This window comes from Muntiacus reevesi, chromosome X (genome assembly GCF_963930625.1).
Source record: "Muntiacus reevesi chromosome X, mMunRee1.1, whole genome shotgun sequence".
NCBI lineage: Eukaryota > Metazoa > Chordata > Mammalia > Artiodactyla > Cervidae > Muntiacus > Muntiacus reevesi.
Genome location: NC_089271.1, coordinates 55,544,099 through 55,616,187, shown reverse-complemented (window position 1 = coordinate 55,616,187; position 72,089 = coordinate 55,544,099). Strand labels below are relative to the sequence as shown.

Sequence of the window (72,089 nt, the reverse complement as noted above, 5' to 3'; positions counted from 1 at the left end):
GCTATTAATATAGCATTCCAAAACATTTTTTAAAATGACACCTTGTGTGTGCAATGGAGTTATTAAAATTATATAAAGAAACAATAATGTAGATGCAAACTATTATATACAGAATGAATAAACAGCAAAGTCCTATTGTATAGCCCAGGGAATTATATTTAATATCCTGTGATTAAACCATAATGGAAAAGAATGTATACATATATTTAACTGAATCACTTTGCAGTATAAGCAGAAATTAACACAACGTTGTAAATCAACTATACTTCAATAAAAAAGAGCAAGAAAAAGAAGCAACAACAATATTTTAACTTAAGTTTAAACTTGGTATATAATACTATAGGGGACACAATGTCAAACATGTTTCAAAAAATAAAGGAAATAGTGAGAGGCAGATGAGAGTGGGCACTTATTTGGGTTGTGGCCCAACTCAGAGGCAAAAGGCAATACTGCATACCACCAACCGTAGGCCCTGACATCACACAGCCTCAGCTCTGCTGTTCCAGAGAAGCTGGAACACTCTTAGCACAGAACCCATGAGTTCTGTTGCAGAGAAGCCAATTCTGATTCCATGTTGGAACTATTTCTTTGACTTGCTTTTTGTTGCTGGGTTAATATAATCATACATAATGACCTGACTCAGAGAATCCTGCTCCTTGGCCTGACTGTTGAACTATAGTGCCTTTGTTCAGAACCCTGTCCACCTGTGGATGTCAGGAAGGAAGAAATTAACACATCCCCTGCCCAAGACTTGCCATTCTAGATGTTTGCAAGATTGATGGCCTTTTTCCTCTGCTTCCTCACCTCCCCCTGTCTCTGATTTATAAAAGAACCTGGCATCCAGCCCCCGGTAAGATGGTTATTTTGAGGCGCTAGCCTGCTAGTTTCTCAGTCAGCTGGCTCCCCGATTAAAGTCTCCTCCTTGCCTCAACCCCTCGTCTCTTGGGTTCATTGGCTTCTCTCATTGGCTTCTTGTGTGGCAAGTGAGCTTGGACTCGGTAATACTTCCTTCTCTTGCTCCAGGAAGATGGTTGTTGAAAGCCCTTCCCTGATGCTATCAGCCAGAACACCATATGTGTTTGAATGACCATCAGATATTCATACTGTGATGTTTGGGACCAAAGCAGTCAAATACTTAAGAGTAAGATCATTTCAGCCAAATAGTGTTTTAGCAGGCTTGCTAAGTTGCTTCAGTTTTGTCTGACTCTGCAACCCTATGGACTGTAGCCCACCAGGCTCCTCTGTCCACAGGATTCTCCAGGCAAGAATGCTGGAGTGGGTTGCCATTTCCTTCTCCAGGGGATCTTCCCAACCCAGGAATTGAACCTGAGTCTCTTATGTCACATACATTGACTCCTTACCACGAGTGCCACCTAGGAAACCCAATGTTTTACAGAACCATGTAAATGAAAGTTTCAGTTAAGGAGGAGATAGGAGAGTCATATCATTTAAATGCATGTGAATGCATATAATGTATACAAATTAATGCATGCAAATGTCTCATACTATGATATAAAGCCCAAAATATAAGGAGGGGTCCCTACTCCTGAGACCAGCCTTAGGTACAGGAATCTATGACAATTATAAATATAATGAACTCTTTACTAAGGAAATCCTGTAAGGAAAAACTGAGCCCATCTAAACCTGCAGAATTAGAGTGATTTGGGTAAGGTCATTATTTTTACTTTTGGCTTTTACAATAACTCAGTGTCATTAAAGTGTCATGCCTATTGCTGGGAAAAATCTTGGCCTTCTCTGCCCACCGAGACCGAATGAAAAATACGGAGACAGAGTTTGGAGGAAATAGAAAGGTGGCTTTTATTCTCAGCCAGCGGAGAGGGGAACACAGTAGTCTCATGCCTCAAGAACTGTGCCCTCCCACCTTGAGGAGTCTAGGAGCTTACATAAGGCAAGGGGTCCAGGTCAGGAGTTGGTGATGAGGAAAAAAAGTGATAGGATTTTTATTTCTTCCTCTTGCATTGTTTTAAAAGTAGTCATAAACTGGTGTCAGTAACCCTGTAGTTTGGCAGTTCGGTGGCTCTGAGGGCCTTCTCTCTGTTATGTAACTACAAGAGGAAGAGTGTTTTAAGAATAAACACCAGATAGGAGATGTGCTTAGCATAGCATCAAAGGAGAAAATGTGAATTGTAGCTCCTGCAGAGTTAGTGGGGCAGAAAAGTTAACTTAAAGACATGCAGAGTTAGGAGAAGTTAAAGTAAAAAAAATATAGGAATGTTCAGTCCTGCTCACTCTTCTCTTCTTTGTTCTCAGGAAAAAGAAAGAGAAAAACTCATTCCTCTTTTTTCCTTTTCTCTTTTTTTTCATTTATTTTTATTAGTTGGAGGCTAATTACTTTACAGTATTGTAGTGGTATTTTTTCCTTTTCACTTAACAAATTCCCCCTGTCAGTTTATTCCCTCCATATCAATAAAGGAAGGGAAATAGGTGTCATTCTTGTCTGGCTGAGGATAAACATCAGTTTTGTTCTGTTTGACAATCACCAGCTGTTCGACCCAGGAGCCCATTTATCTCCTACTTTAAATTTATCTTGAGAGAAGTGAACTCCAAAAAATCTTTTTTGGGGTGATGAGGGACAGGTGGTCAGTCTTCTGTAACTTCTTTAATGCTGACCTGGGATTCATAGACCCTACCTAGTTGGAGGTCACAGAGTTTGCTCCCTGTTTTATTAATGGGCCCTAGGGTGACTTTTGTGGTTATTTCCACGGGATCTGTTCATAGGAGTGGCTGTAATCTCTTTGGGGGTGTGGGTTTTCTCTCAATATCATCATTATCTTGATGTAAATATGTTGTCATCTGAAGGAGACAAAATATAACAGGTTTTTTTTTTTAATGGAGACCTTAGATCAGTAAAAGTTAATGTAATTAGGGATCAAAGGAGTAAGAATCAAGTCATGTTCGATGACAATTTTGGCTGTGGTCCAAGTAGAGTCAGTGGATGTGTCATCCTGTCCAAAGGAATGGAGCCATTTGGACTCAGAAGTAGTTGGAGGAATGACAACCTCAACATCAATAGACAAAATAGAAAAATTTAAGCATGAATCCTAATTTAGATTTAACATTTTAAGGAGACTTGTAGCCAGGTAGCCAGTTGTCTAGGTTTATTTCAGTTCAGTTCAGTCACTCAGTCATGTCCAACTCTTTGTGACCCCATGGACTGCAGCACACCAGGCTTCCCTGTCCATTACCAACTCCCAGAGCTTGTTCAAACTCATGTCCATCAACACAAGAGAAGACTCTACATATGGACATTATCAGATGGTCAATACTGAAATCAGATTGATTATATTCTTTGCAGCCAAAGATGGAGAAGCTCTATAGTCAGCAAAAACAAGACCAGGAGCTGACTGTGGCTCAGATCATGAACTTCTTATTGCCATATTCAGACTTAAATTGAAGAAAGTAGGGAAAACCACGAGACCATTCAGGTATGACCTATATCAAATCCCTAACAATTATACAGTGGAAGTGAGAAATAGATTTAAGGGGCTAGATCTGATAGAGTGCCTGATGAATTATGGATGAAGTTTTATGACATTGTACAGGAAGCAGTGACCAAGACCATCCCCAAGAAAAAGGAATGCAAAAAAAGAAAATGGCTGTCTAAAGAGGCCTTACAAATAGCTGTGAAAAGAAAAGAAGCAAAAAGGAAAGGAGATATGGGTATATTTTTATGTCCATTTGAATGCAGAATTCCAAAGAATAGCAAGGAGAGATAAGAAAGCCTTCCTCAGTGATCAATGCAAAGAAATAGAGGAAAACAATAGAATGGGAAAGACTAGAGATCTCGTCAAGAAAATTAGAGATTCCAAGGGAATATTTCATGCAAAGATGGCCTCAATAAAGGACAGAAATGGTATGGACCTAACAGAAGCAGAAGAGATTAAGAAAAAGTGGCAAGAATACACAGAAGAACTATACAAAAAACATCTTCGTAACAGAGATAATCATGATGGTGTGATCACTCACCCAGAGCCAGACATCCTAGAATGTGAAGTCAAGTGGGCCTTAAGAAGCATCACTATGAACAAAGCTAGTGGAGATGATGGAATTCCAGTTAAGCTATTTCAAATCCTAAAAGATGATGCTGTGAAAGTGCTGCACTCAACATGCCAGCAAATTTGGAAAACTCAGCAGTGGCCACAGGACTGGAAAAGGTCAGTTTTCATTCCAATTCCAAAGGAAGACAACGCCAAAGAATGCTCAAACTACCGCACAATTGCACTCATCTCACACGCTAGTAAAGTAATGCTCAAAATTCTCCAAGCCAGGCTTCAACAATACATGAACCGTGAACTTCCAGATGTTCAAGCTGGTTGTAGAAAAGGCAGAGGAACCAGAGGTCAAATTGCCAACATCCACTGGATCATGGAAAAAGCAAGAGAGTTCCAAGAAAAACATCTATTTCTGCTTTATTGACTATGCCAAAGCCTTTGACTGTGTGGATCACAATAAACTGTGGAAAATTCTTCAAGAGATTGGAATACCAGAACACCTGACCTGCCTCTTGAGAAATCTGTATGTAGGTCAGGAAGCAACAGTTAGAACTGGATATGGAACAACAGACTGGTTCCAAATAGGAAAAGGAGTATGTCAAGGCTGTATATTGTCACTGTGTTTATTTAACTTATATGCAGAGTACATCATGAGAAACGCTGGGCTGGATGAAGCACAAGCTATTATCAAGATTGCTGGGAGAAACATCAATAACCTCAGATATGCAGATGACACCACCCTTATGGCAGAAAGTGAAGAAGAATGGAAGAGCCTCTTGATGAAAGTAAAAGTGGAGAGTGAAAAAGTTGGCTTAAACCTCAACATTCAGAAAACTAAGATCACGGCATCCGGTCCCATCACTTCATGGGAAATAGATGGAGAAACAGTGGAAATAGTGTCAGACTTTATTTTTTGGGCTCCAAAATCACTGAAGATGGTGACTGCAGCCATGAAATTAAAAGACACTTATTCCTTGGAAGGAAAGTTATGACCAACCTAGATAGCATATTAAAAAGCAGAGACATTACTTTGCCAACAAAGGTCCATCTAGTCAAGGCTATGGTTTTCCCAGTGGTCATGTATCGATGTGAGAGTTGGACTATAAAGAAAGATAAGTGCTGAAGAATTGATGCTTTTGAACTGTGGTGTTGGAGAAGACTCTTGAGTGTCCCTTGGACTGCAAGGAGATTCAACCAGTCCATCCTAAAGGAAATCAGTCCTGAATATTCATTGGAAGGACTGAACTGAAGCTGAAACTCCAATACTTTGGTCACTTGATGCAAAGAACTGACTCATCGGAAAAGCCCCAGATGCTGGGAAAGACTGAAGGCAGGAGGAGAAGTGTACAATAGAAGATGAGATGGTAGGTCTTAACATTTAACGTGGCTATTGGTCATTACACATGCATTTTTCTTGTTGTTCAACATATGGTCCAGAGCAATTCCATTGTCTAAACATATCACAGTTCGAGAAGAGATCTTAAAAAATAAAATAAGGCTGTAGTCACCTGCTGCTGGCAGATCTGTTTTTATAATGGCTGATGGCATCCTAAGTCTGACACAGCTCAGAAAACTCAAGTTCTTAACAAAACAAGGAGTTTTCTGAAATTACACCATAGTGTCACCTAGTTATTTCCATAGTTACTCTGTTTTGACATTAATTATAATTTTTTTCCTTAATAGCCAAAGTGACTGTCATTGTCAATGACATTAGTGTTCCTCTAGGTATGAGAAGATGCAAGAATCAGGGTTCATAAAAATCTCCTCCTGAAAGTATCTTAATTATCTGGAGGCCACTTCTGCCAGTTTTTCCAGAGCACAGAGTACCTCATTCCTAATTTCCACCCTGAATTCCTTTCAGGGGTGTTGAAGGTCAGCAGCTCTAGTGGCCATGATTTAATCTTTGTAGAGACAGATGACAAGTGCCAATTTCTAATTGGCAGAGCCCCTTCAGTGTAATGAATTTGTCCATGGTTTGAGGGCATTACATGAGCATTTTGTTCCATAGTGCTAGGAATACTCATTCCCAGGTCTTGTGAAAATTTCGTTGACAGGCCACTCAATGTGCTATTACTGGACCTGGTCATAAAACAGTATTCAAAATTCTCTGAACTACCTGTACTTACTAGTCTCTTGTGGTCCAAGAAAATATTTTTCTTTTGTTGTTTTTTCCCCATATCTAGAGCCACACTATTATAATCATTGATCTTATGTGGAACTCTATACCATCATTTTATCAGTGGCTCAGTCACACACTTCATAATGCAAGGGACAATACTTTATGAAACAGGCAGTATACAAAACAGTATCAGTTCAGTTCACTCGCTCAGTCGTGTCCGACTCTTTGTGACCCCATGAATTGCAACACACCAGGCCTCCCTGTCCATCACCAACTCCCGGAGTTTACTCAAACTCATGTCCATCGAGTCAGTGATGCCATCCAGCCATCTCATCCTCTGTCATCCCCTTCTCCTCCTGCCCCCAATCCCTCCCAGCATCAGGGTCTTTTCCAATGAGTCAACTCTTTGCATGAAGTGGCCAAAGTATTGGAGTTTCAGCTTCAGCATCAGTCCTTCCAATGAACACCCAGGACTGATCTCCTTTAGGATGGACTGGTTGGATCTCCTTGCAGTCCAAGGGACTCTCAAAAGTCTTCTCTAACACCACAGTTAAAAGCATCAATTTTTCTGGGCTCAGCTTTCTTCACAGTCCAACTCTCACATCCATACATGACCACTGGGAAAACCATAGCCTTGACTAGATGGACTTTTGTTGGCAAAGTAATGTCTCTGCTTTTTAATATACTATCTAGGTTGGTCATAACTTTCCTTCCAAGGAATAAGTGTCTTTTAATTTCATGGCTGCAATCACCATCTGCAGTGATTTTGGAGCCCCCCAAAATAAAGTCTGACACTGTTTCCACTGGACATAGGTAATTGGCACAAACCCAACAATTAGATTGATCTTTTTAAAAATTTTTTAATTTTTTTCATTTTTTTAAATTAGTTTGGATCTTTAAAACTAGCATAGGATCATGTGTATCATAGAAAAACATTTGATTATATGTAAAGGTCCGAGAAGTCAAGAAACCATTATAAAGGATCATACGAATCAGGTCAAGGATTTTGAGCAATTTTTATACTTCTGATGTCATCTTTTTATTTTCATGTGAGTGTAGTTTTTTCTCTCAGCATTGTTTTAAAGGTGATTTGGAGATCAGCCATCCTCTCTCTAGGTCAGTTCAATGCAGGGACCCTTTGTGAGTGGAAATTGATCTAAGAGTTAATTTCCTTCAGTTTCATGGTACATGAGCTAGTTAAGAGAACTTGACAAGAGTCCTTCTGTCCAGGTTGGTGATAGTCCTTTGAATTTTGTCTTTTCTAGAATGTGCAATCCTCTGGTTCCAAGTCACAGGACATTGGACCTTCATCCAAAGATAGATTAGTGAGATAAGGTTTAGAAGCAAACTTAGAGTATCTCTTGATAGTTTAATTTTTTCTTAAGTTTTTGTATCTGTCACTTTTTCCATTTAGAAACAGTCACCTGTAAGTCAAACTTATTTTTCTTAAAAATATGTAATTTTATTTCTCATATCTTTTTTAACTAAAAACACACAACTTATTTTCTTTAAGCAACCAAGAACTGACCTTTATATTAGCATTTTATAGATTGGTGAGCATAAACTACTATTAATAATTAAACCAAAGCTGAAGTTTCAGGCAAAGTGGTCTGTGTATCTTAAGAACATGATAAGAGTTAATGTCAAGGTTTTTTTTTTTTAGGCATTTTTTAAACAAGTTAGTTGTTTTTAATTGCATATGCAAAAAGAACTGGTTCTGTAATTTTAAAAGCAATTTTGCTTAGCCTGTTTTCTCCAGAGCCTAAGGCCAGAGACAGTGGCCACACTGTCTTTTCTCTTTCTGTGGTATTAGTTTTGATGTTACTTTCTAGAGGTAGAGATACCTCATATACACAGACATAAACAGGCAAACTAGAGATCTCATGGACTCATTTAAAAGTTTAGTTATGAATCAGGCATTACAACATAAACTTACTAGTTTATAAGTAGTTGGTATATATTAAGGTTGTTTGTTCAGATGACCAAGGCCTGCTATCTGTAAGTTTGGCTAAGGGACCTTTTGAGCCTTTAGATTTAAGTGTCACATTTTTTATTTTTTTTCTTGGTTGCAGGTCCTTGAGGCCTGTATTTACATTTTGGTTCAGACATTTGCAAGACAAAGATAGCTGCTTAGCTTTTCAAAGAACAGTTCTGTCACCTAAAGTTACTAAAATCAGTGACCAGATTTTTAGTCAAACTGAAATTTATTTTTTGAAGTTTCATGTTTTATAAATTCAGAGTTATAAAGTTTAGAGTCTTTAAAGTTTTGTATAAGGCATTCAGCAAAGACCTTTTTGAATTTATAAAATGAGTCAAAGTAAAATTGTTATTTTTATATAAAAGGCTCCGGGATCCCCAGCGTTGGGTAGAACCGAGGAGGTCAGGCCCTTTCTGTCTGACTATCTCAATTGTTGGACAGATCTCAGTGTAAATTTTTTTTATCCCCTTAAATATATAACTTAAAACTAGGGAAAATAAAAGACTTGTTTGATTTTTAATGTTGGAGACCAGTCTAGAGTTTTCTTTAAGAAAATTAAAGATACCAAGGGATTATTCCATGTAAAGATGAGTACAATAAAGGATAGAAAGGGTATGGGCCCAGCAGAAGCAGAAGATATTAAGAAGAGGTGGCAAGGATATATAGAAGGACCGTACAATAAAATGTCTTAATGACCCAGATAACACCAATGGTGTGAGTGTGATCACTCACCTAGAGCCAGACACCCTGGAGTGTTAAGTCGAGTGGGCCTTAGGTAACGTTACTAGGAACAAAGCTAGTGGAGGTGATGGAATTTTTGCTGAGTTGTTTTAATCTTAAAAGATGATGTTGCCAAAGTGCTTTACTCAATATGCCAGTAAATTTGGAAAATTCAGCAGTGGTCACAGGACTGGAAAAGGTCAGTTTTCATTCTAATCTCAAAGAAGGGCAACATCAAAAAATGTTTAAACTACCACACAATTGCTCTCATTTCACATGTTAGCAAGGTAATGCTTAAAATCCTTTCAGCTAGGCTTCAACAGTATGTGAACCGAGAACTTTCAGATGTAAAAGCTGGATTTAGAAAAGGTAAAGCAATCAGAGATCAAATTGTCAACATCTGTTGGGTTATAGAAAAAAGCAACAGGTTTTCAGAAAAACATCTACTTCTTCTTCATTGACTAAACTAAAGCCTTTGACTATGTGGATCACGACAAACAGCAGACAATTTTTAAAGAGATGGGGATAACAAACTACCTTACCTGTATCCTGAGATACCTGTATGCAGGTCAAGAAACAACAGTTAGATCCGGAATGGGACAATGGACTGCTTCAAAATTGGGAAGGGTGTACATCAAGGCTGTATGTTGTCATCCTGTTTAACTTTGATGTAGAGTACATCACATGAAATGCCAGGCTGGATGAAGCTCAAGCTGGAATCAAGATTGCCAGGAGAAATATCAATAACCTCACCTCAGATATGTAGATGACACCACCCTGATGGCAGAAAGCAAAGAGGAACTAAAGAGCTTCTTGATAAAGGTGAAAGAGGAGAGTGAAAAAACTGGCTTAAAATGTAATATTTTTAAAAAACCAAAAAACCTCAACATTTAAAAAACTAAGATTATGGCATCTGGTTCCATCACTTCATGGCAAAGAGATGGGGAAACAATGGAAACAGTGACAGGCTTTATTTTCTTGGGCTCCAAAATCACTGTGGATGGTGACTGTAGCCATGACATTAAAAAACGCTTACTCCTTGGAAGAAAAGCTATGACAAACCTAGATAGCATATTAAAAAGCGGAGACATTACTTTGCCAAAAAAATGTCCATATAGTCAAAGCTATGGTTTTTCCAGTGGTCATGTATGGATGTGAGAGTTGGACTATAAAGAATGCTGAGAGGCAAAGAATTGATGCTTTTGAACTGTGGTATTGGAGAAGACTCTTGAGAGTCTTTTAGACTGCAAGGAGATCAAACAAGTTGGTCCTAAAGGAAATCAGTCCTGAATATTCATTGGGAGGACTGATGCTGAAACTGAAGCTCCAATACTTTGGTACCTGATGGGAAGAGCTGACTTACAGGAAAAGCCCCTGATGCTGGGAAAGACTGAAGGCAGGAGCAGGGGACGACAGAGGACAAGGGTTTGGATGGCATCACGGACTCAATGGACGTGAGTTTGAGCAACCTTCAGGAGATGGTTAAGGACAGGGAAACCTGGTGTGCTGCAGTCCATGGGGTCGCAAAGAGTCGAACGTGACTGAGCAACTGAACAACAAAGAGACATTGAAGGGAAGATCACAATGACATTTCCCCAACCAGTTTTCCTCGTTCTCAGGTTAACTTGACTTTTGTTTTATAGGTACCCAGAAAGCAGTTATTTATAATGAAAGCACTCTAGATTTAATAATTTGTTAGTTTTTCTGATTTTAGAAGGATCCATCGCTAGGCTACCAATAAATTATAAAAAGACCTCTTATAGGCCTAACAGGAACAAACAAACACACAATAGAACTTAGGAAGATCAGATAGAACATTTACATCTCAAAAACACAGAGAAACATAAGGTTACCCCTAGGAGGGCTTTGTTTAAAGTTATCAAGCCACCTTTTTTTCTTTTTTCTCATCACCTTAATTATGTATGCAACAACAACAAAAAGCCTCCCCAGAAAAAATTTTTAAATTATTTTTTATGTGATCACCTTTAATTTCCAATTAAGTAAATACTTGTCATAATTATAGTCGACCAGTCACCTAGGAATTTACCTATCGGATTCTGAGATGAACTTTAGAGATAGTGCTTCCCACTTTATCTTGAGCAGTTAGTACCAGACGCTTGTACCAAGACAGACAAGCCAAACCATGCCAGTGGGAAGTCACCAGAAAAAACAAATGGCACAGGAGTGCCCAAAATCCAAAAACCAACAGGCAAAACTGTCCCAGATGTGACTTTCAAGTCCCACTAAGCCTGTGACACTTCTCCAAAGCAGTGCCTTACCAACAGGATCCTCCTTTATAGGGAGGGATGCCCAAATTGGAGAAGGAAATGTCAACCCACTCCAGTGTTCTTGCCTGGAGAATCCCGGCGATGGGGGAGCCTGGTGGGCTGCCGTCTATGGGGTCGCACAGAGTCGGACATGACTGAAGCGACTTAGCAGCAGCAGCAGTTCCCCAAACAGAAGGTGAAGAAGGAATTCATAGGGCCTGGACTCCATCTTAGGCCTGTTCATGCTGATCATGCTCAGCCACCTCTCCAATGGACTCTGAACACTGTATTTAGTGTCTATGGAAATGACAACAGAAGGATAAGACTCTCTCCAGACAGGGGAATCTTAAAGATCTTATCTAGGTTACTCATCGCCTAAGAGAACACATACACTAATCACCCCTTCCTCTAGACAGGCCATACATTTTTCTGTACCTATTGGAGTGTAACCTCATGCTTATTGATTATTGGCTAATTGTTTAACTGTCTGAGCACATGGCACATGAGTGATGGGGTTATTGGGATTGTATTTACCCTTCCTTAGTTTATGTAACTCTCAAGGAATTTGGGGTGGTGGGTTCGGACTTGTACACATGGGGTATAAGAGATTTTCACAAATGCTGGTCGGGGTCCTTGGCTAAGAGGAGACTCTGCCTTGGGCCTGCTGGTGTAATAAACTGCACTTCACTATCTGCATTGTCCTGAGTGAGTTTGTTTCCTGAAACTCGTGGCTACAACAAAGGTATACCTCGAGAAACTTACAAAATGCTGGTGGGTGTTGTGACATTACTAGACACCCTGTTTCTGATCCTCCAATATTTAGTATTCCCCGGGTCCAAGTCTGGGCTGGTGTGGAAAAGAGAAGAAAAAAAAGAGCCTTTAAGGCAAAAGGAGCCTTGGCAGCTGCAAAGGGTAACTTCTCTCCAGTTCTCCACCAGTTTCAGAGTTCCCCAGCCGAGTGGTCAGGAGGGTCAGGTGTTATCCTGGGCAGGGCCCTTCGGCAGGAGTTCCCGGCTGTCCACTAGCCAAGGGGCCCTGTGGGGCTTCCTGCCTGTGACTAGATCCCGGACAAACCCCCCAAATTGTTGCCAGTCAAAATCTTGGCCTTCCTTGCCCACCGAAGCCAAATGAAAAGTAGGGAGACAGAGTTTGGGGGAAATAGAAAGGTGGCTTTTATTCTCAGTTGTTGGAGAGGGGAACATAGTAGGCTCAGGCCTCAGGAACTGTGCCCTCCCTCCAAGAGGAGTCTAGGGGATTATATAAGGCAAAGGCTTGTGTAAGGTGAGTGCAGGGAAAAGGAGAGCGAGCCGGGCAGTCAGGCAAGAAAAGGGAAATTTATTAGAGGGAAAAGAGAGGATGACTGGCCCTTAAGGAGAACCAGTGTCCTCCCTTTCTGACGGGGTCTTTCTTATACTCCACCAAAAAAAAATTTTCTGAAGGGATGGTTAATTTTTAACCTGTAGTTGAGTCCTGTGTTCACGTATCTGGAAGTCTGGAATCTGGTGGTCTTGTAGCTTTGAGAAGGTAGGTGCCAGTGAGAAAACAGAATGTCATTTGGGTAATTTGGTCAGTCTCAAGGATCACTGTGATTTTATTCTTTGTTTGCGAGGTCAACAAAATGAGCTAACAAAGAGACCCCATGTGAGCCCTGTCATTCCAGCCTTTTTGATTTAGGATAAGGGCCAAAGGTCAGTCTTCTGTAACTGCTTCCTGAGGGACAGGGGCTTCATGGGAGTGAGAAAAGAAAAGGCTGGAATGTGGGTCAAGGGGATTTGTGTGGGGTTGAAGTTTTTGATAATATGAGTGAGTTATAAGTAGCTCGTGGATAGCTTGGTTGGTGAAGGCTTGTAAGTGGTCCTGAAGAATTTTTGAAAAAAGATGCATTAAACATGGTCCAAAAGTTAGGATGAGAGTAAGTAGAAGGAGAGAGCCTAGAAAAGGTAGGACCCAGGGCATCCAATTCCAATTGCTTAACCAGTTTTCCCATGAATTACTGAGGTGTTGACATATTCTTGAGGCCCTGTTTATCAGATTTCTTGCTGCTTCCTTTACAATGCCTGATTTATTGGTGTAGAAGCAGCAGGCTTCCTCCAAAAATAGGCATAGGCCTCCTTTTTCTGCTGTGAGGAGGTCTAATCCTCTTCTGTTTTGGAGGACCACGGCTGCCAGGGAATCTAGCTGGTTTTGGATAGTGATAAACCTGGTAGCTATTTCTTCTATGCTGTCAGTGAGGTCTTTAGAAAGGCTTTGATAGTAATTTAAAGAGGTATGAGTCCTGTGGTCCCTGTCCTAATCCCAGTCACTATTCCTAAACTGATTAATAGAGGAATGAATTGAACTGCCCGTCTGGGTCGGTTATGAGTTAGTGGGATAGGAAGGGTCTGATTGTTAGGAGCAATAGAAATATCTGGGGCCAGATATACCAGGGTGCAGTTTTCCTGTCCAGTTAGTGGGAAAACATAAATAGGTGGTGGCTCCATATAAGAAAAATATTCCAGGAGTAAGAAGACAACAGCTGAAATTGATAGCAAATAGGACTCTTTTAGGGAACTTGCTGGTAGTCTCTGAAACAGACAGTACACTCACCAGTGTAGAGCCTACAAGAGGAGTATTTATACCATATGCAGAAGGGAATCTCCCTGAGAATGTAAAAGAATGTTCTGCAGTTCCTGAGATGTGGTAAAGGAAGGAGAGATGTGAAGTGTGGTTACAGAGGTGTGGTGGTATAGTTCCTAGTTGGGGGTAAGAATTGTTTATAGAGTTTTGTCTGGAAAAACTTAGAAAGGAGCCTGTTGATGTAGATGAACGTCAGAGGTGGTGGGTCCTTCTGTCAGTTCAGTTCATTTCAGTCACTCAGTCATGTCTGACTCTTTGCGACCCCATGGGTTATAGTATGCCAGGCCTCCGTGTCCATCACCAACTCTTGGAGTTTACTCAAACTCATGTCCATTGAGTCGGTGATGCCATCCAACCATCTCATCCTCTGTTGTCCCCTTCTCCTCCCACCTTCACCCTTTCCCAGCATCAGGGTCTTTTCAAATGAGTCAGTTCTTTGCATCAGGTCCTGCTATAGCTGGTCTTTTATGAGTAGAAGTGAGATCTGTAAGGAGGGAGGTCAGTATCTTGTCCAGATTGTGAATTTCATCAATTGAATATAAATAATGTATGTATGATAGAAAGAGAGATTCTCCTTTGTATGTGTGATAAAGAGAAGTGTTTATTTGAGTCCATTTACCTGTGGAAATGGGGAGTGCTGATCCTCTGGGCGAGGAGATGGATAAGCAAATCCAACAATCACTGGCCAGGGTCGGGTTTGAGGTATTGAGTAAATGATGGGTCAGATTTAGAGTTCTGAATAGGTAGGCAAGGTTTGGGGCAAGGTGAGTTATAGGGAGGGTATTAATGTGCAGTTTGGGCTGTAAAAGAAGAGGGAGTAAGAGTAAAGTCATGATATGGTGGCTCATGTCTAAGGGGAGAAAATGATAGAAATAAGAATCCAGGTGTAGTAATCAATTTGGGTTGGTGTGAACTCTATGAAATCTCCCTGGAGCCAAAGATCAGTTATAAAGTCAAGGAGTAAAAGGTCAGTAACAGTGGTGTTTCCAGGAAAGGAAAGGGTTTGTGTTACTATGTGAAGGAAAGTAGATAATGAATTCATCTAGGCTGATCACAGTAAAAGGAGGGCCATACCCCAAAAAACAAGAATTATGGAGAAGTAGGTAAAACAGAGGGAAAGCTTTTGAATGATAGTCCACTCGGGGAAACACAGAGTAAAGTCCTATCATGAATAGGGTAAGTAGGGGAAATCCCAGTTCAATTAGTAACCAATACTTCTGTTTTTGTTTTACTTATCAATATTTGCTTTTGGCTGTTCTGTTTCTTCTGGACTTTGATCCAGTTGAAGCCTGGTGGGTCCCAGAACAGTGCTGGTGTAGTGAGGAGTGTCTGAGTGGGGAATGTTTCTTGACAGAGATAGAGAGTCTCCTGGGGCCCACTTTAAACTAGAGATATGAAATCAAGAGGAATGACCTGCTAGTTTAGCAGCTGTTGGTGTGGTTAGAATGACCTCAAATGGACCAGTCCATTGAGGCTGGAGGTCCTTATGGTGTAAGGTTTTAAGCAGGACTCGATTCCCGGTGTGAGTGTCAAGTCAGCTGAATTCGTTTGATGAGGCTTTGGGAGAGAGCAATCTGCATGTTCTCTCATGAGGTATCTAACAAGGTTGAGGGTGGGAAGATAATCTCCCAGCAAGGGGCTGGCAGTAGGGAACTGACCTTAAGAGAAAAGTGCGTCCATACATGGGCTCAAAAGGACTGAGGAAAGACAGGCCTGTGGAATAGCCCTAAAGCGAGCCAAAGCCATGGGAAGGAGTTTGGTCCACGGCCTTTGTAGTTCTAGAGAGAGTTTGGTTTGGTGCCTTTTGAGGATAGAATTTGCCTTTTCTACTTTTCCTGAGGATTGGGGTCTGTAAGGAATATGTAGTTTCCAGGTTATGCCAAGACATTTGGCTACTTTTTATAAAATTTTATTTATTTATTTGGCTGCTCTGGGTCTTAGTTGTAGAATGTGGGGTCTAGCTCCCTGACCAGGGGTCGAACCTGGGCCTCCTGCACTGGGAGCTCAGAGTCTTAGCCACTGGACCACCAGGGAAGTCCCAGAGATTGATCTACTTGTTGAGTGATTTGGGAGATAAAAGCTGGCTTGTTATCGGAATGGAGAGAAAATGAGAGGCCAAAGTGAGGGATGATTTTTCATATGAGAAACTGTGTTACCTCAGAGGCAGTTTCTGATCTCGTAGGGAAAGGCTCAATCCACCCTGAAAAAGTGTCTACTAGAGTGAGCATGAGTTTTATTTTTTGTGTTGGAGGCATATGAGTGAAATCAATTTGCCAGTCCTCTCCTGGGATATGTCCTCCAGCCTGGTGTGTTGGGAATAAGGGAATAGGCTTTAGGGCTCCCTGCGGTGAGACTGAGGAACAGATAATACAAGAGTGAGTGATTTGTTGTAGGAGTGAAAGAAGGATAGGATAGATGATAAGAGGTCTTAAGAGATGATAAAGTGGTTTAGTGCCTAAAGTGTAGGGCCTGATGAATGTCTGTAAGAATCTGTGTGACCCGAGATTGGGGAAGGACATAGCGGCCCTGTTTTTGTAACCAGTCTTCTTGTGGTTGTGCATCCTCCTGTAATAATCATGTTTTTCTTTGGGGAGGTAAAAGGGCTTTATGTTGGGGATTACTATAAGTTGTTGAGCTGGTGATTGGAGTGAGGCTTGTTTTGCTTCTCTGTCTGTGGCATCGTTGCCCCATGAAATGGGGTCTGAGGTCACCTGATGACCTCAGCAGTGTATGATGCCTACTTCAATTGGCATGTTAGCTGCTTTTAAAAGTTGGAGTATAATAAGGGCATTAGTTATCGGAGAGTCTTTAGTAGATAGGAGCCCTCGTTCCTTCCAGATGGCAGCATGTGAATGTATGATGTGGAAAGTATATTTAGAATCAGTGTATATGTTTGCTCTCTTGTTAGCTGCGAGGGTAAGGGCTCTAGTTAATGGAGTAAGTTCTGCCTTTGGGAAGAGGTTCCCAAGGGGAGAGGTTGGGATTCAATAATTTCAGTGTCAGAGAAAATTGCATATCCAGCTACTTTTTTCCCTTCTGATGTTGTAGAGGAGCTGCCATCAATATACCAAGTAAAGTCAGGGTTATTTAACGGGGTTGAGGAAATGTGGGAGAAATGAGGCATCAGGTCTTCTAATGCCTCTTTGCAAGTATGGATGGGGTCTCAAAAGAATTAGGGATAAGGGTGGCAGGGTTGAGAGTAGGACAGTGTTCAAAGGAGAACTCGGGAGATTCGAGAAGGGTGACATGAATTAGTTGGATGCGTGAAGGAGATAGAAGGGTCTTGGGTTTGTGAGAAAGTAAGTCCTTAAAGTCATGTGGTGAACGAATGACAGTGGGTGATCCAAAAGTAAGTTTTTACTTTCCTGAGTGAGGAGTGCAGCTGCTGCCAGAGCATGTAGGGAGGCTGGCCATCCTTGAATTGTGGTATCTAATTGCTTTGATAGATAAGTGACAGGGGTGAAGGAGGGGCCCTGATTTTGTCCCAAAACTCCTAGGACAACTTTGTTTCTCTCAGTAGTGTAGAGTATAAAGGGGTGAGAAAGGTCAGGAAGTGTTAAAGCTGGGGCCAAGAGAATGGCTTGCTTAAGGGTGTTAAAGGCTGAACTGATGTTTGACTTTAGCTGTAAGGGTTCTGAAAGATCTCCTCAGGTGGCTTGATATAGGGGTTGTGCCAAGATAGAGAAATTAGGAATCCAGAGGTGTAGATATCCAGCTAATCCCAAGAAGGACAGGATCTGTTTTTGATGTAGGGAGTGGTAGGGTGGATATAAGCGACTTCCTATCAGTAGTAATATATCTTTTGTTGGTGTTAAAAGGACTCCAAGATAGGTGATTCTAGGAAGAGAGAGTTGAACCTAGGTGGGAGATACTTGATAGCCTCAATCAGCTAGAAAATTGAGGAGTTGTATTAGTGTGTTGTTGACAGTGTGTAAGCAAAAGACTACAAAGAAGGAGACCATCCTCATATTGGAGGTCAGTACATGGAATAAGGTTAACAGAGGTTAGGTCTGATGCTAGAGCTTGGCCAAAGAAATGAGGGCTATCACGAAAGCCTTGTGGGAGGACTATTCATGTCAGCTGTGGGGAGTGATGATTGTCTGGATCAGTCCAGGTAAAGGCAAAGAGGTCCTGAGAATTTGGGTGTAAAGGGATGGTAAAGAAGACATCTTTGAGGTCTAGAACAGTGAAGTGGGTAGTGGAAGAGGGAATGAGAGAGAGAAGAGTATAGGGATTTGGAACTACTGGGTATATCGGGATAACAGTCGCATTGATAAGTCTCAGGTCCTGGACCAGGCAATAGGAGCCATTTGGCTTTTTGACAGGTAGGATAGGGGTGTTATAGGGAGAGTGAGTTGAGCACAAGAGGCCCTTACGTAGGAATTTAGTGACGATAGGCTTTAACCCTTGTTGATGTTTTTGGGAGAAGGGGTATTGTGGTTGACTGGGAAATTTAGAGGGGTCTTTGTGACGGATATGAATTGGATCATGGTGAGAGGCAACAGATCGGTTACCTGTATCCCAGACTATGGGGTTTATGGATAAGGAGGGCAATGTGGCGGGGGAAGAAGAGGTGGGGTTGAGGAGCAGTAGCCAGACTAGATCAGACGGTGGACTTGGGATAGTAATAGAGGCTTTGAATTTTGAAAGAAGGTCTCTCCCAAGCATAGGAGTGGGGCATTTTGGGAGTATGAGAAAAGAATGGGAAAATGGGGTATTTTGAATTGTGCAAGGTAGAGGTTCGGTTATTTGTGGCATTGATATTAAACCGTTAACCTCCATAACAGAGACCTGAGAGACCTTGGTTTTTTCCAGAGTAGGCAGGCGTAGCAGAGTAAGTGGCCCCCGTGTCAATGAGAAAGGAGATTGGCTTACCTGCCACTGTAAGAATTACCTTGTGCTCCATAGAGGTGATGAGAGTCAGGGCCTGGAGCCCTGAGCACCTTCAGTCTTCAGCGGTGAGTCTGAGGAGACTGGGCAGAGCTGGGTCGGAGGACTCTTGCTTGGGACCAGAGGGGATGTCCAGATCCCTAGAGGAGGATTTGGGCAGTAGACTTTCCAATATCCCTTTATACCACAACTGGGACATGGACCTGGAGAAGGCCTTGGCTTTAGGCATGAGCGGGCCCAGGGGCCTTCTTTGCTGCGTTTGAAGCAGGGCCCAAGTGGCTTCCTTTCTTTATTGGTTGATAGAGGCTTGGAGCCATGTAGGGCAATGGCTAAAAGGTGGTATTTGGCCTGATCTCATTGGGCCTTTTCTACCTTTGCCTGTTCTTCCTGGTTATTGAAAATCTTAAAGGCTAAATTTAAAAGGCCTCATTGAGGGGTTTGAGGGCCTTCTTCTGCCTTATTTAGTTTCTTTCGGATGTCTGGGGATGATTGGGAGATAAAATGGGTGTTAAGGATCATGGTGCTCTCTGCTGAAGTGGGATCTAATTTTGCATATTTTTATAGGGCTTCCGTTAACCTGGCTAGAAATTGTGCCAGGTTTTCGTCTAGTCTTTGAGTTATTTCCTGGAGCTTATCAAAGTTGATGGCTTTATGCCCTGCATTTTGAAGGCCCATGATGAGGCAAGCAACCATATGATTATGGGCTGCTTGTCCAGGTCTCCCTGCCTGATAATCCCATCTGGGATCATCTCGGGGGACAGTCATTGCCCCTACAGGCTTAGTGTTGTCAGTCCTCAGCATGCGCCTGAGAGGCTTACCATACTTGCTCCTTCTCTTCTGGGAGAAGAGTGGAGGAAAGTATGATGTAACTATCATGCCAGGTTAAGTCGTAAGACTGGGTAAGATACTTGAGCTCTTTTAGATAATTATCAGGGTCTGAGGAGAAGGCACAAAGATGCTTTTCAATCTGAGATAGATCGGTGAGGGAGAATGGGACATGAACCCCAACAATGCCTCTGCTTCAGTTACTTCCCATAAAGGGAGGAGTGGATCAGGGAAAGGAGTGGGGTCTTGTGGTGAAGTTTCCTGTTTTAAAGTTGTTCTGGACCGGGTATGGGGAAGGGAATCCAGGGAGGTCGGGGTAAAGCTTTGGGACCCTCAGAGTAGAGGGTGGGGCTGAGGTCTCAGAGTTTGCCTCCAGCACAGGCAGGGGAGGGGAGTTGGGAGTTGGCGGCCTGTGCTTAAGAAGGAGGGAGGGAGGGAGAAGGGGATGTAAGGTGGAGTTTGTGGAACTGGATCTGGAGCGGCTGCAACAGGATTGGGAGCGATAGTGGGTAGACTGTGGTCAGAAGTTGGATGGAAAGTTATGACCAACCTAGATAGCATATTAAAAAGCAGAGACATTACTTTGCCAACAAAGGTCCATCTAGTCAAGGCTATGGTTTTTCCAGTGGTTATGTATGGATGTGAGAGTTGGACTATAAAGAAAGCTAAGTGCCGAAGAATTGATGCTTTTGAACTGTAGTGTTAGAGAAGACTCTTGAGAGTCCCTTGGACTGCAAGGAGATCCAACCAATCCATCCTAAAGGAAATCAGTCCTGGGTGTTCACTGGAGGGAATGATGTTGAAGCTGAAACTCCAATAGTTTGGCCACCTGATGCGAAAAGCTGACTCATTTGAAAAGACCCTGATGCTGGGAGGGATTGAGGGCAGGAGGAGAAGGGGACGACAGAGGACAAGATGGTTGAATGGCATCACCGACTCAATGGACATGAGTTTGGGTGAACTCCGGGAGTTGGTGATGGACAGGGAGGTGTGGCGTGCTGCAGTTCATGGGGTCACAAAGTGTTGGACACGACTGAGTGACTGAACTGAACTGTGGTTGGAAGGGTCGAAGGAAGAAGAAAAGTCTGAACAGGGATCAGGAGACATTGTATTAGGAGAATGTGGCCTAGAGTGGGCTAAGAGTATTTGAGAAGTAGAACAGGATTCACAGAGGGAGGGTCGAGAGCAAACAGCGAAGAAAGCCTGAACATAAGGATTTCTAACCACTTGTCCTTGTGGTGGCAGAAGTTATTGAGTATTATAATCAAGAGTTCCATTTTCTGGCCATTGGGACCTATTATCAAGTCTGTATTGTGGCCTGCAATGTTAGAATAGTAAATAAGTCTTTCTGGTCTTATCTCCCCTTGGAAGCCCAAGGCTTTTAGGTTTCGAAGAAGGCATCCTAGAGTAATAGATTTTGAGGTCTGGGATTGAGAATTTCCTATTGCGACTGAATAGGGAAGTTAGACAAGGGCGAGAGAAAGCGAGGAGAAAGGACCAAGAGAAAACGTGTCCCTGTTCTCATGACTTTCTCAGAGAGTAATAATAGTCTGCTTTGAAATGGGCGTCCCCTATTTCAAAGTCAGACGGGGCACAAGGCTGATGGCCTGAAGGCCGTGGGGATCCTCCCACCTAGTGCTAAGACTTGGAAACTAGGCGAGAGAGAGAGACAGACAGACAGACAGACACACACACACAGAGAGATAGAGAGAGAGAGAGAGAATCTGAGAGAATGGGATTTCACTCACCCTTGTAACCTATGGATGAAATGTGGGCCGGTGTGTGGATGTCAGTCCAGCAAGGCAAGTGGAGAGTCCTGTCCTGGAGCGCATCTCAATTTCTCAGCAAGATCCAAGGGAGGGGACCACCAGAAGTGGGCTCGTGAGAGGAGCTCACCCAGTTTCGGTGGATCTTCCCTCCTGGGTTTCGGCACCGGAATGTAAGACAAGTGCAGGGAAAAGGAGAGCGAGCCGGGCAGTCAGGCAAGAAAAGGGAAATTTATTAGTGGGAAAAGAGAGGATGACTGGCCCTTAAGGAGAACCAGTGTCCTCCCTTTCTGACGGGGTCTTTCTTATACCCCTCCAATGAAAAATTCTCTGAAGGGATAGTTAATTTTTAGCCTGTAGTTGAGTCCTGTGTTCACGTAGACAGAGGTCTGGAATCTAGTGGTCTTGTAGCTTTGAGAAGGTACGTGTCAGTGAGAAAACAGAATGTCATTTGGGCAATTTGGTCAGTCTCAAGGATCACTGTGATTTTATCCTTTGTTTGCGAGGTCAACATAATGAGCCATCTTAACAATGAGACCCCATGTGAACCCCATCAGCTTGTTACTGGGTCCAAGCTCACTCTGCTCACCACAGGCCAGGCCAGTGAATCCAAAGAGATGAGGTGTTGAAACAAGGAAGAGATTTTAATTGGGGAGCCAGCAGACCGAGAAGATGGCAGGCTAGCACCTCAAAATCACCATCTTATTGGGGTCTGGATGCCAAGTTCTTTTATAGATCAGAGAGAGAGAGAGAGAGAGAGAGAGAGAGAGAGAGAGAGAGAAGAAATGAGGAACTAAAGTCAAGAGGCAGAATAGAGAGGGAGAGGCAGTAGGGAAGTAAAGTGAAAGGATCTTCAGTCTTGCAAAACATCTCCAAGGGAATGGCCAGCCTTTGGAAGGGATGTGTTAATCTCTTCTATTCACAGGTGGGCAGGGACAAACTATCTCTCCAGGAGCTGAACAAAGGCACTTTAGTTTGCAGTCGGGCATAGGGGCAGGGTTCTCTGAGGCAAGCTATTAAGTATGATTATAATAACTAAAAGCAACGTAAAACAAGTTAAACAGTTTCCAACATGGAGTCAGAATTGGCTTCCTCTCTGCAACAGGCTCACAGTCAGGAGTCAGTGATGAGGAACAAAGCTGATTTCTTCCTCTTACATTTTTTTAAAGACAGTCATAAACTGGCATAGTAACCCAATAATTGAGTCTGACAGTTCGGTGAGTCTGCGGCCTTCTTTCTGATATTTAACTACAAGGGAAAAGGCGTTTTAAGGGTAAACACCATATAGGGCATGTATTTAACATAGAGTCAAAGGAAAAAAATGTAAATTATAGCTCCTATAGTTAGGGGACAGAAAAACCACCTTAGTTACAGATATGCAAAGTTGAGAACAGTTAAAGTTAGAAAAACTAGGAATGTTCAGTCATGCTCACTGTTCTCTTTATCTTTGTTCTCAGAAAAGGGAAAGAGAAAAACTCATTCTTCTTTTTTCCTTTTTACTGTAACATCTCTAGTCATGACTTTTCCTGATGTTTCAGAAAGTGTTGCTTATTGCCAATAATTAGAGAAGTGGAATAAATGCCTTTACAAATAATTTTGGGCTTTCTTGGTGGCTCAGCTGGTAAAGAATCCACTTACAATGCGGGAGACCTGAATTCAATCCCTGGGTTGGGAAGATCCCCTGGAGAAGGGAAAGGCTACCCACTCCAGTATTCTGGCCTAGAGAATTCAATGGACTGAAAATTATTTCCCTGGATAAATAATTTTACAAATACATTTAACAATGCCAGGTATTGGTGAGAATGCAGCAATGTCTCATATACTGCTAGTGAAAATACAAATAGGTACAGCAACTCTGGAAAACTATTTGGCATTATCTACTAAATTTTAGCATATGCATTCATGATGACACAGTTATCCACTCCTAGGCATCTACCCAGCAGAAATGCATTCATATGCACACCAAAAGTCATGTAGATGAGTGTTTACATCAATATTCATTGTTGAAATAAGGATCTGGAAAAGATACAAATGTCCATAACAATAAAATGGTTAAATTGTGATATAGTCACACAATGAAATACTAGACTGTGACTAAAAGAAGAAACTGTTAAATCCTGTTAAAGTGCTGCACTCAATATGCCAGCAAATTTGGAAAACTCAGCAGTGGCCACAGGACTGGAAAAGGTTAGTTTTCATTCCAATCCCAAAGAAGAACATTGCCAAAAAATGTTCAAACTACCACACAATTACACTTATCTCACATGCTAGCAAAGTAATGCTCAAAATTCTCCAAGCCAGGCTTCAACAGTATGTGAACCGTGAACTTCCAGATGTTCAAGCTGGGTTTAGAAAAAGCAGAGGAACCAGAAATCCAATTGTCAACATCCGTTGGATCATAGAAAAAGCAAGAGAATTCCAGAAAAACATCTACTTCTCCTTTATTGATTACACCAACGCCTTTGACTGTGTAGATCACAATAAACTGTGGAAAATTCTTCAAGAGGTGGGAATACCAGGCCACCTTACCTGCCTCCTGAGAAACCTGTATGCAGGTCAAGAAGCAACAGTTAGAACCGGACATGGAAAAACAGACTGGTTCCAAATCGGGAAAGGAGTACGTCAAAGCTGTATATTGTCACCCTACTTATTTAACTTATATGCAGAGCTCATCATGCAAAATGCCAGGCTGGATGAAGCACAAGCTGTTAGCAAGATTGCTGGGAGAAATATCAATAACCTCAGATACACAGATGACACCACCCTTATGGCAGAAAGTGAAGAAGAATTGAAGAACCTCTTGATGAAAGTGAAAGAGAAGAGTGAAAAAGCTGGCTTAAAACTCAACATTCTGGAGAAGGAAATGGCAACCCACTCCAGTATTCTTGCTTGGGAAATCCCATGGACAGAGGAGCATGGTGGGATACAGTCCATGGGGTCACAAAGAGTCAGATACAACTGAGTGACTAAATAAGAACAGGAGGTTTGGTTTCTTATATGCTGGGGTGTTTAATTCCAGGCCCCATCATGGAATGCCTGTTGGATGTTTCGGGTGTGTGTTGACTTTCTCATGGTTCTCTGCAGCTCATCTCTCTTCTCCACCTTAAAAAAAAAAGCAAAACTCAACATTCAAAAACTGAGATCATGGCATCCGGTGCCATCACTTCATGGCAAATAGATGAGGAAACAATGGAAACAGTGACCGACTTTATTTTCTTGGGCTCCAAAATCACTGCAGATGGTGACTGTAGGCATGAAATTAAAAGACACTTGCTCCTTGGAAGAAAAGCTATGACCAACCTAGACAGCATATTAAAAAGCAGAGACATTAGTTTACCGACAAAGGTCCGTATAGTCAAAGCTATGGTTTTTCTAGTAGTTGTGTATGTATGTGAGTGTTGGACTGTGAAAAAGGCTGAGTACCGAAGAACTGATGCTTTTGAACTATGGTGTTGGAGAAGACTCTTGAGAGTCCCTTGGACTGCAAGGAGATCCAACCAGTCAATCCTAAAGGAAATCAGTCCTGAATATTCATTGCAAGGACTGATGCTAAAGCTGAAGCTCCAATACTTTGGCCACCTGATGCAAGGAGCCCACTCATTAGAAAAGACCCTGATGCTGGGAAAGATTGAAGGCAGGAGGAGAAGGGGACGACAGAGGATGAGATGCTTGGATAGCATCACCAACTCAATGGACATGAGTTTGAGCAAGCTCCAGGAGAGGGTGAAGGACAGGGAAGCCTGGGGTGCTGCAGTCCCTGCAGTCGCAAAGAGTCGAACACAACTGAGTGACTAAACAACAACAAAAATCTAGGATCAGTATTCTGTTTTTCTCCATCCTAAATTCCCTTCAGAGAGCAGTGGGGGAGCGGGGAGCAGGCAGCAGCTGCAGTGGCTGCTGGCCACAACACCCTTTGTTTACTGAAATGGCAGGTGACATTCTTTGTCCACGCCAATCCTTCCAGGTGTCCTTTTAAAGTTCTCTTTTTCTTCTCAGCCATCATTTCTTCTCACTCCATGCACTCTGTATTAATGTCACTGTTCCCATGCCTTCAGTTGCCAAGTTAACGCAGAGTGCTCTCATGTTTCTAGTCCATACTTTTGTCTCTCAGGCTCAAGACAAGCATTTCAAAAATGGTTCCTTGGAACATGAGTCCCACAAGATACTGTATGGAAAGAAAACCAGGTCCATGGTCAAATGATTTTGGGAAATACCTTTGCTCTTGGAAGTTCACAATGCATATTAACATATTAAAGGTTCAGAACCTGTTTAACTTCATGTAACCAAACATTCCCCTTAATTTCTTTTACATGGAGCCCTCTCCTTTATTTTTCCTTTAACATTTGCTAATGCCCTAGAGAACTATCATCTTGGGGGAAAACCGCTTTAGGAAATGCTGCCCTTAACCCCTTTATCCAACTATCTGATGGATATCTCTATTTGGATGTCACATAGATGCAACAAACTCATCTTGCTCAATACAAATCTCATCCTATCCTTATGATCTTCAGTTCCAGAATGCATGCATGCTCAGTCTTGTCCAACTCTTTGGGACCCAATGGACTGTAGCCCATCCTCTGTCCATGGAATTTTCCAGGCAAAAATACTGAAGCAGTTTGCAATTTCCTACTCCAGGGGATATTCCCAACACAGGGATTGAACCCACGTCTCCTGAGTCTCCTGCATTGGCAGGCAGCTTCTTTATTGCTGAACCACCAGGGATGCCTCTCTCCCTGCTTTTTTTTTTTTTTTCTCCCTGCTTTTTAAATTGTACTTTTTAATATGTATTTGTTGCAGTGAAGAGCCAATTCTGACTCCATGTTGGCTCTGCTTTTGTTATTGTAATCATATATAATGACCTTCTTCAGAGAACACTGCCCCTCTGCCTGAGTGTTGAACTAATGTGCCTTTGTTCAGCTCACAGAGAGATAATAAGACTGCCCACCTGTGACTGGCTGCAAGAAAAGAGATTAACACATCCCTTCCCCCATGTTGGCCACTCCAGGTGATGTTTTACAAGACTGATGGCTCTTTTTACTTCCTCACTACCTCTCCTTCTCTATTCTACCTTTTAATTTTAGTTCCTCACTGCTTTTCTCTCTGATTCTATAAAAGAAATCTGCATCCAGACCTAGATAAGATGGTTATTTTGAAATATTAGTCTGTTATCATCTTGGTCAGCTGGCTTTCCAAATAAGGTCCTATTCCTTGTCTCAACATCTCATCTCTCAGATTTTTTGGCCTATTGTGTGGCGAGCAGAGAGAGTTTGAACTCAGTAACATTTATTTTCCTCTTTTCATCCTTACTTTACTCCAACTCCAGGCACACTCCTTAAAGCATCATGTCATTTATGTCTAGCAACATATAGAAGTATTGGGTTGCCCTAAAAGTTCATTGCTTCGTTCATAGCTCAGTTGGTAAAGAATCTGCCTGCAATCTCTGCAGGAGACCCAGGTTCAATCCCTGGGTTGGGAAGATCCCCTGGAGGAGGAAATAGCAACTCACTCCAGTATTCTTGCCTGGAGAATCCCATGGACAGAGGAGCCTGGCAGGCTACAGTCCATGGGGGTGCAAGAGTCAAACACGACTTAGCAAACCACCACCAAAAGTTCATTTGACTTTTTCCATAAGATGGCTCTAGTAGCACTTAGTTGTCCTTAACTTCATTCAAAACAATTTTATTAGATCATATTGTGACAGCTATCATATCATCATGCATTAAAAAACTTACTAACATTGGTGAATTTTTGTGTAGTCATTTTAATATTGAAGAAAAAAGCAACATTTTTGGCATTTTATGCTTTATTATTTAAAGAAAGGTAATGCAAATAAAGTGCAAAAAAGATTTGTACAGTGTATGGAGAAGGTACTGTGACTGAACATATCAAAATGGTTGTCAAAATTTCATGCTGGAGATTTCTTGCTGGACGATCCTCCATGATCAGATAGACCAGTTGAAGTTGATAGCGACCAAATCGAGACATTAACTGAGAACAGTCAATGTATACCACATGGGAGATAGCCAACATACTCAAAATATATGAATCAAGCACTGAAAATCATTTGCACTAGCTTGGTTATGTTCATCACTTTGATGTTTGGGTTCCACATAAGTTAAGGGAGGAGGACCTTCTTGACTGTATTTCTGCACGAGATCCTCTACTTAAATGTAATGAAAACATTCCATTTTTAAAAACAAATTGTGAAGGCAATGAAAGGTGGATACTGTAAAATAATGTGGAGTGGAAGAAATCATGGGGCAAGTGAAATGAGCCACCACTAACTATACCAAAGGCTGGTGTTCATCCAAAGAAGGTGATGTATATATCATGGGATTGTAAGGGGTCCTCTATTAAGAGCTCTTTCTAGAAAACCAAAGGATTAAGTCCAAGAAGTACTGCTCCAAATCTGACCAACTGAAAACAGCACTTGGTGAAAAGTGTCTGGAATTAGTCAACAGAAAATACAAAATCTTCCACCAGGATAATACAAGACCACATGTTTCTTTGATGACCAGACAAAAACTGTTCAGGTTGGCTGGGAAGTTCTGATTCATCTGCCATATTCACCAGACATTGCACCATTGCACCCTTGGATTTTCATTCATTTTGGTCCTTACAAAATTCTCTTAATGGAAAAAAATTCCAATTCCAAGGAAGACTGTAGAAGACACTTGGAACAGTTCTCTGTTCAAAAAGATAAAAAGTTTTGGGAAGATGGAATTATGAAGTTGCCTGGCAAATGGCAGAAGGTAATGGAACAAAACAGTGAATATATTGTTCAAGTGGGTAGCCTTTCTCTTCTCCAGGGGCTTTTCCCAACACAGGGATTGAACCCAGGTCTCCCACATTGCAGGTGGATTCTTTACCAAATGAGACACACACACACACACAAACATGCATATATATATATATATATCACCAGCAGTTAATATTTGTAAGTACATAGGGTGAATTGGAACTGCGTAACTCAGATGGGATTCAAAACCAGGCAAAACTCAGATTGAGACTTGAGCCTGTGGCCTGGGACTTGAACTCCACTGTCTTTTTTTGTGTGTATGCCAAAACTTGGGATTGAACCCACTGTCATTTAATTGAAATCACTCACCTGGCCTCAGGACTTAATGCTCGGGTTTTTATGTCTTGTCACAGAAATAATTCAGAGAGAGACAAAACGGATTTGCTTAGAGAGATACACATTCCATGAACAAAATGCAGTTTGTCTCAAAAGGTGAGAAGGTCCCCAAAATTTGGGCTGGTTAGTTTTATGAGCTGGGTAAATTCATAGGCTAGTGAATGGGAGGATTATTTCAACTATTTTGGAGAAAGGGAAGGGATTTCTAAGATTTGGTCACTGCCCACTTTTTGGCCTTTTATGATCAGTCTTGGAGGTGTCTTGGCTCTGGTTGGTGTATCATTTGACATATGCTAACATATTACAATGAGTGTAGAATGAGGCTCAAGGTCTACTGAAAGTGGAATCTTCTGCCATCTTGGACCTAGTTGGTTTTAATTGGTATCCTCAATAGCTATGTCATTCTTTTAAAGGTTGTGCCCTAGCCCTTCCCTCCTGTTTCAGAATCAGCCACTATATTTCACCATTATGCAACTAATCCGCTTATGACCACTAAATGTCTTCATCTTAAGATTTAGAAAGATGCCCATATATCTAAATATAAAATGTTTATTCTATTTCCATATGTGCATATTCATATGTTTCATTTATAACAAATACATCATGTTATACATGTGTATGTGTATATAGATAGATAGGCAATTGAAACTGAGCAGAACCCTGTGGTGCCCTCATAGGCATAAAAGACATTTTGTGTCCCTCATTTTCTCATTTGTAAGAAACAGGCTTCCTTCCACCACTTCTTTGACCTTCCTTAAGTGTCAGATTGCTAGCAAGGCTTTTGCTCCAATTCATACCCTGGTTCCTCCTTCAAATGGAAACCATTTGTTCTTAGTTTCAAGAGGAAGCTGCAAAGAGAAAAATAACTGGTTAGGACCAACTAGGCCCAAGGTAGCAGATTTGACTTCTAGTAGACATTGAGCTCATTGTAATACATTAGCATATGCTAAATGACACACCCACCAGTGCCATGACAGGTGGCAACTGCCATGACAGCAATCAGAAAAGCCCACACGAAGACTGAAAAAGCCTGTCCAAACCACACCCCTGTCCTCAGATTGTTGTTGTTCAGTTGCTCAGTTGTGTCCCACTCTTTGCAACCCCATGGACTGCAGCACACCAGGCTTCCCTGTCCTTCACCATCTCCTGGAGGTTGCTCAAGCTCATGTCCATTGAGTCAGTGATGTCATCTGACCATCTCGTCCTCTGTTGTCCTCTTCTCCTCCTGCTTTCAGTCTTCCCCAGCATCAGGGTTTTTTTCCAATGAGTCATTTGTTCGTATCAGGTGACCAAAGTATTGGAGCTTCAGCTTCAGCATCTGTCCTTCTAATGAACATTCAGGACTGATTTCCTTTAGGATTGACTGGTTTGATCTCCTGGCTGTCCAAGGGACTCTCAAGAGTCTTCCTAAACACCACAGTTCACAAGCATCAATTCTTTGGTTCTCAGCTTTCTTTATGGTCCAACTCTCACATCCATACATGACTACTGGAAAAACCATAGCTTTGGCTATACAGACCTTTGTCGGTAAACTAATGTCTCTGCTTTTTAATATGCTATCTAGGTGGGCTATAGCTTTTCTTCCAAGGAGCAAGCATCTTTTAATTTCATGCGTACAATCACCATCTGCAGTGATTTTGGCGCCCAAGAAAATAAAGTTTGTCACTGCTTCCATTAGTTCCCCATCTATTTGCCATGAAATGATGGGATCAGATGATCTTCGTTTTTTGAATGTTGAGTTTTAAGACAGCTTTTTCACTCTCCTCAAGAGGCTCTTCTTCTTCCCTTTATGCCATAAGGTGGTCTCATTTGGATATCTGATATTATTGATATTTCTCCCTGCAATCTATACATGGTTTCTTCACCCAAATTGAGTTGAGAAGTTGATTTGCAAACTAGATTCTCGTTTCTTCATTCTTTGGTCACTGAATAAAACTTGTGCTATTCCAGTCTTAGCATCAGTTTCATGATTGACTGCAAATCTGATAGGAAAAATAAACTCCCTGACCTAGCCAAGTGGCCTCGGCCCAGGCTAGTACCCCAGGGTAGGTCTAGTTGAGCAATTTGGTAACAAGATCCCACAGGTTAAGGGCTCATTTCTACAAGACTGCCCTCCCCCCAACGCCCTTCAGATGCTAGTCACAAGCCCAGATTGTCACCTGTACTTCTGACTGATTAGGTATAAACTAGGAGTTTCCACAAAGCAGAAATCTGATTAATTTACAGAACTCAGAAAACATTTTACTTACTAGATTACAGGTTTATTATAAAAGAATATAACCCAGGAACAGCTGGATGGAAGAGTTGCATAGAGCTGGATATCTGGGAAGGGAGGGAGGGGTGGACTTTTTATGCCCTCTCTAGGTGCACCCCTTTTCCCAAATCTTCACAGGTTCATCATCCTGGAAGCTCTTTATTTCCCCTTCTTACCTGAAGGATAGTTTCACCAGATAAAGAATTTGCACTTGACAACTCTTCTCTGTACTTTAAAAAATATTTTGCCACTGGTGAGAAATCTATTTTCATTTTTGTCTCTTTTGAATTTTAAAAAATTGAGATATAATTGACATATAGCATTGTATAAGATTACAGTAGACAATGTATTAATTTGATACATTTGTATGCTGCAAAATGATTATCATCACAGCATTAGCTAACACCTCTATCCCATTACAAATTACCATTTCTTTTTTGTGATGAGAACAATTAAGATTTGTTCTCCAGGTAACTTTCAAGTATATGATACATTATCACTAGCTATATTCACTATGCTGTGTATTAGATTTCCAGAACCTATTTATCTACTACTTGCAAATTTGTACTCTTAAACAGCATCTCTCCAATTTCCCTACTCATTTTGCTGTCACTTAGATTGGTGTTCCCCTCGAGGTAATACTGTTGTTTTTTTTTTTCTGGCTGCTAAAGGGGAGAAGATTTTGCCACCTCAAAATATGTCTTTTGGCATATTACTTTAAGCTGGTTATTTTTTAAAAGACAGAAGCCCTGAGAAAAGTTCTGAAAACTGAGTAGAAGTTACCCTTTTGTAAGAGACATTTACATTTATAAGAGAAATCTCCATTTGTTAGGCTATCTCCCTTCTGTACCAGGAAGAGAAAGATGACTTTAAATCTCTAGAAAGCTCTTATCAATGGAGAAGGCAACAACTTCAGTCTGCATAACAATCTTACCCCTGTTTACCATGCTTTCCCCAGTCATCTCCCATAACTGACTCCCCTCCCACACCCTCCAAGATTTTCTTTCATCTTTAGTTGTGGGAAATGAAACATTTCCTGCCAAATCCGTGGGCAAGAAATGTCACAGTCATCCCTGATTTCGGGCCTCCAAATGTGAATGAGGGCTCCCAAAAGGGAACACGATGCCTGTGATCCAGCATATTCTGCCACCCCTCACGGTAACTGCTGAGGAGTTAGGGGGAATGCGAACCCGGGTCTCCAGCATTGCAGACAGACGCTTACCGTCTGAGCCACCAGGGAAGCCCTCCCGACTGGGAAGATCCCGTGGAGAAGGAAATGGCAACCCACTCCAGTACTCTTGCCTGGAAAATCCCATGGACAGAGGAGCCTGGTAGGCTACAGTCCATGAAGTCGCAGAGTCGGACACAACTGAGCGACTTTACTTACTAGGAGGAATGCAAGAAGCAGCATCCACCATATGGGGGCTTCCCAGGTGGCGCTAGTGGTAAAGAATCTGCCTGCCGATGCTGGAGAGGTAAGAGATGCAGGTTCAAACCCTGATCAGGAAGAGCCCCTGGAAAAGGGAATAGCAACCCACTCCAGTATTCTTGCCTGGAGAATCCCAAGGACAGAGGAGCCTGGTGGGCTGCAGTCCAACAGGGTCACACAGCGTCGGACACAATTGAAGCAACTTAGCATGCACGCATGGTAAACAAGGAATTAAGGATGCAGACTATCAAGAAACAGGATTTGGATTGATGCTTTTGAACTGTGGTGCTTTAGAAGACTCTTGAGAGTCCCTTGGACAGCAAGGAAATCAAACCAGTCAATCCTAAAGGAAATCAACCTTGACTATTCATTGGAAAGACTGATGCTAAAGCTGAAGCTCCAATACTTTGGCCACCTGATGCGAAGAGCCCACTCACTGGAAAAGACCCTGATGCTGGGAAAGATTGAGGGCAGGAAGAGAAGTGGGCAACAGAGGATAAGATGGTTGGATGGCATCATTGACTCAATGGACATGAGTTTGAGCAAACTCTGGGAGATGGTGAAGGACAAGGAAGCTTGGTGTGCTGCAGTCCATGGGGTCCCAAAGAATCGAACACGACTGAAAGCTGAGGTGCATATGAACGGAATCAATTCAGTGAGCCCAGAGGCTTGCACCTTCCCATACGTAGAACACTAAAATTCCTTAGCTGTATATCTGGTTTTCCTTACTAACAGTAATCTTTGATATTCAAACTGCCTTCCCTCTTTGTTGCAAATTTGTATATAGCTTGATTCCCTCTCCCATTTCCTTGGAGCAGTCACTCAGGGCTACTGAGGTGCGGCTTCCTGGGCTCAGAGTCCTTAACATTCCCACCAAATAAAATAACTCTCTACTTTCAGGTTGTGATTAATTTTTTAGTCAATAGTTGGAAGATGGTATTTAAGGTGATGGCTTTGGCCATTTCAGAGAGTTAGTTTTCCTGGGTATCTCCCATGTGTACAGGAGTTATACATGTTATTAAACTTTTGTTTTTCTCCTGTCAGTCTGCCTTATGTCAGTTTAATTATTAAATCAGCCAAAGAACCTAGAAGGAACAATTTCTCTCTCCCTTCACTGCTTTTAAGTTATTTTTATTGTCTTTAGTTTTCAAGTTTAATTATGATATATCTTGACATGAATTTCTTTGGGTTCATCCTGTTGAGGTTCCCACAGCTTCTTGATCTGTAGGTTTGTGTGTGTGTGTGTGTGTGTGTGTGTGTGTGTGTGTTCAGTTGTGTCCAATTCTTTGCAACCCCATGGACTGTAGCCCACCAGGCTCCTCTGCAATGGGGTTTGCCAGGCAAGAATCCTGGAGTGGGTTGCCATTTCCTACTTCAGAAAATCTTCCCAAGTCAGGGATCGAACTCATGTCTCTTTTGTCTCCTGCATTGGCAGATGGATTCTTACCAACTGCACCACTTGGGTTTGTATCTTTTGCCAAATGTGTGACATTTCATTAATTATTCAGGTACTTATTTTGTCTTAGTGTCTTTCTCTTATCCTCCTGGTATTTCCATGATATGAATGCTGGGTCTTTTATTATTGCCTTACAGGTCTATGAGGCTCTGTTTAATATTTTCAGATTAGGTAAATTCTTTTGATCTGTCTTCAAGTTTACGATTCCATCTTCTGTCATCTCTACTCTACTAGTGAACCCATCCAGTGAGATTTTTATTTCTGTCATTGCATTTTTTGTTTCTGTAATATCCATTTTTCAAAATTAGGAAAGGAGTACATCAAGGCTGTGTATTGTCATGCTGCTTATTTAACTTCTATGCAGAGCACATTAAGCAAAATGCTGGGCTGGATGAAGCACAAGCTGAAATCAAGATTGCCAGGAGAAATATCAATAACCTCAGATATGCAGATGACACTACCCTCATGACAGAAAGCAAAGAGGAACTAAAGAAACTTTTGGTGAAGGTGAAAGAGGAGGGTAAAAAAACTGACTTAAAACTCAACATTAAAAAAATGAGGATCTAGTCCCATCACTTCATGGCAAATAGATGGGGAAATAATGGAAACAGAGACAGACTTTATTTTCTTGGGCTCCAAAATCACTGCAGATGGTGACTGCAGCCATGGAATTAAAAGATGCTTGCTCCTTGGAAGAAAAGCTATGACCAATCTAGACAGCATATTAAAAAGCAGAGACATTGCTTTACGGACAAAGGTCTGTATAGTCAAAGCTATGGTTTTTCCAGTAGTCATGTATGGATGTGAAAGTTAAACCAAAAAGAAGGTTGAATGCTGAAGAACTGATGCTTTTGAGCTGTGGTGTTGGAGAAGACCCTTGAGAGTCCATTGGACTGTTAAAACCAGTCAATCCTAAAGGAAATCAGTCCTGAATGTTCATTAGAAGGACGGATGCTGAAACTGAAGCTCCAATACTTTGGCCACCTGATGCTGACTCATTAGAAAAGACACTGATGCTGGGAAAGATTGAAGGCAGCAGGAAAAGAGGAAGACAGGACGAGATGGTTGGAAGGCATCACCGCCTCGATGGACATGAGTTTGAGTAAGCTCCAGGAGATGGTGAAGGACAGGGAAGCCTGGCGTGCTGCAGTCCATGGGGTCACAAAGAGTCAGACACGACTGAGTGACTGTATAACAACAGATATCTATTTGGGGTTTTAAAAAAAAACTTTGCTGAGAGTCTTCTCATTTTTCATTTGTTCCAATAGAATTTGTAGAGTTTGTAATGATTCTGAGCAGAGCTCTGTGAGACTCCTAGGCACAAAGACTTTCCCTGTCCCCTGTTAAATGGAATATCTCCTGTCATATCAGTAAACAAGGATGTAACAGCCATCAGCGATTTTGGCCTCCAAATTTGAATGAATGTTCACAAAAAGGAACACAATATCTGTGATCCAGATGATGCCACCCCTCCCCATGGGGATTGCTGAGGAGCTCAGGAGATTGTGAGAAATCAAAAAACAGGATGCTGGCTCCAGATAGCTGAAATGCATATGAAAAGAATGACTTCAATAATCCCAGACTCTTGCATCTTCCCATACATAGAGGAATTCTAAGTTCCTTTACTTGATATCTGGTTTTCCTTACTTAACAATAATCTTTGATGTTCAGACTGTCTGTTCCCTTTGCTGCAAACTTGTATATAGCCTGACTCCTTCTCCCACTGCTTCAGAGCAGTCTCTCAGGACTACCTGAGATGCTATCCCCTGGGCTTGAAGTTCTAAGATTTTCCCACTAAATAAAACACTCTCTACTTTAAGGTTGTAAACTAATTTTTTTAGGCTACACTCCCATTTCTTTGATTACAGGAAACAGCCTTTATTCAGCCTCCATGATCTTCCCCGAGTTCCAATGGGCAGATTCAAGCAGTTGTTAATTAAGGAAGGGAGGGTGTTGCAGGAAGTGAGACCCTTTCTAGGCGCTGAGAGTGGGCTCTTATCTAACACTCAGAAACAAATTGTCTGAGGACAAATGTGCTGACAAAGCAGGTGACTTTATTGGGAAGGGATGCCTGGGGAGAGAACAGCAGGCTGAGGGAACCCAGGTGGACTATGCCACATGGCTTGCAGTCTCATGTTTTATGATAATGGGGTTCATCTCTGGGTTGTCTCTGGCCAAACATTATGACTCAGAGTCCTTCCTGCTGGTGCATTCATCGCTCAACCAAGATGGCTTCCAGAGAGAAGAATTCTGGAAGGACATGGAGACTGGTGTCTCCTCTCTCCTTTTGACCTTTCCTGAATTCTTCTGGTTGGTGGTGGCTTGTTAGTTCCCTGTTCCTTACCAGGATCTCCTGTCCTAAAATAATTCATGCAAATGGTTACTGTGGTGTCTGGCCAGAGTAGGTGGGTTCAGACAGTGTTTCCCCAAGAGCAGCGCTGGGGCAAGGTCTTATTTCCTCATCAAGGGATACACACATTATCTTTGAGTTATTTTGCAGATACTGAAACCCCCTCCAGGTGGGAGAAGTTAACAATTAATAATGGTATGCTGCCCACAAGCATGTAGACCCCAGACCAGCTGGACCTGAAGGTTGATAATGCTGACTCCTACTTACCTCACCACCAACCCATCAAAAGAAAGTCCATGAGCTGATCACACCCACTCTGAACCATTACTATAAAACATCTCATTATCTTCCTCAAGTTGGGACATGCGGGTTTGAGAGGGCATTAGCCCACTGTGTCCCCCTTTACCTGGCAAAGCAATAAAGCTATCCTTTTTTACTTCACCAAAACTCTGTCTCTGAGATTTTATTCAGCACTGGTGTACAGAGAAGCTGAGCTTTCGGCATCAGTAATTGATTGTTGAAGCATTTTTATACTGGCTGCTTTACAATCTTGTCAGATAATTTGAACATCCAAGTCATCTCAGTGTTGGCATCTGTTGATTGTCTTATCTCATTCAATTTGGTACCGGTTCTTGATATGACAGATGATTTTCTATTGTATTCCAGGCCTTAATCTATGATGTTAGGAGATGCTGGGTCCTATTGAAATGTTTTATTTTAGCAGTCAGTCACCCTCTTTTGGTTTGCTATGAAAATTTTGACCTAATTTTGGTGCTGTGGTTCCAATATCAGTTTAATTTTCTGAGCTTTTGTGGTGTTATTTCCATCTGCTTGGTCTATCTGGTTCCTCTGGGGCTTCCACTTGTCTTTACTGGTGCTGTGTAAGGGTATGTAGGATTTCTACAGGTCAGACCTCTGGGGGTTTCTCAGTGATAGAGGGGTGTGATAAGCCCCACTGACCGATTCCTTCTGACTGCCCAGGTGTCTTGGTGCCAGGAAAGGGAATCTCAAATCTACAAGGTCAAAGTGACTTCCTGGTTCAGGATGCTTGCTGTAGTTAGGTCCGTCTTGCTGTTTCTATCTGCCTGCCCTGGTGCCCTGGGCAGGGGAGAAGTTTTTCAAGTCTGGCTGCCTGGTGGGATTCTTTTTGCCTCATGTCTCCTGTTGGGAGAAGGGAATCTCAGATCTCTTGGGCCTTCAAGGTAAAAGAAGTTTCCAGGCCTGGTCTCTTGCTGTGGCTGTATCTCTCCTGCAGGTTCCCTCTGCTTTCCCAGGGCCCACTGGGGAAAGGGAGCACTTCTCATGTCCCTTATTATAATTGGGTTCCAAATCCATCCCCTTGGCGGTGTTGGGCTTGTCACCTGTTGTCAGAGAGCCATTGGGTACTGTGCCAAGTCGCTTCAGTCACCTCCAACTCTTTGTGACCCCATGGACTGTAGCCCTCCAGGCTCCTCTGTCCATGGGATTCTCCAGGCAAGAATACTGGAGTGGGTTGCAGTTTCCTTCTCTAGGGGATCTTCCTAACCCAGGGATCGAATCCATGTCTCCTGCGGTTCCTGCATTGCCGGCAGATTCTTTACTGTTGAACCACCAGAGAAACCCCCTTTGTCAGAGAGATTTCCATTTAACTCAAGGTAGGCATAAGCCTAGTTGAGCTGTCTTCTGTTGCTGGGTTGGACATCAGGAAATGTTGGGCCTGAGTCACTGTCTTCTGTTGGGTGGGAGGACATGATGCCTGGCAGGTGTGTTGTTCCTTCAGTCCTAGGATCCTAAGTGAGTCCACCTTCCTTATACCATGTTTCATATTTTTCGTATAAATTTCCTTTGTTTTATTTCAAAGCTTGATAGTTGTGTGTAGCAGGAAGGAACAGGGAGAAAACATATTTATGCTATCTTGCCTGAACTGGATCTCTATTTTTTTTTCTTTTTTACCATCAACATCTTGGTCTGACTTGAAACTGAAGCCTCTGTTAGCTCTTCCACCTTCAGTGCTACTTTGGTCTGCCCTAGAATGTGAGCTTTTGTCATCAGTGCTCATCTTAGTATATCTTCAGTCCTAGTCTCTATGAACTCTACTACCATCCCTGCTCCTCTGGTTTACAACTCAAAACCATGGCTCTTTCAACTTGACCACCATCAATGGCACATAGCTCAGAATTGTGCCAATTCAATATGGCAGATACTAGCCAGATGTAGCTTATTGAGCACTTAAAATGAGGCTGAAAATTGAATTTAAAATTTTATTAATTTTAATTAGTTAAAAATTTAAAATAGACACACAAACAGAAGATCCAGTGCTTCAATAAAATGCATTACAACTTTGGATTAAGAGATCTGAAATGATGTCCTGTCTCTACTGGCCACCAATTGAACTTTGAGATTATAATCACTCCTTTTCATGGCAAACCTTTCAAATATCTAGCTGCCATTTGAAAGAAAAACTGTTCTAAATGTAACATTGTACATTTTGGTAATATTAGACATTTCTTCTGTTAAAAAATAGATACTCAATTCAGTTATTAGAAAACTTTTAAAGTATGTTTGGAACAACCTGTGAATATTAACCTAAATTATCATCTATAAATTTTATTTTTATTTATTTTGGGCCACGCAGTGCAGCATATGGGATCTTAGTTCCCCAACCAGGGACTGAACCTGAGCCTCCTGCAGTGAAAGCACAGGGACATAATAACTGGACTGCGGGGTAAGTTCTCCACAGTAAATTTTATGAAATCTATTATATTTAGACTTCATAAGTATTTCTGATGAAAATTTAGCATTCAAATCGAGATACGTTGTAAATGTAAAGTACACATCTGATTTCACAGGCTTACTACAACAAAAAGAATGCCAAATATCTCATTAATAATGTCAAAGATTGATTATAAGTTGAAATGGTAATATTTTGGATATGTAATTTAAATAAACTATATTATTAAAGTTATTTCATTTGTTTCTTTTCCTTTGTCACCTGTCTGCAACCCCTCATGCTAAGTTTCCTCCTCCTCTTCCTGTGTTGGAAATTGAGGCTGCTGCTCTTTGTCAAAGTGATTTAGATTTTCCAGGGGCTTCCCTGATGGCTCAGATGGTAAAGAATCTGTCTGCAACATGGGAGACCTGGGTTCGATCCCTGGGAAAATCCCCTGGAGGAGGGCATGGCAACCCACTCCAGTATTCTTGCTTGGAGAATCCCCATGGTCAGAGGAGCCTGTCAAGCTACAATCCATGGGGTTGCAGAGTTGGACATGACTGAGTGACTACCACAGCACAGCACAGGCAAGACTGAGAGGCTTCATTCTTTCTGATACAATTTGGAACAAAGCTATTTCTGCATAGTAACAGGGATGTTAGCATTGGCTTGGGCAGGGAGACTGAAGTCTGCCTCCCACACAGAGCCATTGGCTAGCTGCACCGCCTGCCCAAAGCAACCTCAGGCCTTGTTTCCACTCCCACTCCCTTCCACTTCCCACACACAGCTGTGTTACCTATCTGCACACCCTCAGGCTATGCATTGCCTTCTCCCTGCATTGGACAATGAGGACCTCCCTGATTTACAGACCAGGAAGCCTCATATGCTTGGGGAGGCCAGAGTCCCATTCTTACTCATCCACTGGCTAACTGTCTTTTGTCTACAGCCTCTCAGGTGCCACTTTGGCTGCCTCCTTTCACATGGCAATAGGGGTTACTACTTGGTAATAGTTTACCAAAGGCTATAGATGCTAAAGCCAAATGTCTGCAGTCATTGGCTAACTATTTGTCTGTAGCAACTCAGGCTAGACCCTGCCTCTCTCACTCTGCACATAGCAACAGGGGCTTCTCCTTAGTAACAGGCTGCTGTTTCATCCTATTGGTCACTAGAAACCAGATCCCAACTACTATACACAGCCATTGGCCAGCTGTACTATCTATCTGCAACCCCTCGGTCTAGACAAGAGAGCTCAAATTACTGGCTTCCATTAACTCTTCCACCACCACTGTTCATAAGGTGGTGGTGGTGGTTTAGTTGCTAAATTGTATCTGATTCTTGTGATCCCATGGACTGTAGCCTGCTAGGCTCCTCTGTCCATGGGCTTTCCCAGGCAAGAATACTGGAGTGGGTTGCCATTTCCTTCTTCAGGGGATCTTCCCAACCCAGGAATTGAACCCAGGTCTGCATTGTAGGCAGATTCTTTATCAACTGAGCTATGAGGGAAGTCACTCATATGGTAAGACTTTGAATTTGGTCATTTGTTTACTAACCAACCATCAATGACTCTCTTGTCAAAAGCTAAAATCCAGGCCCCTGTTAACATTTCTACTACCTTTCAGCCAATTTTCAACCCTTTCAGTATTGCTCTAGTCTGACTGGTAATCTAGAGCTCTTGATAACTCTTCTACCATCAATTCCTTCCTAGTATCATTTAGCATTCAGCCTTCAATGAACTATTCCTCCATCAAAGTCTCCCTGATCGGGAGCTGGAACCCAAGTCTGGCAATTTTTCCACCATCAATGCATAGTAAGAGTGATCTCAAACTCAACCTCTGTGAATCTTTCCAACATTAATGAGCTTGATAAAGTCCACTGATAAAGACCACAAGTGTCACATCCATAGTCAGACAGAAATTTTTTTTTGACAGTGTCCCCATGGCTTATGGGATCTCAGTTCCCCAATCACAAGTTGAACCTGGGCCATGGCAGTGAAAGCCCAGAACTCCCCAGAAATAGGTTTTAACTTGCTGTAACAAGGGAGACCACACATCACAGGAACTGTGCAGGATCTCACTTAAGGTGGCCAACTTGTTTCAGTTTTCCCAGGACTTTCCTAATTTTAGCACTGAAGTTCCCTTGTTTCAATAAACCCCTCTGTCCTACACACACAGGGATGGTTGATTACCCTAGTCCCACCAAACAAAGGAAGAAATAGTATTACTACAGGATGTTGGGGAAAAGTGGAGTTTAGTTAAAATTTAAATGAAGCATGGGACTTCCCTGGTGGTCCAGTGGTAAAGAACCCCCTTTCCAATGCCAGGGATGTGGGTCTGATCCCTGGTCAGGCAACTAAGATCCTAAATGCTGCAGAGCAACTGAGCTTGTGTGCCACAAGTACTGAGCCCACACACTACAACCACTGAAGCCCAGGTGCCCTAGAGATTGTGCTCTGCAACAAGAGAAGCCACAACAGTGAGAAGCGCAAGTACTGCAACTAGAGAGTAGCCCCTACTCTATGCAACTGGAGAAAGCCCATGTACAGCAAGGAAGACCTAGCACAGCCAAAATAAATAAATAAAAGAGAAAATTAAAAAAAAAAAAAGATGTGACACTTCAGAATCTCTGAACCTGGGTTGGAAATCAATTCTGCTTTTCTGTGTCAAAATAACTTGGCTCCTCCAGGCAAGAGTGGGACATTTTATTCTTACTGACATAATTTCAATTAATAAAGTTTCTGATGTTAGAGAACAAGTTTTCTTAGTAGGGCTGGGACTAGGCTCAGGCAAAAGAGACACTCACTTCAAAGTGTTGCAGGAAGGGGGACCCCTTCCAGTGCCTGAAACTGGACTCTTGTCTAACACTCGGAAATGAACTGTCCGAGGAGACAAATGTGCTGACAAAGCAAGGGATTTTATTGGGAAAGGGCACCCGTGTGGAGAGCAGTAGGATAAGGGAACCCAGGAGAACAGTTTTGTCTAATGGCTTGCAGTCTTGGGTTTTATAGTGATGGGATTAGTTTCCGGGTTGTCCTTAACTAATCATTCTGACTCAGAGTCCTTCCTGGTGGTGCACGCCTTGTTCAGCCAAGATGGATGCCAGAGAGGATTCTGGGAGGTGGTTGGACAGGTGGTGTCTCCTTTTGACCTTTCCCGAACTCTTCTGGTTGGTGGAGGCTTATTAGTTCCCTGTTCCTTACCAGGACCTCCTGTCGTAAAACAACTCATGCAAATAGTTACTATGGTGCCTGGCCAGGGTGGGCAGTTTCAATCAGTGTACTTTCCCTAACAAAAGTACAAAAGTTAAGGGGGAACCCAAAACTCAGTAATCAAAACAACATTTTAATGCAATATTTTCAAAAGTCAAAATACAAGAACACTGATTAAATCATTATTTATTAGAGAAATTAAAATGGAGGTTGTCTTGTTCAAGTATCAGAATCAGGGGAGCAGGCCTCTGACTGAATTCTGACCCTGCCTAGACTTCATGCCTGCCTGCAAGCACACCAATTGTTACCAGCAAGAAGCGGCACTTTAGCTAAGAAAGGGAGTAGGTCTTGGAATTTCTTAAACTGCTGGGGACCTTGCTACTCTCCTGAGGTCTAACTAATTTTATGACTCACAAGGTGAAACAAACAGCATTATAAAAATTAAAGAAAAAAAAACAGAGCTGCATTTTTGCCAGCAAATGGATGATGATATCAGTTTGTGGCCTGGGATTATATGGGGGAGCCTCCAAAGCTGCAGTGTGAAGTCTCACTCATGGAGTGGACTCTCTGCCCAGGGCCCTTTCTCAATTGGGACTCCAGATTGCTGTCATTTGGGACTTTCTAGCGCTGGTCAAGTCTGGATGTAAGTGTCAGACCAATTTGGCCATGTAGATGCTGTTGCTTTTCTCTATTGTTTCTATTTCTTTGGATGCTTCTAATGACTGTATATTGAAATTAAGTTAAGTAGTCTTCTATCAAAAATTGAAATTGTTTATGTGTGTATAACAAGTGGTTTCTTTTGTTAACGAATCCTTCAAACCTAAAAGGAAAAGAAAACTTTCAGTAAAGCATTAATAGAGAAGAATCCAGATCACATAGGTGTTGGTAGAGTTAAGAAAAGCTCAGCTTTGACATCAGTTCAGAGAGGCATTGATGGTGGAAGTAAACAGGGTCTAGGATTTGAGATGTTGACCAGAAATCACAACAATAATAAGTTTTGGAAATTTATGTAGAGGTGTGTGTGTTACAGCAATGTTCTCACATTTGCCATTCTGTCTCCATCCAGTTCATAACTACTCCAGATTATTGAGCTGAGGCCCAGAGAGAAGAAATGAATGTCCTTAGGGTACTCAGCAATCCATACCCACACTTAGCCAGGGTCTACCTGCTGGGTTTGAAACACCTTCAGAAGGGAAAAGAGCTCTTTACCTCTTGTCAGAGTAGGTTCCCTGCAGGAGGGTATACTAGGACTGGGTTTTAAAGAATGTGCATAGGAATTCAGAGGTGAAGAACACCCAGAATTCTCTTCTGTCCCAAGAGACAGCAGCAGCTCCTGAATTTCCACATAAGAGAGGCTAACCTGGTTGATAGCAGATGTTGGGGGCGCATCTTAGAGATTCATTTTCATTGAAAGTGTGCTTATAACTTTTCTAAATGTCTTTCTATTGATAATTTTCTGAAAAACATTAGTTATCTATATCAAAGACTAGTAATATTATTCCTAGCTACAACCATTTTTGTGGGGTAATGAAAATTGAAGGGATCAAACACTTCTTGATATCAATTCCACAATACGTTAAAAGGAGACCTTGACTCCTCCTCTCTCTTCTACAGTGGTATTGCCCAGGAGGGGACCTGACTTTCCCCCCTCTTACCAGTGGTATCCTCAAGGAGGGGATTGTACCACCCTGATTCCTTCTCTCGTCCAGTGATTCTCCCAAGAGGAAACTGTGATCCTGCCTTTCTTCCCCCTTCTTAGTGGTACCTCCCTGGAAGATCTGGACACATCTCCCTTTCCCGTGGGATGCGGTTTGGAACTTCTGCTTCTGTAAACTTTGCACAGACCTATAGAACCCAGTTCCAAAAGCCAGTTTCTCCTGAAACCTGGCCTTCAGAAAGTTTCTACGCATGAGCGACGCCCCCCGCCATCGTCCTCTATGGAACAGCCCACTGTACGGAAAGGACGCTAAGATGGCGGCCCTCATAGTGGAACACCTCGGCGCAGCCATGTTCCTCGCCCGTCACCGCTGCTCATGGTTCAAGTCTCTGCAGATCTCTAACTGCACATTGTTCAGAGTGAGTGGACCACAGTCTCAGAGCTCTTGTTTGACTGTGTGCGAAATTAACACCCCCAGAAGGGGCAGTGGCAGAGGTGAGGACAGGAAACGGAAGTGGCCCTTCGACTGTTTTAAGTCTTGTTGGCGCGCGGCACTAAAGTGAGTGAGTACACGAGGGTTTGTGGCGTAATCACTGACAGTCATCAGTGATTTTGAGGTGATGGCTTTGTTGGCTCTGGGGAGTTGCAGACTGTCAGTTTGTGGGGTCAGCTGGTGGGGAATTAAAGAGTCTGATGAATGAGAATCTAGCAGGTCAGGGATGGAGGCTTCTTAGGTAGTCAGTTTTTAGATTCCTTGCTGCATCTTGTTGTCAAGTCCTAATAGTGCATGTGTGTTTAGATGTTTTCCTTAGTCTCCCCAGAGATTTGCTAGTTTTATTAGCGCTTCCCAAGAACCACCTTTTGGTATTGTTGATCCTCCCTGATGTACCTCTGTTTTCAGTTTCCATAATTCCTTCTAATTATACTATTTTCTCTTTTATCTAACTTCTTAAATTGGTTGTTAATTCATTAATGTTCAACCATTCTTTGTTAAAAAACATTTAAGAGCATGAATTTCCCTTTTAAGAATCTCTTTAGCTGCATTCTGCAAAGTGTTCTAGACAACATCTTATTATTACTGAGCTTTGTGTTTAATTTTTCTTTTTCATTTATTCTTTGCTGTAATGCTTTTGGGAGGGTTGACACTGTAATTAAATCTTTTCATCCATTTTAATTAAATCTTTTTGTCTGTGTGACTATATCAATTTTTTTAATTTAAAAATTTTTAAATATAGCTCCTGTTCATTTTATATACTTTTATATTTTTCTTATTATTATTAATGTTTTTTTTCTGTTTTCTTGTGATTATTGTTATTAAACAGAAAAAAACTATCTGGTCTTATAACTTTGTCTTGTATCCAGTCCTGTATCAAATTACCCTATGAATTCTGATAGAGTCTGGTAGGTTTTTTATGTATAAAATCATATCACTGACAAAGAGAACTATATTTTCATTTCTTTGCAATATTTATTCTGATTATTTCATCTTTCGTGTGTGCTAGAGTCAGGAAAATTTTGAATTGTATTGGCCATCCCTATATTTTTACTAATTTTAATGCCAGTTGCTTCATCATTTTACTTTTTAGCATAGTATTTCAGAGCTATTTTTTTGTAAATGATTTTTGTGATATTTAAGTGATTTGCTTCTTCCCTAATTGTGAGTTTTTATTAGTAATGACTGCTGACTTGTGTCAAATGCCTTTTTCTTGGTGTAAGTTAAAAGCAGTGTGTTTCCTCCCCCTCTAATTTGTTAATTTAATAAATATTATTAATGTTGAACCATCTTCTAGAAAGAACAGGCTGAGAACTTCCCTGTAGAATATTTTTTAATTTATTTTTATTTATTTGGCTGCTTCAGGTCTTAGTTGTGGCACACAGGATCTTTGTTGTGTCACGTGGGCATGGGTGCCAGCTCAGTACTTGCAGTGCATGGGCTTAGTTGCTCCAGGGTATGTTGGATCTTAGTTCCCTGACCAGGGATCAAACCTGTGTCCTCTGCATTGGCAGGCAGATTCTTAAACACTGGACCACCAGGGAAGTCCCCTTGTAGAAGTATTTAAGAGAGATTTTTCACCCAGAATGGAGAAATAATTAAAGTGGGCAAAAGAGATCCCTTTCATTTAGATTACCAAGTTTCCAGGTTTTCTGCTTCCACAGTCACCCACCAGGACCCCATGGACAAGTCCTTCCTCTGCCTATCTCATGGGACTTCAGCACCATTCACTTGCCTCAGGTCTACCTTCTCCTCAAACCCAGATCTGCCTTGAACCTGGAATTGAGGGATAGGCTTGTCAGGTAAAATGTGAAGCACCCCTTTGAGCTCATTAATTTGACTCCAAGTATCATAATTATTTCCATAATCTGCCCTGAATAATGCTCAGAGAGGGAATTGCTGAAATTTGTGGGGTGAATGTGGAATGACATTGATGACATGGATACTGTCCTTTTAGGATTTGTTGGTATCTCTATGGAGCTGTTGAGCTTTCCCCTTAATGGAGGCTGCAGGATCTTCCATTTATTTTGACTGTAGCCCATATACATACACCTCTCCAGCTTTGGAAGGTGGACTGGTATCCAGAGTGAACATGCCAGCTAGTGGGAAATCACCCCAGAGGTTTCCTGCCCTGGTTCCAGGACAACCTGGTGGATCGTTTAAGGTAAGTAAGAGGCGCCTACTTTTCCCATTTTTCTCTTTTTTTAATTTTTTAGACAAAATTTTTTTACTTTAGACAGATTTTATTTTATTTTATTTTCATTTATTTTTATTAGTTGGAGGCTAATTACTTTACAGTATTTTAGTGGGTTTTGTCATACATTGACATGAATCAGCCATGGATTTACATGTGTTCCGCATCCTGATCCCCCCTCCCACCTCCCTCTCTACCCGATCCCTCTGAGTCTTCCCAGTGCACCAGGCCCGAGCACTTGTCTCATGCGTCCAACCTGGGCTGGTGATCTGTTTCACTATAGATAATATACACGTTTCGATGCTGTACTCTCGAAACATCCCACCCTCGCCTTCTCCCACAGAGTTCAAAAGTCTGTTCTGTACATCTCTGTCTTTTTCTGTTTTGCATATAGGGTTATCATTAACATCTTTCTAAATTCCATATATATGTGTTAGTATGCTGTAATGTTCTTTATCTTTCTGGCTTACTTCACTCTGTGTAATGGGCTCCAGTTTCATCCATCTCATTAGAACTGATTCAAATGAATTCTTTTTAATGGCTGAGTAATATTCCATGGTGTATATATACCACAGCTTCCTTATCCATTCATCTGCTGATGGGCATCTAGGTTGCTTCCATGTCCTGGTTATTATAAACAGTGCTGCGATGAACATTGGGGTGCACGTGTCTCTTTCAGATCTGGTTTCCTCGGTGTGTATGCCCAGAAGTGGGATTGCTGGGTCATATGGCAGTTCTATTTCCAGTTTTTAAAGAAATCTCCAAACTATTCTCCATGGTGGCTGTACTAGTTTGCATTCCCACCAACAGTGTAAGAGGGTTCCCTTTTCTCCACACCCTCTCCAGCATTTATTGCTTGTAGACTTTTGGATAGCAGCCATCCTGACTGGCATATAATGGTACCTCATTGTGGTTTTGATGTGCATTTCTCTGATAATGACTGATGTTGAGCATCTTTTCGTGTGTTTGTTAGCCATCTGTATGTCTTCTTTGGAGAAATGTCTGTTTAGTTCTTTGGCCCATTTTTTGATTGGGTCATTTATTTTTCTGGAATTGAGCTGCAGGAGTAGCTTGTATATTTTTGAGATTAATCCTTTGTCTGTTGCTTCGTTTGCTATTATTTTCTCCCAATCTGAGGGCTGTCTTTTCACCTTGCTTATAGTTTCTTTTGTTGTGCAAAAGCTTTTAAGTTTCATTAGGTCCCATTTGTTTATTTTTGCTTTTATTTCCAATATTCTGGGAGATGGGTCATAGAGGATCCTGCTGTGATTTATGTCGGAGAGGGTTTTGCCTATGTTCTCCTCTAGGAGTTTTATAGTTTCTGGTCTTACATTTAGATCTTTAATCCATTTTGAGTTTATTTTTGTGTATGGAGTTAGAAAGTGTTCTAGTTTCATTCTTTTACAAGTGGTTGACCAGTTTTCCCAGCACCGCTTGTTAAAGAGATTGTCTTTTTTCCATTGTATATCCTTGCCTCCTTTGTCGAAGATAAGGTGTCCATAGATTCGTGGATTTATCTCTGGGCTTTCTGTTCTGTTCCATTGATCTATATTTCTGTCTTTGTGCCAGTACCATACTGTTTAGACATATTTTAATTTTGAGATAATCGTAGAAAAGACAGAGGAACCAGAGATCAAGTTGCCAACATCTGTTGGATCATCAAAAAAGCAAGTGGGAGTTCCAGAAAAACATCTGCTTCTGCTTTATTGACTATGCCAAAGCCTTTGACTGTGTGGATCACAACAAACTGTGGAAATTTCTGAAAGAGATGGGAATACCAGATCACTTGACTTGCCTCCTGAGAAATCTGTATGCAGGTCAAGAAGCAACAGTTAGAGCTGGACATGGAAAAACAGGCTGGTTCCAAATCAGGAAAGGAGTATGTCAAGGCTGTATATTGTCACCCTGCTTATTTAACTTCTATGCAGAGTACATCATGAGAAATGCTGGACTGGATGAAGCAAAAGCTGGAATCAAGATTGCCTGGAGAAATATCAATAACCGCTAATATGCAGATGACACCATACTTATGGCAGAAAGCAAAGAAGAACTAAAGAGCCTCTTGATGAATGTGAGGAGAGTGAAAAGGTTGTCTTAAAACTCAACATTCAGAAAACTAAGATCGTGGCATCTGGTCCCATCAGTTTGTGGCAAATAGATGGGGAAACAATGGAAACAATGACAGACTTTACTTTTTTGGGCTCCAAAATCACTGTAGATGGTGACTGCAGCCATGAAATTAAAAGATGCTTACTCCTTGGAAGGAAAGTTATGACCAACTTAGACAGCATATTAAAAAGCAGAGACATTGCTTTACGGACAAAGGTTCGTATAGTCAAAGCTATGGTTTTTCCAGTAGTCATGTATGGATGTGAGAGTTGGACCATAAAGTAAGTTGAGCACTGAGGAACTGATGCTTTTGAACTGTGGTGTTGGAGAAGACTCTTGAGCATCCCTTGGACTGCAAGGAGATTAAGCCCGTCAATCCTAAAGGACATCAGTCCTGAATATTCATTGGAAGGACTGATGTTGAAGCTGAAACCCCAATACTTTGGCCACCTGATGTGAAGAGCTGACTCATTGGAAAAGACCCTGATACTGGGAAAGATTGAAGATGGGAAGGAGAAGCAGACGACAGAGGATGAGATGGTTGGATGGCATCCCTGATTCAATGGACATAAGTTTTGAGTAAGCTCCAGGAGTTGGTGATGGTCAGAGAAGCCTGGTGTGCTGCAGTCCATGGGGTCGCAAAGAGTTGAACCTGACTGAGCGACTGAAGTGAACTGTAGATTCAATTTACCCAGTTTCCCCCATCATAACATCTTGTAAAATCTTGGTACAATATCACAACCAGGATATTGACATAGAACATTTCCATCATGTTGCACTTTAATAGCCATGCCCACTTCCCTTCTCCTGCTCTCCCTCCTTAACCCCTGGCAACCCATAATCTGTGCTCCAGTTCTATAGTTTTGTTATTTCAAGTGTTATATAAATAGAATCATACAGTATGTAACCTTTTGGGACTGGCTGTTTTTTATTCAGATAATTCTCTGGAGATTCATCCAGATTGTTGCATATATGAATAGCTTGTTCCTTTTTATTGATGAATAGCATTCAATGGTATGGATTTATTGCAGTTTGCTTAACCAGTCAGTAGTTGAAGGATATCTTGGTTATTTCCAGTTTTTGGCTGTTACAAATAAGGATGCTATGATTGTGTAAGGTTTTTGTATCAAATGAATGAACGTGAGTGCCATTGCTGGATTATATGCTAAGAGTGTTAAAATAATTAAGTGACCTAATTTTTAGTACAGTTTTAGATTTACAGAATAATTGAGATGATAGCATTAGTGTGGTACATTTGTTAAATAAACCAATATTGATATGTTATTATTCAACAGTTTACAGTATGGGTCACTCTTTTTTTTTTTTTTTTTTTGCATCACTCTTTGTGTTGCATATTATATTCAATTCAGTTCAGTCGCTCAGTTGTGTCCGACTCTTTTCTACCCCATGAATCGCAGCATGCCAGGCCTCTCTGTCCATCACCAATTCCCGGAGTTTACTCAAACTCATGTCCATTGAGTCAGTGATGCCATCCAGCCATCTCATCCTCTGTCGTCCCCTTCTCCTCCTGCCCCCAATCCCTCCCAGCATCAGGGTCTTTTCCAGTGAGTCAACTCTTCGTATGAGGTGGCCAAAGTATTGGAGTTTCAGCTTCAGCATCAGTCCTTCCAATGAACACTCAGGACTGATCTCCTTTAGGATGGACTGGTTGGATCTCCTTGCAGTCCAAGGGACTCTCAAGAGTCTTCTCCAACACCACAGTTCAAAAGCATCAATTCTTCGGTGCTCAGCTTTCTTCACAGTCCAACTCTTAAGGACATGTTTCCATCATTACAGTTCATACACGACAGTTTCATCTGTGCTTAGCTATTCATCTTTCCTCTCCCTCTGCCTGAAACTCTGGTTATCACTAACTTTTTTTTACTGTCTCTATAGTTTTGCCATTTCTAAAATGTCATGTATTTGGAATTGTATTGTTTGTGGCCTTTTCAGATTGGCTTCTTTCACTTAGCAATTTGCATTTAAGGTTCCTCCATTATTTTTTATCACTGAAAAATATTCCATTGGAGGGATGTACCACAATTTGCTTACCCATTCACCTATTGAAGGAAATCTTGGTTGTTCCCAGTTTCGGGTGATAATGAATAAAGCTGCTAAAACATGTATGTACAGAAGTTTTCAGTTTATTTGGGTAAATAACTCAGAGTGCAGTTGTAGGTCATATGATAAGACTTTGTAAGAAGCTGCCAAACTGTCTTCAAAGTTTTTCACCATTTTCATTTTCACCAGTAATAATGAACATTCTTGTTGTTACACATCTTTGCCAGCTTTTGGTATTATCAGTTTTTTGGATTTTAACCATTCTAATAAATGTGTAGTTGTAACTCATTGTTTTAATTTGAAATTCCCTAATGAAAAATGATGTTGAACATGGTTTTACATGTTTATTTCACATCTGTATATCTTCTTTGGTCAAGTGTCTATTCACATCTTTTGCATATTTTTACTGGGATTGTATGTTTTCTTATTGTTGATTTTAAAAGTTCTTTGTATTGATATATTTTAAATACAAGTCCTTTATCAGATATTTGCTCCTGTTCTGGGCATGTCTCTATTCTCTTAACAGTGACTTTCAAAGAGCAGAATTTTTTAATTTTAGAAAGTCCAACTTGTCAGTTTTTCTTTCATGTAATGTACATTTGGTGTTATATTTTAAAACATTGCCAAACCCAAAGTCACTTAGACTTTCTCCTGTTATTTGCAGTTTTCTTTCTTTCATTCTTTTTGGCTGCACCATGCAGTTTACAAGATCTCATTTCCCTGACCAGGGATTGAACCTGGGCCACAGCAGTGAAAGCCTGGAGTCCTAACCACTAGGCCACCAGGGAACTCCCTATTTTGCAGAAGTTTTACATTTTTGCATTTTGCAAATAGGTCTAAGATCCATTTAGAGTTAATTTTTGTGGAAGTTGTAAGGACTTGGTCTGGATTTTGTGTGTGTGTGTGTGTGTGGATATTGAAGTGTTTCAGTGCCATTTATTGAAAAGTCTATCCTTTCTCCATTGAATTACCTTTGTTTCTTTGTCAAAGATCAGTAGTCTATTTTTGTGTGGTTCTATTTCCTTGCTCTCTATTTGTTCCATTGATAAATTTGTCTATTTTTACCAATACCACACTTTTACTTATTTATTTTTTTCAGTGGGTTTTGTCATACATTGATATGAATCAGACATAGTTTTTAAATTGAGGTATAAGTGACTTACAATATTATATTATTTTCAGATGTACAGCATAATGATTTGATATTTGTATGTACTGTTAAATGATCACCATAAGTCTAGTTGGCATCCATCGCCATACAGCTTTCAGATATGCAATACAACAATATTATTGTCTGTAGTCACCATGCTGTACGTTACATCCCCATGACTTATTTATTTTTAGCTGAAAATTTGTGCCTTTTGACGCCCTTCATGCATATTACCCCCTCCTCTCTCCTCTGGCAACCACAAACCTGTTCTCTAAATCTATGAGCTTGGTTGTTTTTGGTTTTTTTGTTTTAGATTCCACATATAAGTGAGATCATACACTATTTATCATTCTCTGTCTTACTTATTTCACTTAGCATAATGCCCTCAGAGCCCATCCAAGTTGTTGCAAACAGCAAGATGTCCTTCTTGCTCATGACTGTATAATATTTCTTTGTGTATGTGTGTATATCTATATCTATCTCATGTTTTCTTTATCCATTCACCGTTTGGGTGGACACTTAGGTTGCTTCCATATCTTGCCTATTGTAAATAATGCTGCAGTGAACATGGGAGTACAGGTATCTTTTCAAGTTAGTATTTTCATTTTTTTTCAGATAAATACCCAGTAATGGAATTGCTGGATCATATGGTTGTTCCATTTTTAATTTTTTGAAGTATCTCTATACTGTTTCACATAGTGACTGCACCAATTTGCATTCTCACCAATGGTGCACAAGGGTTCTCTTTTCTCTATGTCCTCACCAACGCTTGTTATTTGTTGTCCTTTTGATAACATTTGGCATCCTAAGAGGTGTGAAGTGATACCTCACTGTGGTTTTGATTTGCATTTCATTGATGATCAGTGATATTAAGCATTTTTCATGTACCTATTGGTCATCTGCATGACTTCTGTGGAAAAATGTCTATTCAGATCCTTTGTCCCTTTTTAAATTGGATTGTTTGTTTTTTGCTATTGAGTTATATGAGTTCTTTGTATATTTTGGATATTAACCCCTTATCAGATATGCGATTTGCAAATGTTTTTTCCCATTCAGTAGGTTGCCTTTTCATTTTGTTGATAGTTTCCTTTGCTGTGCAGAAGAATTTTAGTTTGATGTAGTCTCACGTGTTTATTTTTGCTTTTATTACCTTTGCTTTTGGAGTCAGATCCAAAAAAAATCATTGCCAAGACTGATGTCAGGGAGCTTACTGCTCATACAATCTAGGAGTTTTTATGGTTTCAGGTCTTACATTCAACTCTTTAATCCATTTCAAGTTAATTTTTTGTATGGTGTAAGATAGTGCTCTAAAATTTCATTATTTTGCATGTGGCTGTCCAGTTTTCCTAACACTATTTTTTGGAGATATTGTTCTTTTCCCATTACATATTCTTGGCTTCTTTGTCATGAATTAATTCACCATGTATGTATGGGTTTATTTCTGGGCTCTCTATTCTGTTCTGTTGTTGTTTGTGTCTGTTTTTATACCAGTACCATACTGTTTTTTTTATTCACTAAATTTATTTATTTAATTTTTATTTTTTAATTGAAGTGCAGTTGATTTACAATATTGTGTTAGTTTCAGGTGTACAGCACAGCGATTCAGTTATATATATGTGTGTGTGTGTATAAATGTATATAATTTTTTTTCAGATTCTTTCCCCTTTTAGGTTATTTCAAAATACTGAGTATAGTTCCCTGTGCTATACAGTAGGTCCTTATTGGTTATCTGTTTTAATCCTAAACTTCTAATTTATCTCTTCCCCTCTTTCCTCTTTGGTAACCATAAGTTTGTTTTCTATGTCTGTGAGTCTGTTTCTGTTTTGTAAATAAGATTATTTGTATCTTTTTTTTTCACCATGCCACAAGGCTTGGAAGATCTCAGGTCTCCAACCAGAGATTGAACCCAGGCCATGGCAGTGAAAGTGCTGAGTCCTAACCATTAGGCCACCAGGGAACTCCCTGTATCTTTTTTTTTTCAGATTCCACATATAAGTGATATCATATGATATTTGTCTTTGGCTTACTTAACTTAGTATGATAATCTCTAGGTGCATTCATATTGTTGCAAATGACATTATCTCATTCTTTTTCATGGCTGTGTAATAGTCCATTTTATATATACCACATCTTTATTTATCCATTCATCTGTCAGTGGATATTTAGTTTGCTTTCATGTCTTGGCTATTGTAAGTAGTGCTGCAGTGAACATTGGGGTGCATGTATCTTTTTGAATTACAGTTTTCTCCCATACTGTTTTGATTATCATAGCTTTGTAATATACAGTTGACCCTTGAACAACACAGATTTGAATGGTGTAGGTCCACTTATAAGTGGATTATTTTCAACAGTAAATACTACAGTACTACACAATCTACAATTAGTTGAATCTCTGGAAACAGAGAAACAGGGAGTAAGGGGGAACCATGTTTACAGTGGACCAACTGTAAATTCTACATGGATTTTCAACTGCACAGTGCATTGATACTCCAGTCCCTCATTGTTCAAGGGTTTGAAATTGGAAAGTGTGATGCCTCCAGTGTTGTTCTTCTTTTTCAACATAGCCAGTATGTTGCAGTACTTATGTCTTTCTTTTTTGATTTTGTTAGATTTATAATTAAGCATTTCATACTTCTGAGTAATTATCAATGGTTTCATATTTTTTTGCTTTGAAGTCCACATTTTCATTGCTAACATATAAAAATACACTTTGTTTTTGTGTGGTTTTCTGTGCTTCTTATGACCTTGTCATCTGAAAATAGGAAAAGTTTAATTTCTTCCTTTTTATTATGTATGCCTTTTAATTTCTTGCCTTGTTGCACTGGTTAGAACTTCCAGCACTATATTAAATAAGAGTTGTGAGAATGGACATTCTTGTCTTGTTCTTGGTCTTCAGTCTTTTACCATGAAGTATTGGGTTGGTCAAAAAGTTTATTACAGAAAAACCCAAATGAACTTTTTGGCCAACCCAATATAATGTTACCTGTAGTTTTGTTTTAGATGCGCTTTATCAAATTGAGGCGGTTTCTCTGTATTTCTATTTCTATTCCGGTTTTTGCAGGAGTGAAAGTTGCATTTCTTCAAGTGTCTTTTCTATATTGATTGATATGATCATGTGATTTTTAAAATCCTGTTAAAGGGTGAGGTGGGGAGGGAGATGGGAGGGAGGTTCAAGAGGGAGGGGACATATGTAGACCTATGGCTGAGTCATGTTGATATTTGGTAGAAACCAACACAATTCTGTAAAGCAATTATCTTTCAATTAAAAGATAAAAAAGAATCTCAAGCTTAATAATATATATATATTTTTAATTAAAAAAATCCTGTTAATATGGTGGGTTTCATAGATTGGTTTTTGAATATTGAACCTGTCTTGCATCCCTGGAATAAACCCTAGTTGGTCATGATGTATAATTCCTTTAATATATTAATGAATTATATTTGCTAATATTTTGTCAAGAATTGTTGCCTCTATATTCATGAGTGCTATGGGTATGTAGTTTTGTTTTTTGTACTATATTTATCTGATTTTGTAATCAGGGAATGTGTTAGTTTCATGTGGCTGCTGCAACAAATTACCATAAACTTAGTGGCTTAAAACAGTAGAAATTTATCTTCTCATAGTTTTTGAAGGCCAGAAATCCAAAATAAGCATCACTGGGCCCAAATCAAGGTGTTGCCAGGGCTTACTCCCTGCAGAGGCTCTGGGAGATCTGTTCCCTACCTCTTCTAGCCTTTGGGGGCTGCAACTATCCCTTGGCTTGTGGCTTCATCCCTTCATTTTTCATGGTCAGCATCCTCAAATCTCTCTCTACTGTCTTCACATCACTGCTTTCTGTGTGCATCAGATCTTCTTTGGCCTCCCTCTCCTAAAGGATATTTGTGATTACATTTAGAAGCCACATGGATAATCCAAGATACTCTCCTTATCTGAAGATTCTTAATCACATCTGCAAAGACCTTTATATTTTTGCCATATAAGGTGATATTGATGGCTTCCAAGGATTAGGATGTGGATATCTTTTGGGGGCCTCTTTTTACCTATTCAAGGAAAATACTAGCTTCATTGAATGAGTTTGGAAGAGTTATTTCCTCTTTTGTTTCCTGCAAGAGATTATGTAGTTGTGTTAATTTTTTGTTAAAAATTTGGTAAAATTCTTCAGGGAAACCGTTTGGTCAGAGGTACCTTTTTCTGGGGTTGAGTTTCATTTTTTTATTTTTTAAAATTTTTATTGGAGTATAATTGCTTTAAAATGTTGTGTTAGTTTCTGCTGTACAGCAAAGTGAATCAGTTATAAAATACATATCACAGACACACTATTTTTAGATTCTTTGGTGAGTTTTAAATTACGGATAAATTTTCCTTAATAGTTATAGGACTAGTCAAATTATCTGTTTCATATTGGATGACTTGTGTTTGTTTGTGTGTTTTTTTTAATGAATTGCTTCATTTCATCTAAGTTATAAGTGCAGAATTATTCATTGTTGTTGTTTAGTCACTAAGTCTTGTCTGACTGTTGCAACTCCATGGACCATAGCCTGCCAGTCTCGTCTGTCCATGAGGTTTCCCAAGCGAGAATACTGGAGTGGGTTGCCATTGCCTTCTCCGGGAACCTTGCCAGATCAGGGGTCAAACCATGTCTCCTGCATTGCAGGAGAAATACTGAGCATAAATTATCCTCTGATTGGCTAATTAACTCATCTGGCCCAAAGTCAAATTACTCAGTGGTATACCAGTTACTTTGTATGGGCTTAAGCATTTTTGACCAAAATACTTCTAAACAAAGCATGATGTCTGAGAGCACAGGGATACTTGGTACATAAAATACTCCATAAGAAAGCTGATGGAAGGTAATTGTGTCAGACCTTTAGATTCTTTTTTTTAAAAAATTGAAGTATAGGACGTCCCTGGTGGTGCAGAGGATCAGAATTTGCCTGCAAGTGCAGAGGACATAGGTTTGATCCCTGGTCTGGGAAGATTCCACATGCTGCATTGCAACTAAGTCCATGTTTCAAAACTACTGAGTTCATTCCCTAGAGCCCACAAGGTGCAACTACTGAGCCTGGGTGCTGCAACTACTGAAGCCCACATGCCTAGAGCCCGTGCTCTGCAGCAAGAGAAGCCACCACAATGAGAAGCCCACATACCGCAATGAAGAGTAGTCCCTGCTCACCGGAATGGGAGAAAGCCCACACAAAGCACAGCCAAAAATAAATAAATAAAATTTAAAAATCTATTGTTATAAATAGATAAGTAAAAATTGAAGTTGATTTACAATATTATGTTAGTTTCTGATGTATAGCAAAGTTACTCAGTTTCACATATATGTATTATATATATATATATACTTTTTCATTACAAGATTGCATTATTATAAGATATTGAATATGGTTTCCTTTGCTATACAGTAGGACCTTGTTTATCTATTTTACATATAAGACCTTTAGATTCTTTAGGCTTCTAACAGTTGATTGCTATATGTAAGGGCTTCACAACCCATTCCTTATTTTATCTCTTGGCTTTTCTGAATTAGACAGTTTTAACCCACATCCACTAAACAGTATTAAAGACACACTTTAAAAATAAAGATTGGTTGGAAAACATAAAGTAATCCTACATCCCAGTAGAATTTCAGACGAATTAAATTGTAAGAGAAATGCAATACTTATTGCACATATTGTACTAGTCTCGCACTGTCATGGGGAGTCCATGCACATGGAATTTGCATTCCAAGTGTTTTCATCTTGACCGTCATTGAGTCCTTAATCTATCTCCCTTCCTTTTTGAGGTCTTCTGTCTGCTTTTCTGACACTCCTTTCTGGCTGGTTCTGTTTTTCTCTGAGTTGCTAGATGGTACACAATTTGAGGGTTCTGATGATGTTATCAAAGAAGTCTGAGCAGGAGGAGCATTACAGAATAAGAAATTGCTAATCAGTGTCGAGATGACAAAGTATGGATAAAGTAGTGTCTCCAGCAGTGTGCAAATGGCTCCAATATAAATAACCTAACTCTACACCTAAAGCAATTAGAGAAGGAAGAAATGAAGAACCCCAGGGTTAGCAGAAGGAAAGAAATCTTAAAAATTAGGGCAGAAATAAATGCAAAAGAAACTAAAGAGACCATAGCAAAAATCAACAAAGCTAAAAGCTGGTTTTTTGAAAAAATAAACAAAATTGACAAACCATTAGCAAGACTCATTAAGAAACAAAGAGAGAAGAACCAAATTAACAAAATTAGAAATGAAAATGGAGAGATCACAACAGACAACACTGAAATCCAAAGGATCATAAGAGACTACTACCAGCAGCTCTATGCCATAAATGTAGTTGATCTTTTTGACTGTGCAGCAAACAGCCATGCTTTTTCTCCAGGAGCATCCAGAGGGAACTGACTTATAAAGAAAGAAAGGAAGAACCATCAAGAAGACAGAATCGAATTATTGCAGCAGTGTTTCTTTTTCTAGCATAAGTTTTCCCTTTTGAATTCCACTTTTGCCTGTTGTCAGCAACATTCTGTTCAGGATGCCGAAAGACGGTAAGAGAGCTACTGCTTTTTTCCATTCAGACATAGCTTACTTTTTTTCAGGCCCTTATACAAATATGGCCTTCTTTGGGATCATTTGATAGAGAGGAACTAGCAATGTTTGCAGATGTGGAACATGCATCCTGCATAATCTAAGTGACCTGCTCAGGTGCTGCATTTCTTAGTAGCAGGGGTTGGCAGTAGCAGTTCATTTTTTGTTGCCTATGGAATGTCATGTGTGGCTCCTACCCAGGGTAGTCCTAAGAATTTCACCATTCAAGTGGGCCCTTAGATTTTTGTTGGATTTATCAACTAACCTCTGCTGATTGTATGTGTCACTATTGCATTTAAGCCAATCTTAGCTTGATCTTCAGTTTCTAATATTATCATGTTATCATCGGTATAGTATATTATTAAATATACTTGGGACCTGCATCAAGCCCAAATCCCTTCTAACTAAATTATGACAATTGAATAATGAAGCTGGTGAATTCAAATAACATTTTAGCAGTACAGTAAATGTAAATTAGGACCTTCTCGCATGAAAGCAAACTGCAGTTGACTCTTTTCCTATGTTGAGATAAAGGAAAAAAGCATTTGCAGGATCAGTCACTGAGAACCAGTTTCCTTTAGCTTCAGTATTTTCCTACTGTGAAACCAAATTAGGAATTACCGATGCTATGGTGATACTAATTAATTATTGATGGTCTGCTGTTAGTCTCCCTGAGCCATCCACCTTTTTCATGTGCCACCCAGGGACACACAATAGCAACTACATTTGGTATTTTAGTTACTCCAATTACTAAGGGATGACTGAATCTTAAACTAAAATAAATGCAAATATAGAGATATACACGGGCGAAAAAGGAGGGTTCTGAGAGCACATTTTAAAATAAACAAAAGAGAGCTTGTATGTACTTACTTCACTTTTAGTTTTTGATGGTATATATATATTTTAAAAACCTATTTAAGAATTCACCTGAATTCAAACCATGTAGTCAAAACTATGGTTTTTTCAGTAGTCATGTATGGATGTGAGAGTTGGACTATAAAGAAAGCTGAGCGCCAAAGAATAGATGCTTTCAAACTGTGGTGCTTGAGAAGACTCTTGAGAGTCCCTTGGACAGCAAGGAGATCGAACCAGTCAATTCTAAAGGAAATCAACCCTGAATATTCATTGGAAGGACTGATGCTGAAGCTGAAGCTCTAATACTTTGTCCACCCAATGCAGAGCCGACTCATTCGAAAGACTATGATGCTGGGAGAGACTGAGGGCAGGAGGAAGAGGGGATGACAGAAGATGAGATGGTTGAATGGCATCATCAACTCAATGGACCTGAGTTTGAGCAAACTCCAGGAGATAGTGAAGAACAGTCCATGGGGTTGCAAAGAGTTGGACATGACTGAGTGACTGAACAACAACAAGATAGAAGTATTCCCCTGTCAGATATAATATCCATCTGAGGAATTCGTTTAGATGAAGGAGATGTACTTCACTTAAAATCTATTCAAATATTCCTATTTTCCTGCAAACTTTCACTTTAATTCCATCAACTGTTGCATCCCTGTAGCCTTCTAACCTAATTGTGGCCCTTGTTAGGACTTGACTAACAGATTTTGAAATCACACTGCATTATTCTTCCATGTCAAAAAGTCCCAGAAAAGTTTCTTCTCTGCCTTCTGACCATTTACCTACATGTGTCCACATGGCCTTTGGGTGCCCATCTGGGTGTTGAGCCTGGCTAGAGACTAAAATAAATCATGAGTTCATACTGATAATAAATGATAGAATGAGGGAGACAGGAAAAGCTCTTCTTTAAGGTCCAATGCCAAATAGTAAGGAGAAGGAAATGGCAACCTACTCCAGTATTCTTGCCTGGAGAATCCCATGGACAGAGGAGCCTGGTGGGCTACAGTTCATGGGGTCGCAAAGAGTTGGACACGACTGAGTGACTAAGCACACACGCACTCCAAATAGTAATATGGAACAAATGATGGAGTTAGAAAAATAACTTTTTGCAACCACTGTAGTTAGTAATAACTGAGCCAAGAAAGAATCACTGATGCATGCCAAAGCTATTGGATGAAAGTTTAAGGAGGAACAATGTATTTACATAGTTTCAAGGTATATTCCTACAGATTACTCACTTATTACATAGGGAAATTGGTAACTTTACAGTGGAGAAACCTAGTAAACACTACCTTAATAGAAACATAAAAATTTTAATTTGAAAAGTCCTCATAATCTCATCTTTTGGAGATAATCAGTCTTAATTCAGTAAATATCCTTCCCCTTCATGGATCACAGCCTTGTTGTAGTGAAGGGGCTGGCATAACTCAATGAAGCTATGAGCCATGCCATGCAGGGCCACCCAAAATGTATGGGTCATTGTGAAGAGTTCTGACAAAACATGGTCCACTGGAGGAGAAAATGGCAAACCACTCCAGTATTCTTCCTGAGAGAACCCCATAAACAGTATGAAAAGGCAAAAAGATAGGACACTGGAAGATGAACTCCCCCCAGGTTGGAAGGTGTTCAGTATGCTACTGGGGAAGAGCAGAGGGCAATTATAGGAATTTTGAAGTTTTTCTGGATGTGACTGTCGATTATTCCAGAGACATTTGTTCAAAAGCGTATCCATTCCCCACTGAATATTCTTGACACCTTTGTCAGACATCAATTGATCATATATGTGTGAATCTATTTCTAAATTCTATTTTGTCTCATGTATATCTTTACAAAAATACTACAATGTTTTGAAAACTATAGCTTTGTAAATCTTGAAATGAGATAATGTAAGTCCTCTTTTTTCTTCTTTTTTTTAAAAGAATTATTTACTTATTTATTTTGGCCATGCCAGGTGTTAATTGCAGCGTGTGGGATCTAGTTCCCTGACCAGGGATTGAACCTGGGCCTCCTGAACTGGGAGCACAGAATCTTAGCCACTGGACCACCAGGGAAAGCCCTTTTTCTTCTTTTTCAAAATAGCTTCATTTATTCTAAATCATGTGGTTTTATTTCTTTATTAATTTTAGAATCAGCTTGTCAACTTTTAATTATTAAATTTCTTTATTGATTATAATTAGTGTTATTTGTCTTATTTCTATTTTAAACTTACCAAGATCGTTTTTTTGTGTGTGTGCTAGTATATGATCATGCTTTGTGAATGTTCCATGAACACCTGAGAAAAAGTATATTCTGTATGTTCTGGATGTAGTGTTTATTCTTTCTTTCTCTCTCCCTTTCTTTCTTTGCTTCCTTCCTTCTTTCCTTCCTCCCCCCTCCTTCAAGTCCCACCTTATTGATTAGCTCTTTTATAGCATTACCTATTTCTTTTTTGTTTACTTAATCTGGTTACTTCTATGAATGGTATGTTAAAAGTCTTCCACTAGAAAAAACTTCTATTTCTTCTTGTATCCCTGTAGTCTTTAGCTTATGTAGGCTTTTGCTGTGTTACTTTGTGCATAGAAATTTACAAATATCTTTATTTTTATATCTTCATTGTGAACAGGGCTTTTAACATTACAAAGTATCCTCCTTTATCTCATATAATTGCTTTTGGAATTCTACTTTGTCTGGTATCAGGATTTCAATCCCTGCTTTTATATCATTTTCATTTGGTAAACCTTTGTCCATCTCTTTAATTTTAGCCTTTTTGAAAGACTGTTTTAAGCATGTCTCTTGTATACAGCATTGTATTGGGTTTTGCTTTAACAAGGCAATGTGAAAATCTATTTCTTTTAATAGATGAAGTAAGCCTATTCACATTTATTTGTATTACAGTTTGTAATATAATTAATACAAAATGTCCTCAACTTTCTTGTTTTATCTTATGATATAATTACAGTGTGTAAATGTTATATTTACTCTGTTTCTTTCTCTATTGAGTGTTTCCTCTAAATGTTTTTGGTAATTAGGAAGGTTTGTATTTTTATGCTGGTGGTTGTGATTAGTTGCTCAGTTGTGTCTGATTCTTTATGATCCCGTGGACCGTAGTCCACCATAGGATTCTCCAGGCAAGAATACAAGCAAGATACAGGCAAGAATACAGGTGTGGGTAGCCATTCCCTTCTCCAGGGGATCTTCCTGGCCCAGGAATCAAATCCAAGCCTCCTTTATTGTCTAAGGCACCAGGGAAGACCATTCTGGTGGTTACCTTTGTATTTATCCCTTCTGTGGTATTCTTACTCAACCCTTTTATCTTTTTATTTACATATTTATTTATAAAATTGTATATATTTAAGATGTACAACATGATTTGCTATACATATACATGGTGAAATGATTACTGCAGTTAAACTAATTAACATATCATCTCCTTACAGTTACCATTTTTTGTGTGTAATGAGTATACCTGAAATTTGCTCTCTTAGCATATTTCCATTGTTTAGTATAATATTATTATGTATAGTCATCATGCTTGTATATTAGATCTCTAGACTTTATTTATTCTCCATAAATGTAACTTTGTCTCTTTGACCAATATCTCTCCCCTTTCCCCCATACCCTTGGTGACCACCATTCTCTCTTTGCTTCTGAGTTTGACTTTTTGTTTTAGATTCCACATATTAGTGAGATCATACAATGTTTGTCTTTCTGTCTAACTTATTTCACTTAGTGTAATGTCCTCCAGGTTCATCCCTGTTGTTGCAAATGGCAGGATTTACTTCTTTTTCATGACTGAAGAATATTCCATTGTTTATATACCAGATCTTTATCCATTCATCTGTTGATGGACACTTAGGTTGTTTCCATATCTTGGCTATTGCAAATAATGCTGCAATGAGTATTTGGGATAGTGATTTCCTTTCCTTCAGATATATTCCCAGAAGTGGGACTGATGGATCATATGGTAGTTCTAGTTTAATTATTTAAGGAACCTTTGTGCTGTTCTCCATAATGGCTATACCAGTTTATCTTTTTTTCTTTTTTAAAAAATTTATTTTTAATTGGAGGATAATTGCTTTACAGTGTTGTGTTGTCTTCTGCTATACAACAATGTTAATCAACTATTAGTATACATATATCCCCTCCCTTTTCCTTTTTCCTTTATTGATCTTTTACTATCTAATTTGTCTCTCATCTGTTCCCTATACAATAATGATATTGTTCAGTTTTAGTTACATTTTAAAATTATTTTTTGTCTTAGCTTTGCAGTTAAATATATGAAATACTTACTGTCTTTCCTTTTGCCAGAAATTTCCCATCCATTGTTTTTGGTTGAAGCTCACTATTTAGTGTATATATATATATATATATATATATATATATAAAGTCGCTCAGTCATGTCCAACTCTTTGCAACCCTGTGGAATTCTCCAGGCCAGAATACTGGAGTGGATAGCCTTTCCCTTCTCCAGGGGATCTTCCCAACCCAGGGATCGAACTGGGGTTTCCTGCATTGCAGGTGGATCCTTTACCAACTGAGCTATCAGGGAAGCCCTATTGTTTAGTATAGTGGTATACAATAAAACTTCCTGTAGTGATGGGAATATTCTGTATCTGTGCTGTCTAATACTGTAACCAACCACATGTGGCTACTGAGCACTGGAAATGTGCCTAGTGTGACTGAAGAACTGACTTTTAAATTTTCTTCCACTTTAATTAATCAAAATTTAAATAGCCACATATGGTTGGTGGCTACCATATTAGTGCAGCTCTAGCAAATTCCTTATGAAGGGCACACATGTTCTGGCATATTTACAACTTTTCCTAAAACCCTTGATATTTGAAGGGTATCTTTGGCTGGATATAATTTCCTTTATTTGTATGTATTTTCTTAAGTTTCTTGAAACTGCTATATTGCCTTGCTTTGTGTGTTGTTTTTGAGAAATTGATGCCAGTCTAATTTATTTTTTTGCCTGGAGGCCCTGAGGAATATTTTTCGTTGTCTTTAAATTCTAATAGTTTTAATTAGGATATATCTCAGAGTTGATTGTTCCAAGTCAATTTCCCTTGGTACCCAGTGGGCCCTTTGATTGCTTTTGGATTTGTTTTATGATCCTGGATATGGTCTAGCTTGGTGAACATTTCATGCTTGAAGAAACAATTAATCTCTCAATTTTGAGTGGAATGTTTTACGAAATCATTGGTTGATTGGTAGTGTTCAGTTTTCTATATCATGGTTGATTTTTTTTTGTCTACTAGTTAGCTCCTTTAATCACTAAGAGAGGTGATAAAGGTTGGCAGCTATGTTTGTGGATTGTCCTATATTTTTTCCAGATTTTTAAAATTTTGCTTCATGTATTTTGAAGCTATATTATTAGGGCAATCTTCCCCACACCTCTGTTCCCAGGGCTTCCCCTTCCTCTAGTTGGACAGTTAGGGCTTTCATCTCTACCCTGGCATTCACTTTCTACAACTAGGTTTGCCCTTGGGGCCAAGTTTTGAGAGTTTATAAAAAAGGCAATGGGGGATCCTTCTAACACTCTTCAGAACATTATTCCTCTGGCCAAAGAAGAGGATTCTTCTCCCTTGGAGTCTGAGGGGCCTGCTACTGTGAGGTTGCAGCTTTGGTACTGGGATTTACTTTGGAACAGGACTCCATGACAAAGAAAAGAGAGGCTTTCTCTGTCCCACAGGAGCCCCCCAACTCCTTTTCAATCTTCATGTCATGTTGGTATACCCACTGACCATGCACTTGATGCCTCTCTTCAAGCTCTGTGTTCTCTTAGCCATCCAGTTTATTATGGTGTCTTCAGCTAGTACTGAAATGCTATTGCCTCTAAATCCTTGGTCTGTCCTAGCCTTCTTTCAGAGCTCCAGCATCATATATTAATCTGCCAGCTGGACATCTCTATCAGTATGTGACATAAACACTCCAACTCAGGTCCAAGATCGATCTCAATCTCCCCCTCTGCCAGCCCATTGTGTTCCTTTTTTGCTAATCTCAGTACATTGCACTGGGGCTTCCCTAGTGGCTCAGCAGTAAAGAATCTGCCTGCAGTGCTGGAGACTGCCTGCAGTGGAGAAGTGTGCATGCGTGCTAAGTCGCTTCAGTCGTGTTCGACTCTTTGCGACCCTATGGACCATAGACTCCCAGGCTCCTCTGTCCATGGGATTCTCCAGGCATGAATACTGGAGTGGGTTGTCATGTCCTCCTCCAGGGGATCTTCCTGACCCAGGGATTGAACCAGCATCTCTTATATCTCCTGCATTGGCAGGTGGGTTCTTTACCACCACCGCCACCAGGGAAGCCCCTGCAATGCACCAAAGTGGGTTCAATCCCTGGCTTGGGAAGATCCCTGGAGAAGGAAATGGAAAACCCCTTCAGTATTACTGCCTGGGAAATTGCAAGGACAGAGGAGCCTGGAAGGCTAGGGCTACAGTCCATGGAGTTGCAAGAGTCAGGCACCACTTAGCGACTAAACCACCACCACCATATATGGCACCAGCCTCAACTCAGCTGCTCATGCTGTTATCCTAGGAGTAATATTCTCTCCCTTTCTCTTACTTGACAGTACTTCTGTGTAATTTATAAATGTAAATATATTGTGGGAAGGTCAGAAAATATTCTGATCGTATGGTCAAGTATTTTGGAGATTGATGATCTTTAGAAAAAAAAAAAGTTGGCAATCCCTCCACTGCCTGACCCTGAATGTCTCTGTAGCCCTTTATCTCATCACTGTCCAAAAGCACTATTTTCCTGTCATACTGTGCTATATGTAGTTCTCTTAGCTCATCTTGCATGTTTCATGTCTTCCTGCCTTTTTTTTCATGTTACTGCCCCATATTTGTGAGGAAGATTATATTCTTGTTTAAGGATTCAAAGCTCTGCCTCCCCAAGTGGAGTTCAGTCTGTTAACACAAGGTGTAATCTTACTCCATCCCTTGTAAAAGCCCATTGCACCTTGTACCCATGTCCAGCATAGCTTCTGTAACATCTCATGGCAAGGGTGTGTTCATATACAGGCATACCTTTGAGATACTACAGGTTGGTTTCCAGACCACTGCAACAAAACAAATATCGTGATAAAGTGAGTCACGTGAATTTTTTGGTTTCCCAGTGCATATAAAAGTCACACTGACATTATACTGTAGTCTATTAAGTGTGCAATAACATGTCTAAAAAACTATGTACATACCTTAATTAAAAAATACTCTGTTGCTAGAAAAGGCTAACCATCATCTGGATAGTGCAGGGTTCCCACAAACCTTCAATTTGTGAAAAAACATGGTATCTCTGCAGCGCAATAAAGCTAAGTGCTGTAAAACAATGCATACCTATGCAAGTCTCTTTACTGGATTGAAAGCAGGCACTCTTTATTTTCTCAGCAATTAGGACAGGTCCAGACACAGAGTATTAACTCAGCAGTCAGTGGTCTTTTCTCCATGAATTGAAAAGTTAATACACTAGCAGGACTGTTCTGGGTTTTTCTCTCCCAAAGGATAGTATCAAGCAAGACAGAGTCAGGTTTCCAGTGCCAGCTAAAGATTGTCACTTGTTCTTTGCCTCTATAAGGATTAGGTCACTAGCCACTGTAGTCACTGACCTTTAGCATATCCTCAAAGGAGTTGAGGGCAGAGATCAGGAATGAGACAATCAGTGCTCTGGAAAAAAACTAGTAGAGCAGGCCTTCAGATAGATATTTTCAGGAGAAAATGTTCTGAGCCCAATTTCTTGTATCTTCTCATATCTAGAAAATCACTAAGATCATTAACAGAAACATCTGCCTCTTGTGATTAGCAGCAATCTTCTACCAAGATGTGTGCTTGATTGCATGTACCCCCTTCACCAAAATCACATATATATTGACCTCCCCTTTCCTTGTCAGAGCAGTTCCTAAGAGCTATCTGAAATGCTGTCTCCCAAGCTATAGTTCTCATTTTGCCCTAAATAAAACTTAACCCACAACTCTCACATTGTACATTTTTTTCAGTTGACACCAGTGAAGCTTTTTCTAGTCAACTTTCAAAAGTGCTCTACTGGAAGAATTAGTTCCCACATATCTTTTCCAGGTGTTCTATCCTGATCATTGCAGATTGTTGTTACAGGTATCCGTGTCATTCGAAGATGTGGCTGTGGATTTTACCCGACAGGAGTGGCACAGACTGGATCTTGCCCAGAGGACCATGCACAGGGATGTGATGCTGGAGAACTACAGCAACCTGGTATCTGTGGGTGAGGATTATTGTCCACCTAACTCCTGGTAGCATGTTTTTCCTTTCTTGGTTGCTATAACCTGGGCAGCCTTTGTAGAGTTCAGTGATACTTTAGTTCTAGATTCAAGGGGTCACAGATAATTTATCAGTTTGGAGCACCAGGAAGAGTGTGTGTGTTCTCACTTCCCCCAGTGAAAGGTTTCAGTGGGTACCCTTCCTTGTGCAGTTCATGAAGATGCACCTTTCTCCTCCATCAGAGGCCCTAAAGCTCAGGCAACCTGGCCCACGTCCTGTGCCATTTCCCATTAACAGGCCTCTGCGTGGCCAAACCAGAGATGATCTTCAAGTTGGAGCGAGGGGAAGAACTGTGGATATTAGAGGAGGAATCCTCAGACCATGGTTACACAGGTGAGTGAGCAACAACTCAACATATGAAAAGTAGGAAAAGTAAGACTTCAGGAATTCAAATCAAAGGTTATGTTTGGGTAGTATTTTTCAGGAATCTCTTTTCAGAGGCCCTTGTTCTTTGAAAATGACTGGAAGACAGAAGGTCTATATGCTTTAGATACCTAAATCCTACATCCCCATATCATGCTCACACTTAAGTGCTCTCTCTTATTTTATCTTGATTTTTGTAGTTATTTACCAGTCTTGTATTTCCCTGCCTGCCTCAGCTTAGATATTTATTCTTAGCTAATCTGTTTCTCTTTATAATTCTCAATTGTCATCCTTCCCTCCATCTCCTTGGATGCCTTCTGTTGTCAAGCACTCATTCATACATTCATTTAGTCATCTACCAAATCTTAAATGAGAGTCAATTGTATGCTGGTCACCTTCTAAGTGTGTGTGGGGGGTCCAATAGTGAGAAAAGTAATATCTCTGTTCTCTTGGAGTTTGCAGTCTAATGAGGGAAAGAGACCAGAAACAAATGAATACATGATGTTTGGTGGAGAAAAGAAAATCAATTCAAGATTAGAAGAGTAAACCGTGATGGTTTGTGCTTTTGGAGAATGTGGTCAGGGAAGAGTCTTTGAGGAAGTTAACATTAGTACACCAACATCAGTGAAGTGAGACAGAGCCATGTAGATTTTAGTAGTATTCTGAGCAGAGAGAACAGATAGTGCCAATCTAGTCTGAAGGATATATAATAGGAATAGCAAAGATGCTGGTGTGGATCAACGTTGGGTATGGATCAAGAGTGTTAGGAAGTGATATCTGAGAGTTCAATTCAGTTCAGTCACTCAGTCATGTCCGACTCTTTGCGACCCCATGAACCGCAGCACTCCAGGCCTCCCTGTCCATCACCAACTCCCGGAGTCCACCCAAATCCATGTCCATTGAGTTGGTGATGCTATCCAACCATCTCATCCTCTGTCGTCCCCTTCTCCTCCTGCCCTCAAACTTTCCCAGCATCAGGATCTTTTCAAATGAGTCAGCTCTTTGCATCAGGTGGCCAAAGTATTGAAGTTTCAGCTTCAAAATCAGTCCTACCAATGAATACCCAGGACTGATCTCCTTTAGGATGGACTGGTTGGATCTCCTTGTAGTGCAAGGGACTCTCAAGAGTCTTCTCCAACACCACAGTTCAAAAGCATCAATTCTTCGACGCTCAGTTTTCTTTGTACAACAACTCGCACATCCATACATGACCACTGGAGAAACCATAGTCTTGACTAGATGGACCTTTGTTGACAAAGTAATGTCTCTGCTTTTTATTAATATGCTGTCTAGGTTGGTCATAACTTGCCTTCCAAGGAGTAAGCGTCTTTTAATTTCATGTCTGCAATCACCATCTGCAGTGATTTTGGAGCCCAGAAAAATAGTCTCTCACTGTTTCCATTGTTTCCCCATCTATTTGCCATGAAGTGATGGGACCGGATGCCAAGATTTTAGTTTTCTGAATGTTGAGCTTTAAGCCAACTTTTTCACTCTCCTCTTTCACTTTCATCAAGAGGCTCTTTAGTTCTTCTTCACTTGCTGCCATAAGGGTGGTGTCATCTGCATATCTGAGGTCATTGATATTCCTCCTGGCAATCTTGATTCCAGCTTGTGCTTCCTCCAGCCCAGTGTTTCTCATGATGTACTCTGCATATAAGTTAAATAAGCAGGGTGATAATATACAGCCTTGACATACTCCTTTTCCGATTTGTAACCAGTCTGTTGTTCCATGTCCAGTTCTAACTGTTGCTTCCTGACCTGCATACAGGTTTCTCAAGAGGCAGGTCAGGTGGTCTGGTATTCCCATTTCTTTCAGAATTTTCCGCAGATCTGAGAGTTAGCTGGGGACTAAATTATGTAGAGTTTTTATAGGCTTTGTTAAGCTTTTATACTGTGACAAGGGAAAGCCTATGTTGGGTTTTGATTGAGAGTGATATGATCTGATTTATTTATTTATTTTTTTTGATCTGATTTATTTTTAAAGGCTCTTTTTCACTACCAGGTGGCAACAGTTCTGTTTGGAGTAATTCCCTCAGGCATGATAATGACCTTCAGCATCGGAAGATTCAAACTTTGGATCAAACTGTCGAATATCAGAAAGCCTTCTACAAGAGAACGAGCTTTGTTGGACACAAAAGAACACACACAGGAGAGAGAAACTTTGAATGTAATGAGTGTGGGAAAACTTACTGCAGGAAATCAAACCTTATTGAACATCTGAGAATACACACAGGGGAGAGACCCTATAAATGTGGTGAATGTACAAAAACTTTTAGTGCAAGATCATACCTCATTGCTCATCAGAAAACTCACACAGGAGAGAAGCCCTTTGAATGTAATGAATGTGGAAAATCTTTTGGCAGGAAGTCACAACTCATTCTACATCAGAGAACACACACAGGAGAGAGACCCTATGAATGTACTGATTGTGGGAAAACCTTTTCTGAGAAGGCAACCCTCATGATTCATCAGAGAACTCACACAGGGGAGAAACCCTATGAATGTGGTGAATGTGGGAAGACATTTCGTGTTAAGATATCCCTTACTCAACATGAGCGAACTCACACAGGGGAGAAACCCTATGAATGTGGTGCTTGTGGGAAAAACTTTGGTGCAAAAAAATCCCTAAACCAACATCAAAGAATTCATACAGGTGAGAAGCCCTATAAATGTGGTGAATGTGGGAAATTTTTCAGATTGAAGATGACTCTTAATAATCACCAGAGAACTCATACGGGTGAAAAACCCTACCAGTGTAATGAATGTGGGAAATCTTTTAGTGTGCACTCATCTCTTGGAATACATCAGCGAATTCACACAGGAGAGAAACCTTATGAATGTAACAAATGTGGTAATGCCTTCTATGTCAAAGCACGCCTCATTGAACATCAGAGAATGCATTCAGGAGAAAAACCCTATGAATGTAGTGAATGTGGAAAAATCTTCAGTATGAAGAAATCCCTTTGTCAACACCAGAGAACTCACACAGGAGAGAAACTTTGTGAATGAAGAAATGCCTTTTCTGTGAAAGTATGCCTCATTAACACAGGAGAGACCCTTCGAATGTCAAGAATGTGGGAAAGCTTTCTGCCAGAAGGCACACCTCACAGAACATCAGAGAACTCACTTAGGCCAGCCCTTGCCTTGTACTGTGGAGAAAGCTTCTCTAAGAAGACTCCCCTCATCATTTGGTCAAGTCCTTTGGGCTATCTGATTCCTGGGGCACACAGAGTATACCTGTACAATATGGCTCCTGCCTTGGTATGAAAATTGTCCAGATCCCCTTAGGGAGTGGCTCATTGTTGTTTTCATTTCATTTGGATTTCCCTAATTGGTGGTAAGGTTGAGAATCAGCTTACCTGTTGACTGGTTTATCCTTTGCTTATTGTTTGCTAATAGGCTGTATTTTACTTCTTGGTTTAAATGTTGTTTTCCTTGTTCTTTAAAAAATATATGAGAACATAAAAATCCCTTTTCAGTCATTTGTGTTTCAGATATCTCCTCTCAGTCTGTGACTGGTTCTTTAATTTTGTTAACTCTTTTCTTCTGCCTAAGGTTTTATGTTTTCATGTTATCAGTTTCAAGGTGATAATATTCCCCTGTACTTTCCTCTAAAGTGAAGGTTTCATTTTCAACATTGAAAATTTTAATCTACCCTAAGTTTTTTTCTGTATAATATGAAGTCTTCAATATATAATGCTATATTTTAAAAACTTTACATCAGTAGTATCACACTATTTTTGTTTATGCAGCTTGCTTTTTTTCAAGAAATGTTACCTTTCCAAGATCTATCCATGTTGGTAAATATAGCTCTGGTTTATTTATCTCTCCATTCCCCTAGTGAAAGGCATTTGTATCATTTCTGTGTTTAGTATTTAAATCTAGAAGTGGCAATGATGGATCATAGGGTGTAGGCAATATGCCAGTTATTAATCTATTGTGCCCCAGTTCCAGACCTGCCCTTCTATACCGGGGCTTTGTGATGCTGGGGCCATGACTCTATAGAACACATTCCTGTCTTGCCAGCTTCTACTCTCTGTTGGGTCTTGCCAATAAGAGATATAAAATATAAATGTTGAGCCTATGGATGGAAGAAGGGACTTGCTCTTTTTTTTTCAATTCCAGTTGGCTCCCTGTTTATCTGAGTATCAGCCCAGCATTGCTTCTTCACTTGGGCAGCAGTAGATCCTCATGGTAGTAGCAGTTTAATCCAGTTTGCACTCTCCCAGCACTAACAGCTCTATGGTACTGCACCCCCTCAGAGACACTTGCAACATCTGGCTAGTGCCACCTCCTTAGAACTATGAATCTCAGTCACATGAGACCCCACTTACAACCTTCTATTTTTAGTAATTCCAACTTCTTCTCTTTTTACCCTAGTCCCACTGCTTTCTGCAGTTGCTGAGTCCATGAGAATTTTAATGTTCTTTTTGTTTTTAAGTTAGTTGGTTAGTAACTTCATAACTAGTTAAAAATTTTTTATAATAAATTCTCTCTATTAAAATAACTGGTATGGTTTCTGTCTCCTAGCTGGGTTCTGATTGATATAGAAGTTTTTCAACTTGACTAAATATTAAAGTTTTTAAAAACTGCACTGTTTTACACTCTCATGAGCAGTTTGAGAAAAAGTTTACATTTTCCCACATATTC

At 40.5% G+C, this 72,089-nt stretch overlaps 1 protein-coding gene across 4 annotated transcripts; it reads left to right on the top strand.

Annotated features, from left to right (window-relative positions):
- Window positions 1–43,786: 43,786 nt before the first annotated feature.
- Window positions 43,787–70,785, top strand: ZNF157 (zinc finger protein 157). 4 transcript variants are annotated; one of them, XM_065915566.1, is made up of 5 exons: window positions 43,787–43,928; window positions 45,820–46,026; window positions 66,894–67,020; window positions 67,314–67,409; window positions 69,442–70,785. In XM_065915566.1, exons 2-5 carry the CDS (start codon window positions 45,862–45,864, stop codon window positions 70,446–70,448), a joined length of 1,395 nt encoding a protein of 464 aa, XP_065771638.1. In that variant the 5' UTR covers window positions 43,787–43,928; window positions 45,820–45,861; the 3' UTR covers window positions 70,449–70,785. The 4 variants fall into 4 exon arrangements, with proteins under 4 accessions (XP_065771638.1, XP_065771637.1, XP_065771640.1 ...); XM_065915565.1 differs by having other exon boundaries at window positions 69,424–70,785; XM_065915568.1 differs by having other exon boundaries at window positions 67,259–67,409.
- Window positions 70,786–72,089: the final 1,304 nt, after the last annotated feature.

Excerpts from the sequence above, each read along its gene's own strand:
- ZNF157 (XM_065915565.1), top strand. The coding sequence starts at position 45,862 with ATGGAGGCTGCAGGATCTTCCATTTATTTTGACTGTAGCCCATATACA. Across the intron at positions 46,027-66,893 it reads AACCTGGTGGATCGTTTAAG|GTATCCGTGTCATTCGAAGA; the intron begins GTAAGTAAGAGG and ends TTGTTGTTACAG. Across the intron at positions 67,410-69,423 it reads CTCAGACCATGGTTACACAG|GCTCTTTTTCACTACCAGGT; the intron begins GTGAGTGAGCAA and ends TTATTTTTAAAG.